General features: G+C 38.7%; 1 protein-coding gene, 1 long non-coding RNA gene and 1 pseudogene across 2 annotated transcripts; all 3 read right to left on the bottom strand.

The window, feature by feature from the left end:
- Window positions 1–9,490: 9,490 nt before the first annotated feature.
- Window positions 9,491–10,385, bottom strand: LOC149831049 (uncharacterized). The gene is made up of 3 exons (XR_016432981.1): window positions 10,309–10,385; window positions 10,093–10,135; window positions 9,491–9,911 (listed from the first exon to the last, which is right to left on the bottom strand). It is a non-coding gene; the product is annotated as an uncharacterized LOC149831049 (long non-coding RNA).
- A 3,518-nt stretch (window positions 10,386–13,903) lies between these two features.
- On the bottom strand, window positions 13,904–15,496 carry LOC149831048 (pentatricopeptide repeat-containing protein At1g15510, chloroplastic pseudogene; annotated as a pseudogene).
- A 3,665-nt stretch (window positions 15,497–19,161) lies between these two features.
- LOC149831047 (uncharacterized) lies at window positions 19,162–47,600 on the bottom strand. The gene is made up of 8 exons (XM_090011959.1): window positions 47,483–47,600; window positions 42,856–43,081; window positions 42,580–42,714; window positions 34,220–34,439; window positions 30,746–30,932; window positions 30,381–30,565; window positions 27,485–27,617; window positions 19,162–19,497 (listed from the first exon to the last, which is right to left on the bottom strand). Exons 1-8 carry the CDS (start codon window positions 47,592–47,594, stop codon window positions 19,364–19,366), a joined length of 1,332 nt encoding a protein of 443 aa, XP_089868085.1. The 5' UTR covers window positions 47,595–47,600; the 3' UTR covers window positions 19,162–19,363.
- Window positions 47,601–58,041: the final 10,441 nt, after the last annotated feature.

Genomic DNA, 58,041 nt, shown 5'->3' with positions numbered 1-58,041 from the left:
CACGGTGACAAAAGCTTAGAATGGAATAATAACGCCAATATTTTTTCAACTTTTTATTTTTATCATGTTTCATTCACCAATAAAATTAATTAAAAATATTTTTTGATAAAATAAATTTCTTTAAAATAGTTTCTGCCAATTTTTGCCTTTCTATTGGGATAAGGTAAAGATTGCTTTTTTTGTAATTTTTTGAACGAAAAATGAAGATATTTGTCACATACACCAACTCTGGGTTAGACCCCCATGCTTAAATCTAACACTTCAAAAGAAGTGCTGCAACTTCAAATTTACCTATTCCAGTTCCGCAGTTTGCAAGACATTGTTCTCAATTTCTTGAGAGGTATTTGCTAACCAACTTAAAGTTCACTCCTTTTCTTGTAAGCATCTAGGCCCCCTACTATAAATGCAGCATAATGAGACTGATTGTGCTAGCTGGTGCATAAACACCCATCCCAAATTCAGTGCTTTTTATTTTTTATTTTTTGAGGCAGAGAGTATAAAAGGATTTTTATTGATAGCTAGGAAGAATTAAGCACACTGAAAAGGTGGGTGAAGAGAAATCACCCAAAAGAAAAAGGAAAATGACTCAACTTTATTGCTTTAATCCACAATATGGGGTAACACGGTACAAGAAAATTGGTGGCAGAAAAGATTGATTAAAATTTCATCAAATTGAGTGCATACATTTCTGTTACTTTTAATGGAAAAGTTTACACTTATTTTGGAGGTTTTACAGATACAACTTATGGACAGAAAAACTAATAAACGGAAGTAACAATTGCTCTATGGGTCGTTTTTGTTCTCAACCTGCCAAGCTAGTCCAACATCTGCCATTCCTTGTAGTTGAGATGAAATACAAGGAGAAAGCCTCTCACCATCATATCTTGACCAACCTAGAGACTTTTATTTTTTCTGCTGTTTTTTGATGACCACCTCGACCTTTATACATTTTTTTTTTATCTTTCATTATTGAAAGGAAAGCGCGAGGAAGCTTCCCTCGGTTTCCCTTTTGACTGTTTTTTTTTTGCTTTGTATTTTTGTCAGAAGAAAACGTCTTTCCAGATCCCACACGGTTTCGTTCTTATCCAATTTTAATGCACCCATAAATAGACAACGAGCCTGGTCCCATCGCCTGGCTTTGTTGTGATAATAGTGATGCAGGGGGGGCAAGGGGCTTTAGTCCATTATGTAAAATAGTAGTCCAACATCTACCATTCCTTGTAGTTGAGAGGAAACATCTACCAAGGAGAAAGACTCTCACGATGATATGTTGACCAACCTAGAGACTTTTACTTTTTTCCTGATCTAAGTGGGTCTGCACCTGATCTAAATTGGATTTGACACGATCGAGAAAGTCTGAGACAATCCCAAAAACTGGCACCAATTTAAGTGGGTTTGGACTTGAGCCAGACTTGGATTCTACCCGATCCAAATCTAGATCTTGTAGATCGTATCCAGTCTCAACGACTGACACCAATTTATGTGGGTCTAGACACATTTTAGATCTAGGCCTAGGTCCAAATATGATCCATTTGCCAAGATAACACTAGTCATGGAGATTGGCACCCATCTTTTGGATCTTATCCGGATCCAGATCTAGACACAACCTAGATCCGACTCGACCAAAGCATATCAGCCCTAGTCTGTAAAACTGGGGCCAGTTTGTGTAAGTAGCGCTGATCAGCGCCAGTGCACTCATCTAGGGATGATCTTGGACGGGAATTCGGAGGGAAGCCAAGACTTTGAAATTGAGAGAAATTAAACTTTTTATTTTTCTCATTTTGTATTCACCAATAAAATTAATTAAAATAAATTTCTTGAAAATAGTTTCTGCCAATTTTTACCTTTCTATTGGGATAAGGTAAAGATAGCTTTTTTTGTAATTGTTTGAACGAAAAAAAAAGATATTTGTCACATGTATCGAACTCAGGGGTTAGAGCCGCATGATTAAATGTAATTGCTGCAACTTCAACTTAAAGTTCAGTCCTTTTCTTGTAAGCATCTAGGCCCTTTACTATAAATGATCAATGGGCCTGATTGTACTAGCGGGTTGGTCCGCTGGTGCTTAAACACCCATATCAAATTCAGTGTGTTTTTTTTTGTTTTTTGAGGCAGAGTATAAAAAGATTTTATTAATAGCTAAGAAGAATTAAGCACACCGAAAAAGGTGGGTGAGGAGAAATCACCCACAAGAAAAAGAAAAATGACTCAACTTCACAATTAATATATTAGAATCCCAAGCACCCAACATCAATAATTGAAAATTATATAGTTGAGTTCAAAAAACAAATTTGAATTTGCATACTTAAAATTAAATTTAACTTCAAAAATCAAATTTAAATTAAAGTGTAACTTAGATATTTCAAATCAAATTAAAATTTGAAATGAGGAGATCAACTTTTCTTAGAAAAATTAGAACTTTTATGCCCAAAATAATAATCGTGTTGTGGTGGCCTGTCTAGGGGATGAGGGAGTGGCCATTTCAGTGGCCGTGCTCCTCTCCCTAGTTCCTCAGGTAGGTCATCAAATGACTCGAGTGCAGTCAGTTCTTAGATCATGTCTGTTTTGTGATAAGGTCGGTCATACGGCCAAAACATGTCAGCAAATCAATTCGGAGTTCCAATCTGGTCCTCCTTATGCTTATCATGCATCTTTGGTGGTGATGGGAGATGATTCATATGGTACCCCTTTCAGGTAACTCACACCACATTTTACCGTACTTGAATGCTTTACTGATTCACTCGGGCTATCAGGGAAGTGATTCAATGAAAATCAACCATGAAAAAAGTTTACAAATCTCTTATATGGGCAACTCTACTTTTCATTCACCCAACCAAATTACCAGACTCATTAAGAGTACCAAGGTCCACGTCTGATCTCTACGTAGAGCATTCATCTCCTCTGCATAGTTAGAACCGACTTTGGTTCCTGATGAACTTTCGGTTTTCCAACAGCTCATATGGAGCCAGCGAATTAGACCTCTCTTGAATAGTCTTGACAACATGATCTGATGCTTCTTTGACAACAGGGTCATAACCCATGTTTGTCTAGTTTAGAGAAACCAAACTATTACTACATAATTACTTTGCATTGGCAACATATCAAACATAAGAAAACATGATATTATGTTTCTTGAACAAGAACAAAACCTATCCCAATAACTTGAACAGACATTAACCATAAGAAATTGTTTGGGTCATGAAATAGTTCCAACATCAAAAGCAAAATGGACAGGAATTCCATATATGCAGAAAACAAAGGCACGAACTACACCATCAACAAAATGATGCCATAGTTTATGAGGAAACAAGAAGGCTAGTTATATCTTTTTCAAGCATCAACGACACTCAAGTAGATAAACCAACCAACAATAAGACATGCTTGACAAAGAGAATGGTGGTGAACGAAAAAAGCCAATCAATAACATTGGCTTGCTACATCAATATCTTATAAATAAAACAAGAGAAACATGAAACAAAACCCAGCAAACAAGAAGAAAAGAATACCAACGAAAAAAAATTAAAAAGATGGTTGAGGCAAGAAAGATATACAAAGCCCTAACATTAGAGCATCAGGTGAAGGGAGAGATCGATTGAGAGAAAGAGGGCTCAAGAGAGGATCACCTCGCCTAATGCTCAAGATAGAGGGAGAGATCTATTGAGAGAGAGAGGGGGAGAGAGAAGGAAAAGGGCACACTTGACCTCCAACGGTTGAGGGTTTGTCGCCGCTCTGGTGACGATTTGCTGGGGTTTCTACAGGCAACGGGTGAGTCCTTCGATGGTTGCAGAGAAGGAGAGGGGAGAGCGAAATGGGAGAAAGAGGGAGATTGCAGGGTGTTGTAGCGAGGGAGAGGGAGAGGGGGTGAAGAAGGACAGGTGATGTGGGCAGGAGGGGCGAAGGGGTGACAGGGAGGGGAGTAGAGAGGTGGGCGAGCGAGCGCGCGCGCGAGAGAGAGAGAGAGAGAGAGAGAGAGAGAGAGAGAGAGAGAGAGAGAGAGAAGGCAGTGGTGGTTACGGCAATAGCACCTGGCTTCGATCGGCTACGAATGGGGAAGGGGAGAATTTGGGGGTAATCATAGAAAGAGAGAGAGAGGGAGAAAGGGAGAATTTCGCACCCATTTTTTTATCGAAAAGTAGCGACAGAACAATTCTGTCTCAAAATCCAGAACAATTACTATATATACATTAGTCAACCTAGGTTGACTTTATCTAGTTGTTGGAGGCTAGTCTAATGGCTAGATTGGTGCTCTCTTTATTCCCTCTTCTCTCCTGTTTCTCTACAAATGTGTGGGTGATTGTATGTGTGAAGGTCGAGAGAGTGATGGGTAGACTTAGTCTCTTTTGAGTGCTTTGAGTGTTTTGTATTGAGGTTCTTTGTATTTTGAATTTCATTCTTAATGAAATTATTCATTCATAATACTTGTGTTCCTTTTTTATTTCTTATGGTTAGTTTGTATTCAAATACATTATATTTGGGTTCTTGGTGTTCATTTTGGAGTGCATCGGGATCTGTATCATTTTGCGACACAAGGCTACAGGAGGGCCTTAATATGCTAAAGGTAAGACACCTTATATACACAAGAATGGCGGACAGAGTTCATTTCTACCAACAACTAATGAGGAACCTGCCTCATCCCGAAACCACACAGAATATGTAAAGTCCTAACCTCTGCAAAAGCATCATGTCTACCAACGGGAGGCTCTGCGTGGTTGGTAGGAGCTGTCAGGTTCAAACCCAGTGGTACGTTGAATAAAAAACTGGTAGGGGTTTGCCTAACCCCAGCATGCCTTTCAATAAAAAAAAACATCATGTCTAAACCGTTTGTAGCAGTTGACCATAAAGCATGAAGAAGGTGAAGTGCTGGTATGCAGAGGAAACATACCATAATAATCCAAGGACAAACGATCCTTGAACATATGAAAATTTTATGACACAACTCTCAATTGCCAATTTACATAAGGGTTGTACATCAAAGGTAGAAAAAGAGATGAGGGAGGGGAGGAGGAGGAAGCAGAGGTGAGGAATAGGAAGGTGGAAGATAAAAAGGAGAAGATGGACAACAAGAGGAGGTGGGTTGGATAGGAAGGAGCAGAGGAAGAGGAGGGGTGAAAAGAGAAGCAGATGGATGGGGGCAGAAGAAGAAGGTGAAGCACAAATATATATATATATATATATATATTTATATCTAGAGAGAGAGAGAAAGTATTGGGCTTGACCCCTGACCCATTGTGCTTTAACTTCTAAAAGGAAAAAAATGACAACTAGGATAGCCTAGTCAGTCAACCTGACTAGGAGACTTAGACCTACATGACAAGCTAATTCTTAGCTCAACTAGACACCTAGTTGATCAACTATGTGCACAGTTAAACATTAAGGTGCACATGACATACAAAATCCAACCAAACTTCACACCCTTTTGGAAAACAACCATATTGTGCTTGTCATACCCATGTCATAACATATACCAACACCCATTACTATGCAATGAGCCTATTAAAGAGAATCCATTTGAACTCCGTAAGTGATAACAACAATCTCAAGGAACCCAAGGCACTGCCCAGCCAAGGAACAAGAAGTCAAGAACAAAGAGGCATACTATTTACCCAACCCAACAATAACCATAAAGGAATTAAAACTGTTTTTCATTAAGTGATTATATGCAATGAGAAGTAAATCATGCACAAAAAATGTGTAAACTATCGTATAAAGATATTGCACTGCTGATCTAACATGTATATGGTTTTATTTTAAAAGAACCTATGAACACCATTTAGGGTCGCAATAATCGAGTTCATATAGTTCAATGTTCAAACAATTGTTACATGACAAGAGTCTATAATAAACAGTTAAACGGTTAAACCTTAATACTTGTGTAACAAACTGTGGACTACCCATAACTCGAAGATGTAAAGGTAAATTAAAGATCAACCAAGATGGCAGTTAAAATGGAAAAGGGAATTATGAAAAGGCCAGAGAGCTCTAGCATCACAAACAATAGGAATTGTAAATAAATCCTATACACATCCTTCCATTATGACTGTTATATGATACTAATATGTATCGTATTGCATCATAACATCGTTTCGTACATAAGATATAGATGTGATAGCTTGCTAAAACTAGTTTTGAGGATGCATTGTATCTTATTATTAGCCTTCCACATTCCTGTATTGCAATGTATTTCACAAGACATTACAAATTATACAGCTTTGGTGACAACTTAACTTTCTATTGAAGACAATATCAAATAAGCACACATTTAACAAACTGATTATCTTGTTTGTGACAAAAGTAGTGCAAGAGCATGACAGGCTACCTAAACATAGGGCTGGTAAATGAGCTGAACAAGCCAAGCCTGAAGTGTTCAAGCTGGCTTGTTTATAGAAAAAGTACATTGGTCTAGAGCTGGTAGAAATAGGATTACAAAAGGATACATGTAAAATATATGTAAAATATATCTAAAACACATTTTTTAATACCTAACGAGCTTATAAGAGTCAAGCCGAGCTGAGTACCTCTTGTTCATATTCAGCTTGCTGAGCCTATTTTACAAGTTTGAACAAGCTCTTTACGAGCAGAACATGAGCCGAGCCACGAGCGGCTTGGCTTGTTTCCCAGCCTTACATTAACATGCCTAAGATGACCAAGGTGGTTTCAACTTTCAACCATGACCCAAATTTTGGCAGGAAAAAATTTCCCATGACTTTATTGAGACAATTTCATAGATCACGATCTTTCCAACAAAAGATAAATTTACCAGCCCATTTCACGATATTGTGATTTCACCATGATTTTAATGTGAGTTCATTGCAATATTTTTTTATTTTCTTTATGCCCTGAAGAGTTTTTCATTTCTGATTTGTATTCAATCTTATTATTTTTTGAATTTAGCAAGCTTTTCTCATTATTTTCCTTAAAGACAAAGTTTTATCTACTGCAAATTTTCCTTAAGCCCAAGAATGCGATTTGTTGGATCTTCCAAAAAATTCCTGCAAATGGTTTCGAGTATAAACTTGTCAAAAAACACAGGGCATTTTCTAGTATAAACTTGTTCAAGCCTATAATGCCATATGTGCACATTCACAAACACACTACATTAGATATAAATAGAAGGAGAGCTTTATCACCACAGTTTTTGATGAGGCACCAAAAAATCATGATCCTTGGCCAAAACATATTCAAGCATGACTTTATGATGCCTTTCTGTTTACTCAATAGAATCATGCACATTATAGGAGGAAATGTTCTCTAACGAGAAAGGAAAAGGCATAAAATGCACATCGTAGAAGGAAAATATCATAAACTAATTAATAATTTGATGTCCAAGATATCCAAACTATGACCCAACATAACAAATTCCTTCAAAGGCTATTATCCTGAGAAATTTTGGTGTACTAATAAACCAATGGCTTAAGAAGGCTCTATCCTCTATGTCAAGAGGCCATCCTGAACACACCTAATTGATAATATTATCAGCAAGGTTGTAAATTGTAACTTCACCACTTCCATAGGAGATTGATGAAGGCTAACCAGTTATTAGTTTCATTTTCCCTAAAGGTCTCTCCTCAACTCCATATACCAGCCACTGCTTGCTAACCATGATGAAGCAACTTGATTTGTTTCTTACTACAATAAATAGAAACTGGAATAAATTTTCAATAGGATCTAATCCACAAAATGAATCCCTACAATATGACAAGTAGGAGGAATTCCAAGCTTTACCCTGATTCTCTTTGAAATATAATATCCTCATCCAACTTTCCCAAAACCCTAGTGTTGTTAACATATTAATCACTTGTACTCAAGAATAAAAAGCAAAACATCTTAGCATGCTAAAGGGGCTTTACTACAGCTCTATGTAGCAAATATTGGTGATATTTTGACATATAGAATGATTTTATTTTGATATTTTCAAACTATTACTTTTTCTCAAAATATCGCATTTTATCATGAACATTAATGCAATAAAAACACTCCTTTTGGTAATTTCATGATTACATTTTCCTTTTTTTCATTTTTATACTTGTACATTTCTATATTGCTGATATTTCTTGAGATTTCCTCAAAGCAACAAAATATTTCAAGCTATTTCTAGATTTTCCCTCATTGAGATTTCCATCCTACCAAGACTCATGAATTGATACACCTCTACCGGTCCATTATATTACTCTGTCAAATAAATCAGCTCATTCATCAAACCCATGGCAAAAGCTGGATCATCTTAATATGGACCACAATTTTGAAATCCTAGATCTCATCCAATATTTTGCTTATGGCTAGTTTTTTTTTTAATTAAAAAAAACAGTGGAATACAACAGATGCACCAGAAACTTCTTAACAAACTGAAAAGCGACTGAACCAGAAAAGGCTGCAAATTCTCCCATGGCAGGTTAGAAGAAACAACCCATTGAACAATGGCTGAAGTTCAAGTCTCAACTCTTAGGTCCGGTGAACACGAAAGATAGCGAACTATTTGTCAAAGTAAACAAGACAAAATAAAACATTACAACACATCCCCAAAAACCAGAAACAAAGTTAAAGTAGTTGATCTTGAACCATCCATCAGTTCATCCCAAGGTTGCCAAACTAAGAAGCAGAAGCAAAAGCAGAAAACGATATGAGAAGCGGAAGCGAGGCATTTTAAAATTTATAGGAAGCAGGAAGCGAAGTATCAATTTAAAAGCAAAATATTTAAAAAAATGAAGCAATATAGTAATTGAATAGGAATCGAACAAGAAACAAATAAAAACTAAAATAAAATTGATCATTCTTATATTTCATAATTTTTTAGTAAAAGAATCTATGTAACAGGGATTTGGCTAGCAGGGTGTCGCACCCGCGTCGACATGACTCAACTCGGGTGCGGCACCGGGTGCATAGACTTCACCCAGGGTCATTTCGGTCTATTTTTTGGATTTTTTAAAAAAAAAAATTTTTGCCCTATGAAATGGGCTGCGGAATTTTTAAAAAAATTCTTGGGGGAGGGGGGGTGCTGCCCCCCTATAACTCCCCACGAGGGGCGGCCCCCCTATAATGCCCCGCCCGATGACCGCGCAACGGGACCCGCACCGGGGGGAACCCCCTTCTATATATATATTTACATTTTTGCCCCTGCCGCACCCAAGGTTTTTGAAAGTGCCGCACCCCCCGCACCCGCACCCGCACCCGCACCCATGTGACATAGAAAAGAATTATATTTTTGTTAAAATCTAACAATGATGGTTACTAATTTAAAGAAAATACATGGAAAGTGAGTGAAAGAGTGAGAGAAAATACATGAAAAAAATGTGAGAAAAGCATATAGGAAGCATAGACCATGTGATTGGGAAGCATAGAAAAAGTGTGGGAGAATCGAGATTCTCAAGAAGTTTCGAAAGAGATGAGTATCGCGCTTCCGAAGCGAGTTTCCGGGAAGCGAGCTTCCTACCTATCTAAGAAGCTTCCGGTAACTCTGGTTCATCCATCCATAAGCCTCAGAAACCACAACGACTTACTAAAATCTATGCCAGTGGCGATGGTAACTGTAAGAACTCAAAGATTACCCCTACACACAGTTACTGGAACAATGATCTAGCATTCCAAACATACTAGATAACTCATTATTCCATGTCACATCACAAGATGTACTTTTTGGCCATGGCATATAGCTTCAACTAACAAAACACTAATGAAAGCCGAAAGGGAACCAACAAGGAAACCAAATAAAAGCCTGCCGGTAGCCACCACAACCATCATTCCATCCCACTAAACGATACGACTAAGAAAACAACCAAGAACAATTTCAAAATTATTCCCGCGCCAGCGCCAATAAAAATACCGCAATCCTCAACGCCGAAGTCGCAAGTCTCATCCGCATCGCCGCTTGGAAAAAATAAAGGACCAGCATGGAAAACTCACAGAACCGCGATACCCTAGTCCAGGAAGAAGAAGACCAATAACAACAAAATGATCAAGGGGAAGATCAACATGATCAACAACAGAAGAAATCGCAAAAAAACACGGTTTTCTCCTGAACATCAATCTCGAGAACTAATAACACACTCCAACATCGAGAAAAAAGTAAAAACAACAGGCAATCTAGAACAAACATACCTCTTGAAACAGCGAAAAAACAAACCTCAGAAAATCCTTCAATCTGCAAGAACCAAAGAAAAAAGAAAGATAAAAAAAGAAACAGATTAGGGTTTCAAGGAACACTGGAAAAACAACAATCGAGAACCAAGAGAAATCAAAAGAAGAATATCGTTTAATAACTCTCTCTATATATATTTGAAATAAAAAAATAAAAGAAATAGAAGAAAAAAGTACCTCCAGGCTCAGCAGAGAAGCCCATGGAGAAGGAGAGAAAGTGTGCCTTCTAAATTGGGTGCCCGTTTTGGGCCAATAACGAAAGGGAACAGAATAGAAATGTTTTTATTTTTTGGGGGATAGTTTGGGGTTTCCACTGAAAAGCAAAAGCATGAGGCTTTTTCAAGTCGACACGTTTCAAGACATTGACACGTGGCCGAAGCTGACGGCGGTGATGGTACGGACGGAAGGTGCTGGTTTTTGGTCGTTCGTGGCGGGCCCCACTCGCGTCAGTGGGTGGGTTCCAGCCGTCGTCACCATATCGCCGATATTTTGAAAATATCAGGGTATTATAGGTTTCTTTTTTTCGCAACAGATGATGAAAGTTCAAAAAATCGTGATGTTTTGAAATTATCGGTAAAATATAAATATCGCTATACGTAATGAAATAATACCACGATATTTTTAAGTTATTGAATTGGTACTTTGTGCGTGAGGGTAATCTCAACGGGTTGGATTTGTGATTGGATACGCGGCCGATTGGGATCCGTAATCTTGGGTTTGTAAACAATGAAGACCCTGATAAAAAACATAACGGGTTTTAGGACCTATTGTTTTGAGCTCGACTAGATTCGGGTCCGGATATGAGCAGCTTATAAAGAGATCATTCCAGATACTCACATGAATATATAATATGATTTTAAGAATTGGATCGGATATCCAATTCATACCCACATATACTAACCTTAAAAACGATCCAAGACAATGGTGAGATACACGGGAACGCACAGTCATTACGCCAACGTATTTTTCATGGATAATTGTGTAAGAAATTTATACATACTAAGCTCTGTCACAAAGACACGAGGATGCGTGATGCGGGTTCCACTCTCAAGTTCGAAAATCTTTTGAAAAATAGGACACGAGGACACAAATTGTTTTAAATTTTTAATCAATAAAAATCTATTTTTTTGTTACTTTAATGATAAAACTGTATTTTTATTAAAATAAAAACTAAAACATTAAAAAAATAATGTTAAAATATTATAAGCATGTGTCAGTATCAGTGTCCACGTGTCCTAACGTGTCACTAGAGACACAGCCAAACTGGTATGTCCATGAGACATAGATACTAAGCATAGTTGCTAAATCTCAACTTAAATTCTACATGATCTCACTTCTCTAATCGACCAGTTGTTGAGTTAATACTAGATATGGAAAAATAAAACAAAACTCTGATCGAACATGAGCTCTCTCGTATCTGGGCCAACAACTGCTTGAACCTGGCTAAGGGTGTCAACAGGTCGGGTTTACCCGGACTAAACCCTATACAGAGTTCGGGTATGATGACAAATAAGAAGACCTTATTAAGCCCTAGGTCCGAACCGAAGGTCCGATCAGACCCAGGCTCGACCGGAGTTCCAATTAAGACCCACAATTTTTTAATATAAAAATAATAAAAAATATTATTTTACCGGGTATGGTCCGAGTCTGGTTTATATAGTTCTTATCGAGTTTGAGTATGATTTTTTATTATAGCAGACTTGATTAAACTCGGGTCTGAACCCAATACCATACCTAAAAATCTAATCCAAGTTTGGTTTCATTTGGATCCAAACCAAACCAGACCCATTGACACCCCTAAACCTGAGCCACAAGGGCTTCGCACACTTAGCTAGGTGGGTTGACTTGAGGCTTTCAAGTTGAAGGGTGAATGCAAGTCAAATGCAATACTGTCCCTAATGGGTCAGAGGGAGAATACACATGAAGTTTTACAGAATCAGCACCGACTCATATCCTCAAGGTGACAGCTCTCGGCCCAGTAATATAACGTCCAAACTATAGTGACACATTAACCAGAAAGAAAAGAAAAGAAAAGAAAAGAAAACTATCCGAACTTGAATTCTAGTTTGATTGTACAGTATATAGAAAGGAAAATTTTCAAATAGCTTCAAACTTTTGAGTCTAATTTATGTGCACACCAAGAGTTTGCAAATTCACACAAAAGTTTTTACTTGGGTTAATCAAATTTCCCCAATCATAAATTAACATTCTTGGTTAACACTAACTCATGTTTTAAAGGTATTATTTTATTTTTGGTTAACACTAACTCATGTTTCATTTTACCTTTGTAACTCATGAGATGAATTACCAATGAGGCTCAGCGTGGTTAGTAGGAGCTGTCGGTGCACATCTCCTTCAAAACCCAGTGATACGTTGAAATGAACTAGTACCTGGTGGGGTCTGGTTAACCCCAGATGAATTAGTACCTTTGTAACTCATAAAATGAATTACTAATTTACCCTTACTCTAGAAGTATAAACAAAGTTTGACGATAAAATGTCAACAAATGTATTTAATATAAAAAGTCTATTGATTGCAATGATACTCAAAGTCTTAACCTCCCAAATACAAAACAAAACATAAACCACTACACCAAATGTCAACCATGTTGATTTTGTTGACAGTCCTACTGTCAAACTTTGTTCATCAGCACATGAGCAGGTCAGATACTTCACCTGTTGACAGCCCGAATGAGCATCATGACGAGTGCACATAGGGATGCAAACAAGTCAGAGATGGTTTAGGTCATAGATAAGCCAATACTGAATTTGATTTTAGATCTGGATTTTTTCTTGAATATCATAATGAAGTTCTAAATTCAGATAAGAGATATAAGACTTTGCGAAACTAGCATATGCTGAAAATGGGTAAAAGTAGACTTTTATATAAGACAGACAAAATGGCCAGGTTAAATCCAGCTTTAACAGGACCTAGGCTTATATGCTTATCTTATTTCAACCTGATTCAAATATACTTGACTATACTTGTTTTGGGTCAAAAAATATAGGTGAACGATCATGTTCGCAAAAACCAAGTTTTATTATTGGTTAAGGAAGCCGATTTATTTGCTCTTATTATCGTAAATTTATCTAATCTATCCAATAAGCTTCCTTAGTTAAGCCAAATAAATAATCAAAACATACCATAGGACAATTAGTTGTTTATATCCTGAGCCTAGCTAAATTCTTGCACACCAAGTAGGCGTAAATATTTGCTACAATTGAAGGTACCGAAATATTGAACTAGAAATCACAGGTGCAAGTAATATTATTCAATCTAACCACAATGATGTTTTAAAGTAATTTGCTTACTACAAAGTCGGGATCATGTTTTACACAACTTTATCAATCATAATCTTTCTTTCAAAAAAATAAACTTTATGAATCGTAAAAGAGGAGATCCAGTGATCCGGTAGAGTACCTTGCGACCAGTCAATACTGTCTGATGCTTGATTCCATGCCATCCAGTCAATACTGTATGATGCTTGATTCCATGCCATCCATTTCAGCTCTCCAAACATTGCCATTATCAGAGGTCAGATCAGGTGACAAGTCAAAACACAAATTCTTTTGTGTCCCGAATTCATCACCGTAGTGGGGCCCACCAAAAAAGCTGATGTCATCATTATACAAAGATGAAGGCTATGGACGGTGATGATTTCAAAACACAAAAAGACTGTGTTTTGACATATCACCTGATCTGATCTCCCACTATCCTGACTGACATCAAGATCATATGCCTTTAACCATATCCACTAAAAAACCCATCAATGTCAATTCTCCAAGGATGCATGCTCACAGGGGATACCACCCTCTCCTTTACAACAACTCGAACCCGTTTGCTTCCTCAACCCATTGTCCCTCATCATAGTCCTCACCTTAGCTGCATCTCCCCATCTGCCTCCATCTGCATATATGTTTGAAAGTAGCACATAGTTAGCAGCATTGTCAGGTTCTATTTCAAACAACTTCTTTGCAGCTATCTCAGCTACCAGTACATTTTTATGAACTCTGCATGCCCCAAGAAGTGATCCCCATACAACTGGACTGGGCTTGCACTGCATATGCTCTGCATATTTCAATGCCTCTTCTAAGCGGCCTGCTCGACCTAAAAGATCAACTACACAGGCGTGATGCTCAATGCCAGGCAAAACTTGATACTCGTCCTTCATTCTCTCTGATAATTCTAGGCCTTGCTCAAGCATCCCGGATCGACTGCAAGCAGATAGCACTCCAACAAACGTTACATAGTCTGGCTTAATCCCTGCTTCGAGCATGCGATAGAACAATTCTACCGTACTTGCCCCATCTCCATGCATGCCATAGCCAGAGATCATAGCCGTCCAGCTGATCACGTCCCACTCTTTTGTTGCATCAAATACCTGACGAGCAGATTTGAGAACTCCACATTTTGCATACATATCGATTAAAACATTCGAGATGAAGGTAGAATGTGGATAAAGCTGATGTTTTATAGAAAAGGTATGTAGCTCTTTGCCATGGTGCAATGCTGCTAAGTGAGTGCATGAGGGGAGAAGGTTGACAAGGGTAACCAAGTTCGGTTTCAAGGAGCAAGCTGGTGAAGAAGATAACGATGACCACGACACCATGTTTCGAAAAAATGAAAGAGCTTCAACGTACTTGCCATTTTCATTATAGCCTGCAATTATACTGTTCCAAGATACAACATTTCTTTGAGGCATTTCATCGAACATCTTGATTGCTAGGCTCATAGCCCCACATTTCGCATACATATCCAAAAGGGCGGTCGCTACATACACATCCGCAAACAATCCCCTTCTAACAGAAAAGCAGTGAATCTCCTTCCCCATCCCAAGCAATCGCAAAGACGAGCACGCAGGCAACACGCTTGCCAGAGTCACCGATGAAGGATGAACTCCCGGAGAATCCGCAAGCATCTCCTTTAACGCATACAACGCCTCCGCATACCTACCGCTCTGAACCAACCCAGATATCAGCGTCGTCCAAGACACCAAATCTCTCTGGGGCATTTCAACAAACACTTTGCGCGCCCCCTCAATCTCGCCGCACTTCGCGTACATAGCCATCACCGAATTGCACACGCTAACATGAGACCGAAACTCGGTTCTCTTGATCGATTCATGAACTTTTCTGCCCATTTCAAGATTGCCCAAATCGGCACACGCCTTGAGAACGAAGGGAAACGTGAAATTATCGGCATCGATTCGCCGTTGGGCCATCTGAGAATACAAATTCAGAGCCGATCGGCAATGCCCATGATCGACTAGGCCTCGAATCATCATGTTCCACGATCGAACGTCCTTCTCGCGGACGCGGCCGAAGACGAGATCGGCGACGGGGAGATGTCCACAATCAGAGTACATGGCGACGAGGCTGGTTTGAAGATGGGGGTTCTGAGAGAAGCCATTGCTGAGCAGGAGGGCGTGAAGCGATCGGCCCAACGACAGGAGTTTGGCTTCGGTGCATGCTCGTAGGAGGGCAGTATAGGCGGAGGGGTGATGGGTAGGGAAGATTTGTTGCAGGAGAAGAGGGAGTGAAGCGTAAAGGGCGTCGTTGGTAGTGCCACAATAAGAATGGGTTCGAAAATTGCGAATGTGAAGAAGGTGGGAGGAGGAAGAACACATATAGTGCACAATGTGGCTTGCACGTCAAATGCGGACTTCGCCCAAAGGAGATTTCCGGATCGAACGAACCAAAACCTTTTCTGGTTTAGCTCTTTGATTACCTCAAAATCTCACAAGTTCGAGATTTTTTTGACCAAAAAAAGAAAAGAAAAAGAACAGCCTACAAGGATTCAGCTGCCGAGAGACTCGTGAATGTCACCAAGTTGACCTAAGTTTACAGGACGTCACAAGTTCGAAGCCTACGGGTGTCGTCCTTTGCCCTTGAAGCTGAGTGTACGTGAGGACCTCAAGGGTTTTACCAATAGAAGGTCAGACAATGTGCGATCGGTGATAGTTTTTTTTTCTCTTTGGATTATCCTAAAAAAAACTTTTTTGAAAAATGAGACACGAGAGCATTGAATTTTTAATCAATAAAAATTATTTTCTAATATTTTTAATAACCATCATAAAATCTGATATATACATCAGAAAAACATCACCCAAAAGTCAGTTTCTATTATACTTAATAGGTAGATCAAATCTTAACGGTCACATGTAAAAAAAATCTGAAAAAATAAAAAATATTACATTTTTTCACTAGGGTTCCTTATCGAGAGGGAATCAAACAGTATCGCTTTTATTGAAATAACATTAAAATTAGTTAAAGAATGATCATGTCTCAGCTGGTCGTGTCACTAGGTGCAAGTGGCCAAAATGGCATGTCCGTTTGACACAGATCCTAAAAATATGACCTATTAAGTCCTGTTTGTTTCATGCAAATTTTATGATAACTTGTTGAGCTGCCATCCTTCTCTAGGAAGCAAATTCAATGATCCGGCCTGAGTACTTTACAAAATAATCAAACTACACAAAACACAGAAGTTCCCTGTGCAGATGACAAGTTTCTGTGTTTTATGTTTACACACAAAATTCAATCACTAGCTCATAGCGAGTTTTTGTATGTGTTTCACACAAGATTTAAGAAATACATGTCATTTCTCAAGAAAGGCCCTTCCCATCCACGAGAATGATAGGCTCTTAGAATCTCAAATCCAACGGTCTCTAGTTCGACGTCTTTCTCAAACATTCCTAATTCCTTTTAATCTTAGTAAGGAGTTAACCTATAAAATAAAATCCCCAACAAAGATTAGCCAGTCCAACTCCCATATGGTTCAAACCCTCCCAGTTAGGATGGTGTGGAACCACCTGGTCCAGTTATGTCGTTCGACCCAGGTGGGTGATTTGTTCATGTGAAAGGTGGAACCAAGGTTGCCAGGAAGGGAAACGAAAATGAGAAATGTGTTGAGAAACAAAAACGGGAAACAAGACATTTTAAAGTTAACGTGAAATAGGAAACATGACATATACATGTGTGCAGCAAATGCAAAGGTCGATAATCATGAAAATATTACAAGTTTACATAAAAATTACTTTTTTACTAATATTGTGATAAATAATAAGAATCAATAAATTTTTTTATAAAATATATGATTACAATTGACTATAACTACAAAGCTATTATAAAGTTGGTTGTATTTCGTATAAATAAGTGCATAGTTAGCTTACTTTTAATAAAATTATTAAATATCATAAATAAAGTATTTTAATGCAACATAGATTTTGATAGAACAAAGAAATAAGAAAAAATAATGCAGTTACATTAATTTTTTTTATTTTCAATTTCACACAATACATTTCACTAAAAAAAACATTCAAAAAATTGCATTCTTTTAATGTTAAAAATGTATACAAAATTTAGCTTTTTAAATAAGTAATTAATTTTTTCAAAAGAAAAAGCTGGGGTTAGGCAGACACCTACCAGTAGGGGTGGGCATTGGGCTGGCCCGACCTGGTCCACTAATGGACTGGGCCATTGCTCGGGCTGGGTTTTGACCCTCTTAATGGGTTCGGGTTTGAAGAGAAGTCCATGGCCTAACTCATTGGCTAAACGGGCCAATGTGAAGCAGGCCGGGTCTGACCCACCCCAGACTGACCCAATCTTAAAATGCATAAATGCTTGACTGAAATTATGGGTTAATGAGAGAATAACAAGTTCTCATGCAACTAATTTCTAATCGGTACAACTAATTAAGTAAATAGTAATAATTAACAAATAACAAATTTCCATGCAACTAATTAAGTATATAATAATAGTTATCCAAGTTACTATGCAATAATTAATTTTCAAAAATTTTATATTATTAAAAATTTTAATAAATAACTCAGTCCCAAGTAGCCCGCGGGCTGGCCCGAGCCCAGGCCACTTATATAATGGGCTGGGTTTCAACCCGGTACCCCACCCCTACCTACCAGTTATACAACCGTACCATTTGGGGTTCAAACTTGGAACATTCTAACAAAAGGTGACGTGAACTAAAATTTTGAATAACACATATATCCCAACTCTTTATTAAAAAAATCTTATTTAAAGAAAACTTACAAGAAATGTAGGAAAATATGTTTTCCAAATAAAGAAACGAGTTTTCTATATAAAGTAAATAGGTTTCCCATGTGATGTGAAATGAGTTGTACATGCACTTTTAAAAGTTCCCCACAAATTTTGGAAACACTGGGTCTCCTATTTTGGAAACAGTTTCCCAGGAAATGAGTTTCTCATATGTAAGTAGAGTTTCTGGCAACTCCAGAAATGAGTGGTGAATGCATTTTTAGAAGTTCCCCACAAGTTTTGGAAATGCTAGGTCTCCGATTTCGGAAACAGTTTCCTAAGAAATGAGTTTCTCATATGTAAGTAGAGTTTCTGGCAACCCTGGATGGAACAGATCCAACTGGGACTTACAATCAGTCATACCCACACCTGATCTTGTGAGCTCATTAGCAGTCTGATGTGCATTCGGATCAAGGATTCAGACTTGCATGTTTGGACTTTTAGATTCAGATTCAGATTTGTACTGTGTTAGGTCGATATTCGGTTCTGAGTTCTGTCAGTTCGGCTCCAATTCCACTTTGGATGTGGAAAACCCTCGTTCAACCTTTTCAATTGAGCCCAGTACTATCACTTAAATTTGAATTTGGATTGAACCTCCCCTTATCCCTGCTTGATTATAATCAGGTCAGGGGTGTGTGCGTATGAGAGAGAGAGAGAGAGCACATGGTATATAATATGATTAACCTAGTATGATTTTCAGATAATCAACAGAAATGGCTACACCAGAAGATGCAGTCAAAATGGACTAGAGTAGGTAGACTCAAAAACAGAAGAATCCCATTTACAATTGAAAGAACATCTCCAAGGGGGACCGTTTGGTCATGTCAACCTGACATTCCGAATGAGTTAGAGATTATAGGTGTGGTTCATGTTGACCCAATCAGACCTCACAGGTAAGATCGAGCATGGTTCAAATGCTAGAGACCAGCTCTTGGATCGCAAATTTTCGACCAAAAAACATAATTTTGAGCAGAGAAAATATCACACATTGTGAGCTATTGATTTAAGGATTATAAAATCGTACATACCTATTGGGCGAGCCAAGAGTCGATTCCCACTATCCAAACCATGTAGATCATATCTGTAAGGTTAGTTTCATGAAAAACAACACAGAATTCAATTTGTGCATCATGGCGACCTGGCCAAATCTTAACCCCATCTCCAAGCGGCTAGCAACTTTTTCATAGTACTCGAAGCAAGTAGTTGGTAAGATATGCTCCCTCTGGGTAAGACGGATCAATAGGATGATCAGAAGCTGCGCCAGCTTGACGGAGAACAGTAATTCTCCTTCCTGCCATTGAAGCAGCACCCTGCATCAGCCATTTAAATTATTCAGAAGTCATATCAGATTCATGCAGCGCTGTAAGGGCTTGAAAACAGTCATCCATAAGAGGTTAGAACTTAGAACAAAATATCTTTAAATGCAAAACATTAAGACAAACAAGTGAAACAATCCCCCACTTGACTGACCAACTTTCACCCATGTATAGATGTAGATACAAAACATTCTCCTGTGAAATTTTTGGATAATCTGGAAAAAACCCTCGTACATTCATTGACATACAACCTCAGGTTCCTTTGTTCACCAGGGAATACACCCATCTTGCCCACTAGGGAATACATCCATCTTTGGCCTTGCGGCAAAGGACATGCACCCGTGGGTTTCAAACTCATGATGTTGTGTTAACTTGGTGACATTCACGAGTAGTCCTTACCAAATGAGCGAAGTCATCATGGACAGACATGAACTGATTCATTAAATGACAATTTTGGAATCAATACAAGGGAATTCAATTAAATCCAATTCCACCACATAAAGCACTAAGATGTACTTCAAAGCAATGTTGGACATAACAGATCTGGGTCCAACCCATTTGGGTGACCCGGTTTGACACCATTAGTGGGCCATATAATGGGGAGATAGTTGGTGGAAGTTACATACGTAAATGCCTCTTTCCTCATTATATAAGGGGGTTGATTGCTACGAAGATGATGAGTTTCGCTGCAAGTCTACCCAAATTCCATGTACAAATGACGTGGTATAGGGTCTTGCTCACTGTCGACCTAAGGCTTGGGCTCATCGTGGGCGTCGACCGGATGAGGAGAACGCTGAACACCCGCACGCACACTCTGTGGCGTCAGCAGATATACTTGCAGGTACGCTTTCTGTGTATGTTGTTTCAGGTAACGCCAACATTGGGTTATGGGCCCACTACCATGCAAACCGTTGCGCATGGGTACGTGCGGGCCTGCTGACGTTTGCTACGACTGTCGCCGTGGGGCGACGTAAGTCACAGGTTGACAACAACAACCATCGTGAGGTGATTGTTTTCTAGCAGTCTATCGCCGTGGTCACCATCGTGAGGTGATTGTTTGCAAGACTGGAACTGTCATCATGGGGCAACAACGTTTCCTCAACCCGTCAACATTGGTCACCAGTAAATGGCTACTGCCACTGTGAGGCAACAACGTTTCCCAGCAGACTGTTGTCATGAGGCAACAACCTTCACCGGCGACAGAGCCAACTTGAGGTGACCACCGGTCGCCGTGGGTCGCTGGTCGGCGGTAACAGTCGTTGTGGGGCGACTGCCATTCCCGGCAGCCATATGCCGGTTACCGCCCGAAGACCCTCATTAAAAAAAAAAAAAACAGATCGAGGGTTTAATATGTAGCCGTCGGGCTGCAGGGGTTTTTGTTGGCGCCGAGTTTTGCCTCAGGATGTCGTCAGGGTTGTCACCTGAAGCATCGCCGAGGGGGAGTGGGGGGTGGGGAGGTTGTCGGCGTCCGTCTGGCGATGCATGTTATCCAAGGATTAAAACCCCCTTTCTCTGCTCCTTCAACCGTGTGTTTTTTGTTATTGCAACAGTATGGCCTGCTTTCACCATATTGATTGTTAGTGCACTATTATGGTTTACTTTCACAGTTCTGAGTTCTTGAATCAGTAGGAATTTAAGTTCACTTGATTACAGCAACATTGACTATAAATTTTGTATTATGTGGCACTGTTTCGTTTAACTGTGTGTTGGGTTCAGACATATGGGTATGCTGCTAGATTGTATTATGGAAATGCTTATGATATGTAGATACTTATGATCCATATGCCTATTTAACTTGAGTGAATGTGCTTCCGTGTCTACACCGCATATTTTGAAACATAAATTGTTAATGTGGTGGAGAAAAGGGTATGTATTTTGCAAATCACGAATCCCTGAATCTGCCCTAAGTGCCCTTTTTCTTAACAGATCAATACTCTACTTGTTCTTGGTAAGAGTTGATAGTGTATGGCTCTACGTGTTGGGGCACACTAGCCCTCGAAATCATAAGCGGAAATAGTGTGAAAAATTGAATCATATATGGAGGTAATGTGAGTCTGACTGGTTTAAAGGTACCGGGGGATCGGTGATTGACAATTTAAAGGTATCGAAACACTCTGGGTAATAACCATAACACCGATGAGAATCTTAAATTTAAATTTTGTGGCCTGACTGGTTTAAAGGTACCGGGGTTTGTGTGCTTGACTGGTTTAAAGGCACCAGAGCACTTTGAGTGGGTTTATACAATAAATATGATAAAGGGTTGAGACTGTTTTATGCACCTTGGTAAAATGACTAAGGTTGGGAATTCTACTGCTATGGTAGTAGAAGGAAGTTGGGGAAATGCCCTGTACTTCGGAAAATTAATTAAATGAAAAGATAATCCACTCAGATTCGGGCTTACCTTGAAGAGGGTAGGTGGTACAAAACTCCAGGGACGTGTTTAATTGTTTCGAGTTAAAATGACTCGTTGGTCCCCAGTCCTCGGAGTTGGGGGGGACCCGGACTACCAATATGTCCTAGATGGTAGCTCTTTATTCTTCTGCAGAAGTTAGGGATGCATCCTGTTTTGGTTTTAGCCTTTGGGAAGTTCTCTCGGTCACAGGCCGCTCCCTTGGGATTTCAGTCTCAGTTAGAATGTTCGGGTTAATGAAACAACTTTGAATAATATACCCTGAACGTTCTCTTCTGCGATGGTTGCCTCGGCCCGTGTGTACCCGCGGGATAAGATAAAATAATCACTATTTAGAACAGTTAGGTATCACAATGAGTGAAGTTATTAAAGAAACATTGGTATATTCTATCAGCATGCTTTATATTCTGAATTTGTAATGAACTGAAATCCTGAAATGTGCAAATACGAGATGATTGAATTATTACATGAAAGTTATGCATGTTATTGTTATTTGTTGCTGCATAACATACCTCACTTGCTTATTAATGTTGCATAATATGCTTTACTTGCTCAGTTATTGTTATGGTATAACTGCTTACATGCTCAGGTTTATGATTGTTGATTTCTGTTGCATAATCTGCTTACTTGTTTAGATATATGTTGAAAATCCCTTTGAGACTCACATCACATACGAGATTCATGATATACCTGCATTAAGAGTTACAGTTTTCCTACTTAGACGTGGTAGTCTAATTCTAATCAATTTACTATTTTTCAGGTAAATAATAGGGTTTATGAGCGGCTGCGGGATGATGCATCGGATCGAGATTTTTGGATTTATTGTTCCAGGGATCGCTTGGGTTTATTGTAATTTAATTGTTTATAATATTTAAAACTCTAACGTTAATTTTCAGTGATAATGAAATGGAATAAATGTTTTGGGTTTGCTCTTCACGGTAATGTTCCGGAATGCTTAACCCTATAATATTTCTTGTTTCCGCTGTTATAAAAAAAAAAATCCTCTTAAATTTTGGGTTAAAAATTTCGGAGCGTTACAGACCCGGGTCGGACTGGGTATTTCAACCCGGTGGAGACCTGATCTGACCCATTTTTGGTGGATCGGGTCTGCCAAGATCCACCTGGATCCGGTCTGCGGTTTTGTCCCTGGACCGGACCCATAAGACATCAGGTATGGGTTGGATCTTGTAGTCCCAGACCCATTCAGCACCGGGTCCAGGTATGGGTCAGAACCAGCGGTTTGGATCAGGCTAAGGATTCGATCCCTTAGATGGACCCGGATCCACTTGGATTTGGGGCAGTGATCAGATCCGACCCGGTTGGAACGAAGCCAGACCCATTTGGTTTTGGGTCTGGTCTGATCCGGTTTAACCAGGTCAAGATCCAAAATATTTTGGACCGGGTTGTGATCCAGACCCATCAGGTATTTGGGTCTGGGTCTAATTCGAAAGACCCAGATTCAGTTTTGGATTGGGTTATTGTCCGAACCCATTTGGTTACGGGTATGGTTCAATCCGATTGAACCGGGTTAAGATCCAGATCTATTCAGATCAGATTATGGTCCGAACCCATTAGGTATTCGGGTCTGAATCTAATAGGAGGCCCAGATCCGGTTTATACAGGGTCAGACCCGGATTCAGTTTATACCGGGTTAGACCCGGATCCAACTTACACCGGGTCAGACCCAGATCTAATATGAACAGGATCAGGATCTTGGCACTGTTTGAAACTGAACCAGATCTATGACTGATTAGGCCCTTTTCCGGGATCGGTTCAGAGCATGGTTGCCAGTTGAGGAAGCGGGAGCGGGAAGCGGGAGCGGGAAGCGATACGGGAAGCGGGAGCGGGAAGCGAGGCACTTTCAAAATTTTAGGAAGCGGGGAAGCGTGGGACCACTTAGGAGCGATTCGGGAAGTGTCTCGGAAGCGACCTAGGAAGCGACTCGGAAGCGACATAGGAAGCGTCTCGGAAGCGAGGGGGAAGCGAAAAAATAAAAATAAAAAATAAAAAATACAAAAAAATTGAAAAAAACAGGGGAAGCGTGGGGGAAGCGCGCTTTCCATTAAAGGGAAGCGCGTCCCCCATTAAAGGGAAGCGCGCTTCCCAAAAAAGGGGGACGCTTCCCCCCACGCTTCGGAAGCGCGACGTTCCGCGCTTCCCCTTTTAGCTAAGCGCTTCCGGTAACTCTGGTTCAGAGCCGTTTTTGACTGATTCCTTCCAGTTTTTCACTAGTTCCGAGAATCTAAGACCCTGTTTTCATAAGTCTACGAAGATACAAGGATTTTAGCATACAGTTATAGAGTTTTATGAACTTTTGTTCATACTTGACATCAGTTCATAAGGTTCAGAACCGGTTTGAAACCTTAGATGATCAGTTTGAGGCCGTTGAAAACCGGTTCAGAGTGTTTTCAGACTGGTTCGGGGGTCGTGTAAGACTGGTTCTTGCTTGAGGACTTCGGGTTTTACCCATATGAGCTTGCTATTGTTATTTTCATGCTTTATAAAGTGTTTATTGCATGAAAAGCATGACTTATGCATATTAATTCATGTGTTCCATGTTGGTTAAGTCATGCATGATGGTTTTACGCATTAAGCATGAATTATGACTAAATTCATGACATTTTATCATCAAAATTAGTTTATGCATATAAGTGGAAGCATGAACTTGTATTTTTTGATATAAAATATATCTTGTCATGAATATACAAGCATTTATATGTGTATATAGGCATGCTCCATAATACAAATATATTTTCGGTAAAAGATCTTGATTGACTGATTTATGTTATCATCAAAGTGATATGAGTCGTATTGATTAAGGATTCTTTGGACCGTATTAAGATTCGCTATAATGATTGTGTGTGAGTTTATGAAACATCGATTCTACCGAAAGGTAGGTCGTTGTGTTCCAAATTCACACAGGGTGTTATAGTAGATGTGTTTTCCAGCCCATGAAGCATGTTTGTACCTAAAGGTACAATGCTGGATTGCCTTTGGTTACATGATCTGTTAGTTTCACCAACTGAAGTCAATTTCTTAAGAATTGAAAAGACGGAGCAACTATCAATATTGTTGTTTCCACCAAAGTAGAATGATAATGGCTCAACTATGCTTGTCTCAGAAAAGGTGAAAATAAAATGTCTCACTTTTATCTTTTTAAATCTCGTATAAAGCGATTTATCTCCCACTCATACGGAGAATAAAACAACCATTTTGAAGGTTGTCTATGAGAAGTGAGAGCGCTCAAAATGATGTTCATTAGAAGTGGGAGTATTCGAATATTCTTAGCATGTTGCTTTTTGCAATCGTAAGTAGCTCAAAATATTTGAAGTGTCATCTCTCACTGTAAGACAGTGAAAGAATTTCTGAAATCCATTAGGACAGAAATTATTGATTTTATACAAAGTTTTATTTCAGGCCATTTGGATAAGAAGTTTTATTATGGATCTTGGGTTCTATTGAGAATCCACTAAAGATCTTTTGTGATAATGAAACAGCCGTGTCCTTTTCAAATAACAAGAGCTCAATCTCGTGTCGACACATAGAGTTAAAACAATTTGTTGTTAAAGAAATGATTGAGAATCATCTGGTATGTATTGATACAATTGGGACGAAGGAAATGTCTCTAGATCTCCTTACTAAAGGGCTAGCACCAGGATTGTATTCTCAACATGTAAAGGGGATGAGTCTTTTATATTTCTTTTTATGTATGACAATACATTATGTGATCACATTTGATTTTATACGGCTTTGTAAATTGTTGATTTTGCATAAAAATCTCTCATATGGGTTAGAGAGAATAGCAAAATAACAATATTAAAGGACCAATAGAAGAATAGGTAAGAGACCAACCTATTCATAAAGGTAATTTTAACATGCTAAATCACTGAAGGTGAATTATAGTGTAATACATGAGAATATAACATTTCATAAAAGAGTGTTTATCTCTATAACTCATATGATCCATCCTTATGATAAAGGGTAGCATGTGAACCCACATGAGGAATTAAATCGAGATAACGGTATAAACCTCGATTTAGTGCACTTTTGGTGTCAATGGATCAAGTGAGAGAATGTTGGACATAACGGATTTGGGTCCAACCCATTTGGGTGATCCAGTTGGACACCATTAGTGGGCCACATTAGTTGACCACATAATGGGACGATAGTGGGCAAAAGTTACATACGTAACTGCCTCTTTTCTCATTATATAAGGGGGTTGGCTGCTACAAAAATGATGAGAGTTTCGCTGCAAGTCTACCCAAATTCCACATACAGATGACGTGGTATAGGGCAGAGTTACCGAAAGCGCCTAGGCGCATGGAGAAGCGCAAAACATCGCGCTTCTAAAACATGCAGGGAAGCACATTTTTTTGGGGGGGGAAAGCACGCTTCCCATAAATGGGAAGCGCGCTCCCCCCACGCTTCCCCATTTTTTTATTTTTATTTTTATTTTTTTTCGCTTCCCCCTCGCTTTCGGTTCGCTTCCTAGGTCGCTTCCGAAACGGTTCATAATTTTCTTCTAAGTCATCCTACGCTTCCCGCTTCCTAAAATTTTGAAAGTGCCTCGCTTCCCGCTCTCGCTTCCTCGACTGGTAACTCAGGCATAGGGTCCTGCTCACCATCGACCTAAGGCCCGGGCTCATCGTGGGCCGACCGGATGAGAAGAATACCAAACACCCGCACGCACACTCTGTGGCGTCAGCAGATACACTTGCAGGTACGCTTTTTGTGTATGTTGTTTCAGGTAACGCCAACAAACAAATGTTCCTAATTTAGTGAATAATGGAGTGAAAGTGTTCACTTTCTGGCAAATGAAAAAGAGAAAAAGATCAATAAAATTAATGTCCTACAGAAATAACTCAATACACCAAAAGAAACTTGGTTACAAAAATGCAACTCTTTTCAGGTTAAAACCTAAATGTCTATATTAGACAAAAGATCCGCAGATGAAGGATTCAACTCATTTATAAAAACCAAGATGTACTCATGCTTCCTGCCATAAATAGATTCACAGAACAGTGAGATAAAGAGCATAATAAGTTGAGAATGTAGTTGGTATCAGGTCATAGGATCATTATAACTGACTCCATCGAGTTCACCACCATAGAACTCAACAGTTACACCCACTTGTTCAACACTATACTTTGATTCTGCCCTTCTAAAAGGAACATCAGCTCTCACAATTCTGTCTCCATCTACCAAAACTACCGGAAATGTTTCAAAGAAGGTAGACCATTAAAAAGGCAACATAATTAAAAGATTATAGCACATCATAAACCAGTGAGCCTGAAGAATTATCATCACAAGCAACTATGATAGTGACAAAAAAAAATCCAATAAATGCCCCATTGAAAGCTTTTGAAGGCTATAAACCTCTGGAATAACTACGCTTAAATCAAAGCACAGAGAAGAATAATGCGTGTGTACTGTTCTGACAAAGAAACATTTTATGTCATCTTTCATGTGCCAAATGAAACGCAAAACAAAATGCCAAGAACATGGATATATGGTTCAAAACAAGATAATTCCATGAACTAGTAAGTGATAAGTATAACGTGAACAACTTTCCTGAAGAGTTTGCAAAAATGTCCCACTTTGGGTCATAGCGCCTGAGCATGAACAGGTCATAAGGAGACGCCCTTCCCTTGTTATCCTCATAGCTAAAGAATTTAAGCTTCTGTACATACCAGATGCACGCTGAAGAACCTAAAAATATGTCAAATAGTCAACAGAATGTCACCGAGTGATTCAAGGCATTGTGGATGACCAATTACTTCAAACAGATCAATTTGACTGGCTATGAAGACGTACAGAAACGAACATTTCAAAAGCAAGATTTCTGGCCATAAGCAAATGAATGAAGATAAGCGATGAGGACAAAAGACAAGCGCCTAAAATACAAGTTTGCTACCTCATATTCTTCAAGGTGACTAAAAGGAAATGTTCTGTGGCTTACCTTGGAAGGTTCTAGAAATCAAGAAGAGTTGCAGATAAAAAATAGCTGCTAGAAGTTATTGTACGCATATATTCATGCCATAGAGTACAATAGAAATTGTCATTTTAGACATAATTAGCAGCCATCTACAAATATATTGGTATCCAAGCAGATAATGAATTTTGCCTTTCAGAAAATAACAATAACAACAAGAAAATAATGTAATGGCATGCACTTATAATTGTGAAATTTATCCACATCGAAAATTCTCATGGCCATAAAAATTAAGTTTCTGAACCATTATACTATGGTCCATCAGCATTTATCGCAGAAATATCATGTCATGATTTTTTTTTTTTGGAATAATTTAGGAATAAGTGACTCCCCTCGTGAAATGACATTTTAAAAAGTAACAATAAAATTAAAAACCCTAACGTCTCAAGAAAGATCACAAAAATTTCATTTTGAACTTTTTCAAAAATATTGTACTACAATTTTTTCTTTTAAAACACACTTAAAAGCCTGATATTCTTATAATATTGTGATGGTTAGTAACTAATCATTTGACATCCATTCAAGCAGAAATCTGCTGCAATAACGACTCTTGCTGTTAGATGGTTCTATGGTGAAGACTCACTTCTGCTGAAGAAACAAACAATTAGCAATGAATCTGAGCAAAAGATGGTGTGCAGAGAACAAAGAGAGATAGAGCCATACATGAGTGGATCAGGTTTCGTCGACTTGTTAACAATTGTAAGGTTAGCTGGAGGAATCCCTATCCTCAGTTGTATCAGGCGCTCCTATTATTACACAAGGTAGAAGTGTTGTACTCACATCATAAACCTGCTAGATGAAGTCCTTTTTTTGGGGACATAATGACTAACTAATTAATGAGTTAAAGAGGGGGGCCTTAGACCTCCAGTATGCTTATAAAGATATGGCTTTTGCAAAAGATAAATATAAAAAAATCACCATGTTAAAATATAACCAAAGCATAATCATTGCAACAATACCATCATGAGATCTTTTTAAGAAACAACTTGTTAAGATTTTTAATAATGTTGAAAAACCAATAATTTCCCAAGAAAACCAGTTGTTTTTTAAGTTCAGAAGAAAACCGTCACCAACAATTATCATGACCAATATGGGTGACCATGACCCATACACATACAATCCAAAAAAGATATATGCAAAACACTTCAAATCAACACATTATGAAAAATAGAAAGGAAATTGATTTATATGAACTCTATCAAAATGGATCCAAAAGATTGAAATAGGATTTTATTTTATTTTTCACACAAGCTATTAAGAACTTCAGAAAAGTATTTTTGAGTTTAGAAATCACTTTAAACTTTCGCAAAAAACCATAACTAATATGATACAACATTGTCGTGGTGGGCAAGAATTGGATAATCCACATTGCAGTATTTCCAATAGGAAACAAAAGAAATTCTCCAATACCCAGCACCATAAATGGCCAGCCTAAATGTCATACACATTCTTATGAGACAAAGTAGGTCCAAATTCATTAGTTCAATGTCAGAGTTTCGTAATAATCACCAAGCCATCAGTGACTCACAGGGATTGGATAACCAGCGACCTACTGACAAGTGACAACCTATTCCATTATAATCAATCACCCACTAAGTTTCTTACTTGAAGTGATTTTAAAATTCAGAAAATACATCAGCAAGGTCATACTACAAAGTAATGGCTCTATATCTACATTGGTATAAAACTAGCCTTAATAAAAGGGTAAATTTCCCCTGACGTTTACTAATGATAATTTTTATAATGATTTTAACTTTTTCTGTAACCAATACCAATACATAAGATAAACAGAGGAAAGAACACAAATGTAGATATTCATATGTTTCATTCAACACATGCAAATATTGTTAATACTATCTTCATATAAGAAATTGAATTTGACAAATGCACAATAACATGAATAACAATGACAAACATTATTTAACTAGATTAGTCCAAATAGCCTTACAGGGCCACAACATTTTCATAGAACTCCTACTTTGTCCATCTTCAAAAGAAGCATGTCAGGTGGCATGGGTAAGAACAAATGAACTTTCAATCAGAGTCTATTACAATGTATGACAACACTGAAAACATGCACTATGTTGGATACCTCATTTATGAGATTCTCTATTTGGGGCAATGAATGTTGACACAGTACTTGACTGTAAATTTTCTAGCATAACTAACAAAGGAGAGATGAAAGTGAGTAGAAGATAGAGAAAAGATATATAAATTACCCTTAGCCCCTAAAGTTTCATCTGTAGATGAGAGGTGGCACCTAAGAACTTTATTTACATATGAAACCCTTATTTTAAGATAATAAACTATATCCTTGTCATTCACAAGTGGCGCAAGCAAACAAATAAAAGAAAAACAGAAATTACATAAACTGTCCCCAGAAAGGTGACGCCTTAGACAATAGGAATGTCCTTTTTTTTCCTGAAGCAAAACATATCATACATCAATCTGAGGTTGATAAAACTATAGCAGCAAGGTACCTTTCGAGAAGGTGCTAGTTTTGGTGGATCCAAGATTATCAGATCCCATGATTCTTTTCTAGAAGCAGCATTTTTCATGAATTCTGCTGCATCTTCCTTCAAAAATGATATCCTTTGAGGGTCAAGATTATTAAGAAGAATATTTTCCATTGCAAGCTCTATAGCAGCTGATGAGGAATCGATCCCTGAATACAATAATGTTTGTTACCTTCTGTTATCTTCCAATTATGAAGACCAGGTAGCAGAAATTTTACATGTGGTGCACAAGTTTGTAGATCAAGACTTTTTACTCATTAAAGCGTGCTTTCTCAAACCTAGTGCCAACAAATTTAAAGATCTTAAACAATGAACAACCAGACACCTACCAATGACACCAGCTGCTCCACCAGATGCAGCATTAAGTGCAAATCCTCCACTATAGCAGCACAGATCAAGAACCCTCTGATGCTTAGAAATTCTGGATATGAAACAGCGACTTTCACGCTGATCTGCATAGAATCCAGTCTTCTGCCCATCAAGGGAGACTGAATAATAAATACTATTCTCCATGACCTGAAAATTTAACCACAATTTTGAGCATCACTTATTACTTACAGTAAAACAATACGTGAACCTTCATGACATTGAGAGAGTTACAAGACACGGAAAGTAAAATTGGTTGCATCTAGATATTACCACTAGGAAGCCCATTGAGCATTGAATTCTTGTCATCTATCAATCCATCTGCACGTATTACCCTATTACGGGGAATCACAGTACGCTTTTCCACCATTTAAGGGGCATTTAAATGCGATGATAAAATTCCAGCAGGACTTTTCCCCTGAAATTGATGTGGGGCCTCTACATGCATCAAAAACAGTAGAAAATCTTTGTGCATTTAAGCAATTTTTTTATCATAAAAAAAGAAAAAAATGTCAAAGCTCCTACCCTCGACTTTTTCCCCAAGTCTAAAATATCATTAGAACCAGTGTTGTAAGTATCGTACTATATGGTACGATACGTATCATTAGTTTTGGGTTTTGCGATACTATTCACACTTGTATTGCGATACGAGTGTGTATCGTACCTGTATCAAGTGTATCATACGATACACCCCTTTATCGACCTGTATTGTACGATATAGGGTATATCATACAATATGGTATCAACACACTTTAAAAAGGCAGAAAGTTACTTTTTCATTTTGAGTTTTAAATATCTTTTGAGAGATGACTTCTCCATTTGTCTAGAGGTCATTAGAAGAGAACCCATGCACCTTAGCAACCGTGAAAGCGATTTGTACGCTAGAAAGAGGGCTTTTGCGATTTTCTCAAATAAGAGTGCATTTCCACCGTTTTTCCACTAAAGAAAGTGGGTTAAGGTAAAAAATACCTAATCTTTGCTTCATATTGAGTTTTTTTTTTGGAAGACGGCATCAGAGGATCCGACATGGCAATGGGGCACTTAAGTAGTGAGTGAAAATCAATTAAAAATCAAGTGCAACTATTGCTAAAATACTTTTTCGAGTGGTATCTCTCGGTTGAAGCATCATTTAACTGGAACACATCTTAATGTAGCCGCATGCACGTCAAAGAAATTGCTAGACATCGTGAAATGGGAATACCAACAATTACTTGATAGTCTGATCGAAAAAAAAGACAAAAAAGAGAGATGAATGAGGTAGAAATAGAGTATGCAGAGCCTTGAGAGGATGTGTATGACGAAGATGAGCTCCCTATTTCTGATCCTACAACTCCTAACATAGAATCAAAAGTAGGAAGTTCTGAAGCAAAGAAGAAAGGTATGGGTGGTGCCAGTAATAGTGCCATTGTGGGTACAAAAAGAAGATGAGGAGAAGGAAATTCTTCAAGAAGAGATAGAGCTAGAGGCTCTATTAGGAGATTATTTTAAAGATTTCCCATGGGGGTCTGCTATAACTCCTCAACATTTAGTCGAGTAGGCAAATATCGCGGTTGAGAGATAGTTCTATGATGCTTGCATTTCTTTCAATGCGATAAATTTATTTTATTTTTAAGCTATGATAGATGTCATAACCAATATCGGGCTTGTATATAAACTGACATTATATCATGCTTTGAAAGAAAAAGTTTTAGACACTAATGTGAAAGAAGTGAAGGCATATTGTGATGAGATGAGACAATTACAGAGAAAAACTAAGTGTAGCATCATGGCAGATGGGTGAATATACATAAAGTCAAAGACCTTGATAAATTTCTTTGGCTATTGCCCCAAATGAACCATGTTTTTTAAGTCAATTGATTGGTCTCATACGCTCAAGACGACATATGTATTGCTCAGAGTTTTGATCAGGTTGTGCAAGAGGTTGAACCTCAAAATATAGTAGTTGGATTTAAGCAAAGTCATCATGTCCTTGCTTTGTTTGTGTTTTCCTTTGTGAAAATGCATATTACTTCTCTATATAGATGATATGATACTCACAGGAGATGACGTCGAAAGAGTTAAGGAGACCAAGAAGAAGTTGGCTAGCATATTTGAGATGAAAGACCTAGGGCATCTGAAATATTTTTTTGGTCTGAACATAACATACTTTGCAAGGGAATTGTACTTGTCCCAACATAAATATGTGACAAATTTGGTGGTAAAAGCAAGATTGATATATGATTCAAGAAGAGTCAATTCTCCTATGGATGCAAATTTAAAGAGAGTTAGATAATATTGTAGTATTCAAACAACTAGTTGAGAGTCTCGTATACTTGACCATATACAGGCCAAATATTACCTATGTTGTTCATGTAGTCAGTCAATTTATGAGTGCTCCTAGGATAGTTATCACAGTGTAAAGAGCCTTTTATGATGCAGGTTTCGGAGGCTTTATTCGAGATCGTCTCTCCACTACAGATTTTTGTATTTTTCTTGAAAGCTCCCTGATTTCATCAACAAGCAAGAAACAACAGAGACTTGCCTTGTCCACAACAGAAACTGAATATAGAGCTATGGGTCGTCACTGCTGAGATTATTTGGATACGATAGTTATTGGATGAGTTGGGAGTCTCCATTATGGAGATGACTTATTTATATTGTGACAATATGAGTGTTATTCATATTGCAAAGAATCCAGAGTTTCATGAGTGAACTAAACACATTTAAATAAATTGTCACTATAAAAGAAGGCTTATGAAGATGAAGTTATTGCTTTGAAACATATAAGCTCAAAGAATCAGATTGTAGATATATTTACTAAGAGTTTTGCTCCTCATTTCAACTCATTCTTTTCCAAACTCTGAATGATTCCATTAAATCATCCCAAGTTTGAAGGGGAGTGTTCAAAGTTATGTAAAATAGTGTATTACTAATCATGTGCTGCCTCCTCACCTTAAGTATTATTTTGTACATTATAGCATTAGCAGGAGTAGTTTTGTCATGTACAATTTTATTTTTATTTTGTCTTTACTTAGTGGGGGTCGACTCTTATAAGGAACTCTCTTTTCTTTTACGTAAACTTAATGAGAACTTTGAGTTGTTCTCTTCCCTCCTTGTGTTCTTCTTGTCCCCTCTTCATAGTTCTTGCCGTTTGAATAGAAAATTGGTCAATAAAATTGAATGTTATAGCCCAAACTGCATACTATGTCAATCATATGGTAACACATTGTCAATTAGCTAATTTTATGTGCATAGCCCATCATGCACTAAAATCATGCAGGCAATGTCCTGGCTTCCATGAAAAGTGGTGAAAAAACGCATTAGGACAACTCAATTTATGTAACTTCCATAAGACAAGATGGAAGCAATAAGAGTATATGATAGGAAAGACATTCACAAGAAGCATTACAATCATAACTTAAGAAATAATGCACCAATTTGTACTCAAGAGGTTACACCTTAATTATGTTGCTGGGAATGGATAAATCATGGTTCTTTGCTCCTAAATCCAGTCCTTCTTCTTTTAAGATGTCAATAGATGGCCTCCAGCAGGTGCGACTAATCTTATGGATCTTACTCAACAACAACTCTATACTTGATCTATACTTCTCAACCCATGCAGCAGATGATGCAATAACAGCAAAATCATCAAAAACATCAATAATTAGACCTGACAACCTGCACCAAAACTACTCGCCACAATATAAAGTTAGCAAGCTAATCAGCTACAAGATGGAAAGAGAAAGCAAGAAATTGAATTCACATAATCTGCTGCTTGAACTGGCAATAATTCAAGTTCAAGCTTAACTAAGCAAACACTTCTAGAATGCATGCCGCTAATTATTGTAGTATCAAATTACATATTAAATATGTAGAAATATGGCACTAAAATTGCAAACTGGACATAGATCAGAAAGGTTGAAATAAATAAGTACCCAATGTAACTAGTTCAAACAACCTTGTTTGATATTTCAGTTTAGAATTTATATGTAATTAAATAGTTGCAAAGATCCTGTATAAACTAATAAACTCTTGCAACATACCCATATCATTTGGGAACAACTGCACAGAGTAATCTTTTTTTTTTTTGAAAGGCAAGCTGGGGTTAGGCGGACCCCTACCAGAACAACAGCTGCCCCATGCGACAGAGGGATTCGATCCTGGGCCTTCAGCTTGACACAGGACCCAGCTTACCACATGGGATACCACTCGGTGGTACTGCATAGAGTAATCTTTGCCACACATATTTCTGTACCAAGAGCAATGTGTACACAAAAATAGGAAATGCATATATTATATGCACATGCATGCTTATAATGTGTTCAATCATGATATGGATTTTAGGCTTTTCAATAATTTCTTTTTTGTGAGAAATTAGGCTTTCCAATAGTATTAAAACATCATTTATACTGATTTTGTCAGACTACATTTACATTAGGTCCAGAAATTAAAGCATTGAGACTTTCCCCAAGCTTTAACAAGACAGAAATATGCAGTACCAAGCTCTTCATGAGGACAAACAGCTTGAAGAGTAGTGAATGAGAATGGTGCATTACCATATCATGCCTGAGCAATGATATTATCAACGGTTCAGTGCTGCTTTGTTGATTTTTAATGTATTTATAATATTGTCTGTTTACCCTTGGCAATGCGCCTATAGACAAGTTTAGAAATCTAATCTACAATTTCCTAACAATGTCTTTATTTTATCCTTTTATGAGATGGTTGGATGTAATTAAATTCTGTTTATATCCCTTTATTTTATTTAACGCACCAAGGTGTCATTTGGATGAACAGTTTATTGTTTATGATTAAGAAAAATGTACAAATATAACTGGCCAAGAAAAAGGGTCCTGTCCTTATTACCTTATTCTTAGGATAAGTAGTACAAATACTACTTGAGTCCAACCTGTTAGTTTGGATCGTGGATCCGACCCGACCCACGATCCACCTCGAGATCCAGCGGTGGCATGTTTGTAATTAGATCTTATTACCTGTGTAAAGTGTATTGTACCACTTATAAATATCAAGTAAAAAGGGAAAACCCTATTGCGCCGACTATTCCTCTCTCTCTCTTCTCGTTCTTTATTTCTGATATTTCTCTAACATTTGCAGGCTGATATCTCTAACATCTGCAGGATATTTCTGACATGGTATCAAAGCACAGGCGCGGAAATCGATCATCTGGAAGGCCTATAAGGACCAGTGCGTGAAAGGACGTAGGCTTTCTCTATCTCTTTTCTGATCTTTTCTCTGTTTCTCTAAATCACGTATCCCTATTTCTTCAGTTTCTCCTTTTTCCCTAATCTGATTTCACACGTTATTTCTTTTCTCCTTTTCCCTAATCAGATTTCTTCAGTTTCTCCTTTTTCCCTAATCTGATTTCACACGTTATTTCTTCTCTTTCTTCAATTTGCGCCTCCTTATTTCTATTTCGATTTCTTCTCTTTTCAAATCCTTTTTCTGGCTCACACGTTACAAAGCATTGCTGTTTTTCTGTGCACACAGCATAGTTGTTTCTCTGTGTACACAGCATTGCTATTCCTGACCTGGTTCACACGTTATGCAGCATTAAATTTTTTTTTAACGTGTGTGTGTGTGAAGATTAATTTCTGGATTACACGTCATTATATTTCTGTGCAATGTGTTGCTGATATCATTTTCAGCACACACAGTATTGTTGTTCTTCTTCTATTAATACACTGTTAAATACAGTTTGTTCTCTCATTCTTCATAAAATCTATGGATTCCAAATTGAACCCTAGTTTTCTTACTCGCCTCATGACCCACAAGTTATCACATGATAACTATTTGCTTTGGAAACGCCAAATTGTGCCTTTTATTCGCAGTCATGGTCTTTATGGGCATCTAGATGGACGATCGTCCGCGCCACCTACACATATCATGCAGGAAATAACAGGTGAAGACGGGAAGGTGAGTCAACTTCGAAGCACCAATCCAGCTTATGACATATGGGCACAACGGGATCAGACATTAGTCGCTTACATAACCTCCACACTTTCTGATCGTGTTTTACAAACTATCTCTGATGACCAATCCGCTGCCGAGTTGTGGAATGGTCTAGCTCATTCTTTTTCTCAGGTTTCCGAATCTCGGGCTTTGCAACTCAAGTGGAAGTTCCAATCCATGCGAAAAGAAAACAAATTCATTACAGAGTTTATGGGGGATGTCAGAGTGATTACAGATCAGTTAGCTGCCATTGGAAGTCCTGTATCAGATAAGGATATGGTACAACAAGTATTAGGTAGTCTTGGACCTGAATATCGCATGTTCTGCACGGCACTCCAGGTTGTCTCAGTCCTTCCATGTTTTGATGATCTTCAATCTAAGCTTTTGCAATATGAGGTCAGTTTAAATCAGGAACACGCGTCAGAGGATGCTCATCCTGTGATGATGACACATACGCCTATTCAAACAGGAGTTTCATTTACTCCCCCTCGCCCCAATGGAACATCTATGAACAGAGGAGGATTACTGCCTACACCAGGAGGAGGAGGTATTGGTTCAAGCAGTGTACCACGAGGAGGACGTGTTCCTACTTGTTTTCTATGTAACAAACGGGGACATCTTAAAGCAAACTGCTGGTATAATCCTCATAACCGGAACAAATCAGGGAGGCCAGATAGTAGGCCAGGGCAGAAGGTCACTCATCAGTTTGCCCGTACTCCTCAGGGACAGGTTCTTCCACAGGACGTACAGAATATCCTTATGACTACTTTCAATCAGATGAACTTACGCCAAAATGAGGAAGGTATATGGTATATTGATTCAGGGACAGCAGCACACGTTACTTCTGATGCAGGTAAATTTACCCACTTGACTCCTTACACTGGAAATGGCACTATAGTCATAGGAGATGGATCTCACCACCCCATCTCTTACACTGGAAATGTCTCCATTTCTTTGCCTGAATCTCAATTACCCTTGTCAAATGTCTTACTCACACCTGCTATTCAAAAGAATATTCTATCTGTGTCTAAATTAGTTGATGAAACAAATTCTTCCGTTGAATTTACTCCTTCTTCTGTTTATCTTAAGGATCTTCACACCAAGAAGACGCTCGCTAAAGGTGAACGGCGCAGGAACATGTACGTTTTTGAAGAATCTCATGTGCCTTTGAAGACGTCGTCTTCCGTAGCCGTGGCTTCTTCAGCTCCTTCTTTTCCAACATTTTTGAGTCGATCCACATATCATAGTTCTTCATCTAGAGTCTTGAAACTTAATAAGCCAAACTTATGGCATCTTTGTTTGGGTCATTGTAGTCAAGTCTTTCTTGATAAGTTGTCTGCTAAAGGTCTAATACCCGCAGTCAGTTTAGAGTCAAAATGTCCAAGTTGTCATTCATGCAAAAGTCATGTACTTCCTTTTCATAGTATCAATAAAAGAGCATCAAAGCCTTTTGAAAATATATGCTCAGATGTTTGGGGTCCTACGCCCACTGCTTCTCTTTCTGGATCTCGATACTATGTTCTCTTTCTTGATTCTTACACTCGTTTTAGTTGGATTTACTTCATGAAAAACAAACATGAAGTTTTCAAGTTGTTCAAACAGTTTCATGCACTAGTCCAAAACCAATTTAATACCAATGTTGTATATTTCCAGTGTGATGGGGGGGAGAATACATATCCCATGATTTTAGTGAATATTTGAAGGAGCATGGCATTACACGTAACATTTCTTGCCCTCATACCCCTCAACAAAATGGAGTTGCTGAGAGAAAGCATAGGCATATTGTTGAAACAGCCTTGAGCATGATGCATACTGTGGGCATCCCTTTTTCCCTTTGGACCGAGGCTTTCCACACAGTTGTTTACGTTATCAACAGGTTGCCCATGACCATCCTTGAAGATAATTCTCCGTATTTTGTTCTTTATAATTGTCATCCATCATATGAAGAACTACATCCTTTTGGTTGCGTATGTTATGTTCATATTGATCATTCATTGAGAAATAAGTTTCAAGACAGAGCTATACAGTGCAAGTTCCTTGGGTATGCAGATGACTATAAGGGATACAGGTGTTATGATCCTCATACAGGCAAAATTCGGATATCCAGAAATGTTGTTTTTGATGATGAAAATTTTGACACTCTGGGTTCATCTTCCACAGATACACAGGACAGTTATGATCCTTGGCTCAGTGACTCACTTTTATATGACTCGTTGCCTCATGAGGATTCATCTTTATTGACAGACAATGAACCCTATACTTTTGATGTGGAACCACATATAGAAGACATTCCTCCTACAACAACATCCTCACGTTTTTCTGGTCTTGTTTATTCTCGTAGAACTCACCCAGTCAATGCTGAGACTCCCCTACCACATTCCACTCGGGTTAGACATCCTATAAATCGCTGGGTAAGTTATAACAATTTCTCTTTGGATTTTCAAACATTTCTAACCAGAGTGCCCAAAGAAACAGAACCTTCCTTCTTTCATGATGTTGTAAATTCTCGTGCCTGGGTAGAGGCGATGAATGAGGAAATGGAGGCATTGCATGAATGCAACACATGGGAAATTGTGCCAAGGCCATATAACAAGAATGTTGTAGGATCCAAATGGGTGTACAAGATCAAGCATAAACCGGATGGCAGTGTTGAGCGCTATAAGGCTCGCCTGGTTGCACGAGGCTTCACACAGCAATATGGGCAGGATTACGACGAAACATTCAGCCCAGTAGTAAAAATGGGCACAGTCAGGATTGTCATTGCATTGGCATTACAACATGGATGGTCACTCAGTCAACTTGATGTTAAAAATGCTGTTCTGCATGGTGAACTAAAGGAAGAAGTTTACATGGAGCAGCCACCTGGATATAGCATGCATGATTCATCAAATTGGGTATGTAAACTTCGACGCTCTCTTTAGGGATTAAAACAAGCTTCTCGATCTTGGTTTGGAAGTTTTTCCACAGAGATCCAGCGTCATGGTTTTAATAAAAGTGTTCTAGACCATTCATTGTTCATCTTCAAAAGTGGTTCAGCTATTGTTTGGGTGCTTATATATGTTGATGATATCATTATTACCGGGAGTGATGAGGATCACATATCTTGGGTTAAGTCTATGCTGATGGCTAAATTCAAGATGAAAGACTTGGGTTCCTTGCGATATTTTTTGGGTGTGGAAGTTGATAGTCGACATGAGACTATTACATTGAGCCAACATAAGTACACTATTGATATTCTCCTCGCTACGGGGATGGAGAATTGTAAACCAATTAGCACACCTTGTCTTCTAAATCATAAGTTAAGTGTTAAAGAAGGCACCACTTATCATGATCATACTTTGTATCGCCGAGTTGTAGGGATGTTACAATACTTAACATTCACTAGGCCTGACATAGCATACTTTGTCAATCAGGCTTCTCAGTTTATGCATGCTCCTACAGATGCACATATGGAAGCGGTAAAAAGAATCCTTCGGTATTTAAAGGGTACGATTGGAGATGGTTTGATGTATAACAAAGACACAGATTATACGTCAGGACATCGACTATTCACCTACACAGATGCAGACTGGGCTGGTGATCCTGATGAGCGCAGATCAGTTTCAGGGTATTGCATCCTTATCGGCAATAATGTTGTAACATGGAGTAGCAAGAAGCAAAAGGCAGTGGCGCGATCTAGTACTGAAGCCGAGTATCGTGCAATGGCAGCAGGAACAGCTGATGTTACGTGGGTGAGACACCTACTGCAAGAATTACAAGAACCAATCTCGTCCTCTATGCTTCTTTGTGATAATCAGAGTGCTATTAATATTGCCTTCAATCCCATTCTTCATTGTCGCACGAAGCATATCGAAATCGATCAACACTTTGTTAGAGTGGAAGAAAAAGAAATTGAACCCGCATATGTTAGGTCAGATATGCAAGTTGCTGACATTTTTACCAAAGGATTATCCACTCATCAGTTTTGGGCACTCAAAGACAAGTTGAACATGATCAAAGACCATACTCAACTTGAGGGAGGCTGTTAGTTTGGATCGTGGATCCGACCCGACCCACGATCCACCTCGAGATCCAGCGGTGGCATGTTTGTAATTAGATCTTATTACCTATGTAAAGTGTATTGTACCACTTATAAATATCAAGTAAAAAGGGAAAACCCTATTGCGCCGACTATTCCTCTCTCTCTCTTCTCGTTCTTTATTTTTGATATTTCTCTAACATCTGCAGGCTGATATCTCTAACATCTGCAGGATATTTCTGACACAACCATCCTATGTCCAACTCGCATAAGTACAAGGCATACAAGATCTTTATTAGTAATGCGGACATGATGCAATTCTATATGTGAATTGTATTGGTTTTTCAAATTAGATTTAGAAAATTACTAAATTTCCTTTTGCACTGAACGTAAGATTCCCAGATCCCGAATGCTGTATATCATTTATTCCATTAAACATCAAAATGGCAAGATAAAATTTATGGCCAGCAAGAGCTAAACACAGGCTCTCCAATGTGGTAACAGAGTTTACTATTAAGGCCTTGTTCAAATCGGGTTGTCTTTAGGCAGATTTAATAGTCAGAGGAAGGGGTGGGGGTTGGGAATCATACAAGGCATGTATAAATTCAACAACTCGAACTAGAAGTTGCCTCAAATTCTACACTTTATCATTTTTTATGAACCAAGCTCTAATGCAGCTTATACTTCTGATATAGTTCTTCAGCACAATCGATGTGATAAAATAGAACACTTCCAAGATTATCTAAAAAATTGACATCTCATTTTAGCTCCATGGGCAAAGAAATGCATATCTAAATGGAATCTAATTTGGCAATAGTGGACATTCCAAGCAAGATGGATAATATGGCAGATGAGGAATTGAAGGATATTTGATGGGCTCATACATGAAGTTGAAAGTCTACACCCAAGGCTTCAATGTTAGAAGTTCCTATATGCAATCAATAGACCCCATGGCTTAGACATTTCTTGGATTGTGTCTCTAAGGATTGGGAAATATTGAATGTCCTAGTCATCTACTGTTTTGTTTCTTTGTTTACGATGTTGGTCTGCTTTGTTTATTTCAATGAGACCTTGCCACTATATTCTTCCAGAAGAATCATAACATTGACATACCTTCAACAATACAATAGACTGAAACATATTTTTCCTTAAAGATCTTCATCGACAACAAAGATATAGTCTGTTAGCAGAAAGTGAAGTACTCAGGTGCTTGTTCACTGCATTGTTGGCATCATGCGATGATCTTCTGAGATTCCACCACAGTGTGAATATGGATGATGAGGATGCAGAACATGAAAACAATAGGAACTATGCTTATAAGCCTAAAAGTTTGCTTCACATTAAGTTTGACTTAGAAAAAAAATTGCTTCACATTGGGTTTGATCCAAGGAAAAAAAATTTGCTTCACATTGAGAAAGATAAGGAAAACAAGAGAAAAAGCACAAAGATGAAGGAGCAAAGAATGAAGAGAAAATATAGCAAGCAGCAGAAAAGACACTAAAGCTGAGTTTGTTACTACGCTGGTTCATCCTACTAGCAATTAGAACATGTGATCATAGAACCCTTACATATTAGAGACTAACAAAAGCGGCAACTCAAACACATAAAGGACAAACATAGCCCCGGCCACCAATGAAAATACAATGAAATTATATTATTTTTTCTCCAGCAAGTCAATTTTTATTTCATGGATCAAACTTAAACTTATCTTAACAGTACATTCAAATTTGATGCCCTTGTTGCAATGCAAGTTTGTCCCATGCATTTAAGCCTGTTTTTGCTTAATAAATAAAAAAAAATGTTCATGATTAAATCAAAAGTGGCACATGCCTATCTCCTTCACTATTCACAAGCCGGAAGGCATTCGTATCTTCATTAGGAAGCCCCAAACATGTCCGTAAATCAACAGCATCATTTAACCTTGTCTCAAGCAATCTTTCCATGTTAAACACACACGATGGATCTCTACAATGAACACACAGAAGTAACAATAATGAGAACAAAGCACAACTGTATCTATAATAAAAAAAATGAGAAAGGAGAATGGCCAAGCATAGCACTAGTGGACATGCCAAATTACAGATTCATTTAAAAGAATAACTATACCGTCTTGCGTCATCGTCTAGTTGCATTATACGGACACAGAACATTGAAAAGGAATTGTACAAGCCCCACCCAATTGGCTTTTCGGATCCATCTGTCACCAGCACAATATCTCCAGTCTTGGGAGGAGGCCTACCAACTATTCTGTCAACAGCACCACTATACACCATTGGACTTCCATTTCGAAACAACTGTGTTTTCCCTTTCTTCAAAACAACCTTTGGTATACCTGTAGTACCAGAGATCTCGTCACAAAATTAATGTTGGTATAAAGCGTGGAGAAGTCATGTAGATACCACAATATACAAGGAACTATTTACAAGAAAGATAAATGATTGCACAGAAAAGGAAACTAGTCTGTCACTTAAATAGTAGTGGAAGACCTATGGTTCATTTATGGAAATAGAAGAAATCATGAAGAAGAATGTACAACCCCAGTAAATGTTAACCATACAGGTACCTGCCATGTAGAACGGAATGAACTAAAACAGTATATTATGATTAAAATGGTGCAATATTATTGTTGTTGTTATGATGGTGGTATAAAAAAAGTGTTAGTGATCATATTTTGTTTGTGGAAAAAAGTTGGAAGATACTGATCTTCACAATATACATGAATAATATCATAGAAACAGATGTTGGTAAAGAAACTCAAAGACTAAAAGTGTATATAAATCAAGTGTTTGACAGATAAGGTCTAAGAACACAACACTACTTTCTATTTCTAGGTATAGAAGTTGCGACATCTCAACCAGATGTTATATCTCAAACAAAGTATGTCCATGATCTTCTTAAGAAGACTTAGATGTTGTGATAATAAGGCAGTGGATACTCCAAGTGAGCAAAACCATAAATTGATGGCAAAGAACTCAAATGAACCAAAGAAGTTTTTCCAGCCTATTTCATTATCTTTCTTTTATTTGCTCACACTGCTGGATTTCTTCTAAAATTTTGCTACTTTTCCTTTTGTCTTCTCATTCTCCAACTTTTACTTAAATATCAACCCCATTACGCTTTAGAGAGTTTCAACAACTCTTTGCTTAAACCACTAAGGTTTCTTTGTTGTTGAGCAATGATGGCCTTGGTTGAATGCAGAGCTGTGGTGTGCCACATGGTGTTCACACTGTCTTAAGTGTTTTAAGATACCCAAGAGCAATTACAACAACAACAACAACAACAACAACAACTACGCCTTCATCCCAAAACAATTGGGGTCAGCGATATGAACCAAAAAAGAAATTCATTTTGGGTCTTCCACATGAATCCTTTTCCTCCAATCATTTCTATCCAATGCCATGTCCTCGGTGAGGTTCAAAGCATTCATATCCTTTCCTACCATCTCCATCCAAGTCTTCCTAGGCCTACCCCGACCTCTTTTAACTAATATATTTTCCCATTTCTCCAACCTTCTAACAGGAGCATCATTAGGCCTTCGCCGAATATGTCCAAACCACCGTAAACGATTCTCTCGCATCTTATTTTCAATGGGTGCAACACCTACCTTCTTACGTATCTCCTCGTTCCGAATCTTATCTTTTATTGTATTTCCACACATCCATCTAAGCATCCGCATCTCAGCTACACTCATGTTTTGAATATGATGTCTCTTGGCAGCCCAACATTCCGTACCATATAGTAAAGCGGGTCTAATAGTCGTCCTATAAAACTTTCCCTTCAACCTCAATGACATTCTACGATCGCACAGCACTCCAGTTGCACTTTTCCATTTCATCCACCCAACCTTTATCCTATGATTTACATCTCCATCAATTTCTCCATACTTTTGAATGATGGATCCCAAATATTTGAAATAATCATTCACCGCTATGTCACATGGGTGCGGGTGCGGGTGCGGGTGCGGGTGCGGGTGCGACACGGGTGCGGCGCAATTTCAAAAATTTTGGACACGGGGACTCGGCTATATATATATTAAAAAAAAAAAAATTATATATATATATAAGACTCGGTCAAAGTTGTGCCCATTAGGGGACAGGTGATGAGTTGTGAAGGCATTCTGTACACTTTCTTCATACAGGAATACTTCACTTTTGGGCACTTTCTTCATACACTGTAATAATTCACTTTCTTCATACAGGAAAAAACCACAAAAACTTGAGTTGTGCCCATTCTGTACTTAAAACTTGAAAGTGTACAGGTTTTTTAGTTGTGATGGGTTTTTTTCCTTACAGCTGTAGCCCAGAAAATTAAAAAAAAAATTCAAAAAAAAAATTCCAAAAAATGGACCAAAATGACCCTGGGTGCGTTGACCACACCCAGGGTCGGGTTGACCGAGTCCGAGCCGCACCCGTGTCCGCACCCGTGTCCGTGCGTGTCGACGCGGGTGCGGCGACCTTGGAGCCGAGTCCGTGTGACATAGATTCACCGGTATTTCTTGCTCACCAAGCTTCACTACACTCCCATCACTACTTCGTTGCTTACTAAACCGACATTCCATATATTCAGTCTTACTCTTACTCAACTTAAAACCTCTAGCTTCCAATGTCTGTCTCCATAATTCTAACTTAGCATTAACCCCAGCTCTAGACTCATCAATCAAAACAATATCATCAGCAAACAACATACACCACGGTACATTTTCTTGAATTGATCTCGTAAGCTCATCCATCACTATCGCAAATAGGAAAGGGCTTAAAGCAGATCCTTGATGTAACCCAACCGTTATAGGAAAATTGGTTGTCACCCCTCCACAAGTGCGGACATTGGTTACTACACCTTCATACATATCTTTAATTATACTAATGTACTTGAGAGAAACACCTTTCTTCATCATTGTCCACCAAAGAACGTCCCTAGGTACTCTATCGTATGCCTTCTCTAAATCAATAAAAACCATATGCAAATCTTTGTTCCTCTCTCTATATCTTTCAATAAGTTGTCTAAGAAGATGTATAGCTTCCATAGTTGATCTTCTAGGCATAAAACCAAATTGATTCTCCAATATCATGACAACCTTCCTCAACCTAGACTCAATCACCCTCTCCCAAAGTTTCATAGTATGACTCATGAGTTTTATACCACGATAGTTTGTGCAATCTTGTCTATCACCCTTATTCTTATATAAAGGCACCAAAGTACTCTTCCTCCACTCATTAGGCATCTTATTTGTTCGCCAAATCAAGTTAAAAAGATTTGTCAACCATTCTAAATCTTTCTCTCCCAAGCATTTCCAAGCCTCGATAGGTATACCATCTGAGCCAACTGCCCTTCTTGATTTCATTTTCTTCAAAGCCTCTGCAATTTCTTTCTTTTGAATCTTGCGCATGAAGTCACGATTAATCTCATGAAAAGGAATGGAGAAGTCTCCAAGATCTTGAGCATGACTATCATTATCAAAATAATCTTTCCATCTCTCCTTAATCTCCTCATCTTTGACTAAAACCCTTTGCGTTTCATCTTTGATACATCTAACCATACCCAAATCCTTCGATTTCCTATCTCTCATCTTTGCAAGCCTATAAATATCCTTCTCGCCTTCTTTGGTATCCAACTTGTCATAAACCTCCTTATATACCTTAGCCCTCGCGTTTCGAACAACTTTTTTAGCTTCCTTCTTTGCTATCATATACTTCTTCAAATTCTCATTATCACGACTCTTACCTAGATTTCTATAAAGGAACTCGACCCAAGAGCAATTAGCTGAAAAAAATTCCTAGAAAGCATGTGAGAAGAATCATGATAACCCGACGGGTTGCGAGTTGGCAACTCCACTAGTGTCAGTGAAAATATACCTTATCTCTTGTCAAGTCCTGTCATATGACAACAAGGAAAACGTCGAGTTCCTTTACAATGTTATCCTCAAAAGGTACTGATTGAAATAACGATATAGACACTAACAGGAAAATATGTTGATATTTGAGCCTGATCAACTGACGAAAAAATTGAGAGCAATCCCTCACTGCATCAAATACTATTTCGAGTGGTAGTTGAAAAAGATAAAAATGCCTTTGTTAATGCTCAAGCACCTTTTCATATGAGACAGAGTAACGATTTCTTCATATGTTGCCTTGAAAGGTCTCTATTTACTATATAGAGAACAACAATACTTGGAAACATCAAACACTTGAACTACAGACCGTACGTCTCCATCATCGGCAATGTATTGGACGGAAAAAGAGAAAAGCGAGGAATCCCCAAAAACTCACAAAAAAGACGATAGCAAAAATTCAAACCTTACCATCAAAATTTATGAGCTATGGTGGAAATATTGGACGAAATAACGAATACAAGGAGATTGGGGGGTGCTTAATTTCCATTAATCGCTAATGTTTTGGTATTGTATAAATCAACATTTTGACAATAATGTGCAAAAAAGAGCAATAGAGTGAACAACCAGCAAATACACAACTAGAACTTCATATTTTAGTTCCATTTCATGGTCATTTCAATACGAATCAGGATTACTGCCTCAGGTGAGGTTTTATAAGCATAGAAAGCACGATCTGCACTTATAGCTTTATTTGAAAAGCAAAATGCTCAGAATGAATCGTGTTCTCTGCGCCGACAATCCATTATCTACCACGGAAAGCAAGTCATATTGGGCTTCCTCTTTTTTTCAAGAGAAGCTAATAAAAGATGGCTGCTACCCACAAAAGTTTAGAGAGAGGGAGACCTGGGGTGGCGGCAGCAGCTTCTTGGAGGGGGCTTGGGGAGTTGGTGGTGGAGGAGGAAGAAAGAGAGGCAACGATGAGAGGTTTCAACAGAAGGGAGGTGGGGCACTGCATTTGCTTCTTTACACTCAGAAAGAGGCTAGCTGGTGCGAAGGCTAGCATCCTCTTCTTCAGGTGACGCTGCTGCTGGTGAGAGCATGAGGCCTATAAAAGAATCAGGAAGCAGAAGTTGCAAACCAGGGCGGGAGCAGATCCAGTGATCAGTTATGGGCCGGTTCATAACCGATCCGAACGTTAATCCAAAATGTATATTTTCTTGGTATTATAACTAGTGATGCAAACGGTTTAGATTCGGGTCGAATGTAGCCAACATCGAATCTGACTAATCCGATATTGACTAATTGGACTTGGATTTGGATGAGAAAAAGCTAATGCCATATCTGGAAAACCACATATATTCGGATTCGATTAGGATATGCATCAAAATCGGAAATTGGTAGGGGTCACTCATGAAATCTTAAACCCAATTTGGATCCAATTAGTATTTGGATTCAGTTTTCTTAATCAAATCCAACTAATCGGGTTGAGAATCAGACCAAATATCGGATATTTGAAATCCATTGACATCCCTAACTGCAACATATATTTTGGATCTGGGATCATATTCGTATTTATTACAGTTCGGAAATGGCTCGGCTCATAAAGAGCTCATTCAAACTTCTAAAATGAGCTCGGCAAGCCAAACATGAAAAATAGGTGTTCAGCTGGACTCAGCTCATATAAGCTCGTTTAAGTTGTAAAAATAGTTTAGATCAAATTATTAAAGCACTTGGTTTGCAAACAATAGGTTTGAAGATGAAATCTTATTGCTTAGAGGTATGAAACAATGCATTTTTTGTAATATCCTGTTACTTTTAGCTCTAAAACTTTTTTTTTAAAGGCAAGCCAGCTCGAGTGTGGCTCATTTAGTTAGAGCTCAAATATAATGTGAGAAATCTTGCAACAAATTAAATTTCTGTTCCTTGAATTATCTTTTAAGAGAGTTCTTGCAAATGATTTAAGTTACTGCCAGATCGAGGAATTGGTTGTTCTTATGAGTGATATTTCTTCTTTTTTTTGGATAATCCAACAAAAAAAACCAATGACTGACAGTACATTGGCTGGCCTCCAGTTGGTAAAACCCTGAGGTCTCTCTGCTCACCAAGGGGTATGCCATCTTCGACCAAAGCAGGTTATATGTCCCCCCCCGCCCCCCCCCGAACAGGGCAGTTAGCTACATCTCATGTTCTGGGGTCCCAAAGAGCACCACGTATGTAAGCATGTGTGTCTCGTATCCCCATGTTTGTCAGCATTAATTAGCACTGGAGTTTGATGCGATTGCAAAGACTTAAGTACCCTCTCCTCCATTGGTGCCAAAAAAAATGACGATTCTTGAAAAGGAGTGGTTGTAAAGACTTAAGTGCCCCGAAGATGATTATTTAAGACCCAGTCTCTGCACTGTAGAATTATCTGAGAAAGAAATCTCCCCTGGAGGAGGCCATGAACATCAACCCTCTCACTCTCTCTCTCCCTTCTCTTTCTGCTTCTATGCACATCCAACAGAAGATCTTACATTGCTCCATCAAGCACCGGTTGACCTGCACATTGACTGTTGTGGAGCCTGATTCAGAGTTTTTACCCTTACAGGAGGAGGGTTTGGGGGCTCCTCCCAGCGTGGGTAGCATCATTCAACTAAATGAGTTGTAGATCCTGATTCATAGTTTTTACCCTTACAGGAGGAGGGTTTGAGGACTCTTCTCAGCGTGGGTAGCATCATTCAACTTGATTCGTTGTGGAGCCTGATTCAGAGTTTTTGCCCTTACAGAAGAGAGGTCTGGGGGCTCCTCCCAACGTGGGTAGCATCATTCAACTTGAAGAGTTGTGGAGTTTGATTCAGAGTTTTTACCCTTACAGAAAGGGGGGTCTAAGGGCTCCTCCCAGCGTGGGTAGCATCATTCAACTTGATGAGTTGTGGAGTCTGATTCAGAGTTTTTGCCCTTATAAGAGAAGGGTTTGGGGGCTCCTCCCAGCGTGGATAGCATAATTTAACTTGATTCATTGTGGAGCTTGATTTAGAGTTTTTGCCCTTATAGGAGGAGGGTTTGGGGGCTCCTCCCAGCGTGGGTAGCATCGTTCAACTTGATTCATTGTGGAGCCTGATTTAGAATTTTTGCCCTTATAGGAGGGGGGTCCGGGGGCTCCCCCCGGCACGGGTCCCGAGTGTCGTAGTCAAAAAATGCACAGATTATCGTGGTGAGAAAGACATATTTTTGTTCCAAGGAAGGTTTGAAGAAATCAATGGAAAATCCAACAAGGAGCATGCTAGAATCAAGATGTGGATGTTAAGCGAGAATGATGTTGTGTAATTCAAATAACATAAAATAATAGGGGTCTGATTTTTAGTTAAAATGAGGAATTAAATGACAATAGAAATCGCTGAAAATTTACATAAATAAACTAGACTCAATAACGAAGACACCACTTTTTACGGATTTGAAATATGACCTTCGGTTAGGGAGATATGGCCCTGACAAGTTTGTCCTAATTCAGGTAGTGATTTACAGTGATTTGCTTACTGAATAACACTACAAATCGCTATAGTGATTTGCGGAAGACACTACAAATCGCTATAGCGATTTGCGGAAGACACTACAAATCGCTATAGCGATTTGCGATTTGTAGTGTCTTCCGCAAATCGCTATAGCGTTTGGAGACCCGACAATACTACAAATTGTTGTAGGAAAGCCTGATAATACTACAAATCGTTGTTGGATCCGCGCCGGAGGGGAGCCCCCGGACCCCCCTCCTGTAAGGGCAAAAACTCTAAATCAGGCACAGAAGTAGAGAGAGAAGGTAGAGAGAGTGAGAGGGTTGATGTTCATGGCCTTCTCCAAGGGAAACTCTTTACCTCCCTTGATTTTTTCTCTAGAGAGAGAGGGTTTTACAGTGTTTTACGGAGAAGGAAGAATAAGAAGATGGCGATGGAGCAATATAGGATCATCTGTTGGATGTGCACAGAAGTAGAGAGTGAGAGGGTTGATATTCATGGCCTTCTCCAGAGAGAACTCTTTGCCTCCCTTGATTTCTTCTCTAGAGAGAGAGGGTTTTATAGTGTTTTACGGAGAAGGAAGAAGAAGAAGATGGCGATAGAGCAATGTAGGATCGTCTGTTGGATGTGCACAAAAGTAAAGAGAGAAGGGAGAGAGAGTGATAGGGTTGATGTTCATGGCCTTCTCCAGCGGGAACTCTTTGTCTCCCTTGATTTCTTCTCTAGAGAGAGAGAGAGGGTTTTACAGTGTTTTACGAAGAAAGAAGAAGAAGACTTTGAAGAGTCAACATCATCCTCGACTTTCTGGATGGAGGACATGTTTGTCCTTTTTTTGAACAGAGAAATAAGAAGAAGACTTTGAAGAGTCAACATCATCCTCGACTTTCTGGATGGAGGACATGTTTGTCCTTTTTTTGAACTGTTTGTTTTTTCTTTTTTGAATGAAGGGCATTTTTGTTATTTTCTCAAACCATCACTTTATGAGAAGAATAGCAAGAAAGGGTACTTAAGTCTTTGCAACAACACCAAAATCCGATGCAAAGTTATATCAACATACACGGGAATACAAGCCCCATGTGCTTGTATACGTGGTGCTCATTTAAAGCCCTGAACACAGACGTGGGATTCAGTGAATCATCGGGGGCGAACATACACCACCCTCTCATCTTCGACCTTGCAGAAAGATGCCACTTGTGGGTTTCAAACTTGTGACGTCCTGTGAACTTGGTAATATTCGCAAGTTGCACCTAACGGATGAGCAGAGCCCTTGTGGGCTGTTATTTCTCCTTTAGTTTCAAGGATCATGCGAAAACTCGGGAGTTACCTAATGAAAACTGAACTTGATCAACCATCAGTTAGGTTCCAAATATGACTCCAGGATTGGTAAATTGTCCAAGTTAACTTGGAATCTTTGCTTGCCTATGGGCCCTTTACTGGGTGAGTCCTGCTCAAAGACTTAAAATTGACTGTCAAGAATGTAATTCACAAAATTTTATATTTCATGTCCAAAAGACTTGGGCAAACCCATATTCCTATTTAAGTTTTCTTTTTTCTTTTTGCATCTCTCTCGCGGTAGTTGGTTAGTTTATATAAAATAGAGTTGGAAAATAATATATTCAAGCAGCATGCTCTGAATCTAACAGTACAAAAATGTCCAACACTGTTTGTGTGTTGAAGCATCCTGCACAAGTGCAGGCACACATTCACACACATTTCTAGGAGTCATGGTAACCAAAAATCTAGTTAATGGGTTGCCAATATTGGCTTCTTTTGGAAATTGTGAAACATGTGAAAGATGCAAAACATGGAAAGGCACATGGCCTTCCATTTGATTGATAGGTCTTCCGCTACATGCAAGGCTCTATTAGATCTTATTCATAGTGACTTGATAGGACCTTGTGCCACACCAGCCTATTCAGGTCTTCCATACGTGCTTGTTTTTCATTTATGATTTTATAAGATACACTTTGGTTTATTGTGTATAGAAGCATGAAGCATTCTTCAGATTCAAAGAGTTTAAAATGACTATTGAGAGAGAAATTAAAAGTTTAAAGACTGATAATGAAAGAGAATTCACATATATTGAGTTCTCTTCTTTTTGTCAAAAAAATGAGATTAAAAGAGTTAACATGTGCCTACATCACAACAAAAATTTTAAGTTTCTTTTATCTATTTATTGAGCACCCGTGCCACCTATCATATCACCGTAGCAGAAGAGGGAATGATAGACAAGGTAGAATATCAAAGTAATCTCTATATCCACGACATATAACCTAAAACTCCTCTCTAAAGTCAAGTCTTTTATGTTAAGAGATGTTCTTATTCCTCAAAGCAAGAAAAAATTATTTTATATCTGCTTGGTTTACACATGATAACAATTATATTTTTAAGTTTCACCCGTTTCTATGTTAAGGATCGAAATAACAGGGAGAGCAGGGCTACCCTCTTAAAGGGGAAAAGTGAAGGAGGACCATACATCTTAAACCAAGAAAACAAGAAACCAAGAAAAAGAGTAGGGGCGTTTCATGCTCAGAAAGATAAATTGTTGATGATGAAACCTTGGAATGGTTGTCGGGAAGGTGGCATGCCCCCAACTAAATGAAATGTTGTTGCTGTACTGTTTCCTTTTTTGTTGTTGAAGGGGCTGCAACCGTGCAAGTAGTTATCTTCTTGGTCGAGAACAGGAAGGTCGATAAGCAGCTGCATCTACTACAAGAATAGTTACCAGAAAAAGCTCATGCTAATGGTGCAAAAAAATAACTAAATTAACACCGGGCGCTAAAAAAGTGCTAGAAAACACTTTTTGAGCTTTTCCAGGGTAATAAAAAGTTTTTTTTTTGGCACTAAAATAAGATGTTATTTCTTCAAGCCACAGCAACACCTCAACTATTTCTAAAATGGATTTAGGCCCTGCATGAATATATACATGTTCTTTATTTTACAAAATTACTCAATTTCTTGCACCCTTAGCATGAGCCTTTTCTTTCCGCTCATGCCCAAGGGCTGTAAACGGATATTCAGATATCCGATCCAAGTTCTGTTGGACATTTTGGGTTACGGGTCCAACCCACAGTCTGACCCGGTTTTGACACCATCTTAGTGGGTCACGTACGTGGCTGAATAATGGAGATAGTGGGTGGGAGTTACGTGAATGTGGAGATACCACATTCATCCTCCATTATATAAAGAGGTTTGGGGTTACAAAAATGATGAGATTTCATAACATTTCCCTGCCAAAATATTGTTCTGCATTCAGGCGCAGCGGAACGGGTCCTGCTCACCGTCGACATTAGGCCTGGGCTCATTGTGGGCGTCGATCGGCTGAGGAGAACGCCGAACTACCTACACGGACAATGGCGAATCCAGGTACGCTCCCTGTCATGTTGTTTTTGCAGGGTTTTGCCCAACATTGGGTTATGGGCCCACGTCCATGCATTTCAGCTGCGCGTGGCCGTTTAGGCATTTTTGCGTCGGTGGAGTCGCCATGGGGCGACAACCACCGATTAGCTGCAGACTGTCGTCGTGGGACTTTATAAAGCATGAAAAATAACAAAAGCATGCTCATATGGGTGAAACCCAGGGTCCACTAGTAGGAACCGGTCTAAAAACACTATAAACCGGTCTGAAACCGCCCTGAACCGGTCATCTAAGGGTCTGAACCGGTTCTGAACCTTATAAACCGATACTTAATATGAACAAAAGTTCATAAAACCCTATAACCGTATGCCAAAATCCTTGTATTTCTTTATATTTATGAAACAGGGTCTCACTTTTACCTTTTCAACACGAGTCTCGTCTGAGCAATAATAGTAATGTCTTTTCGTTTTTTTTTTGTTCCTTGTTTTATCAGGTTTCTTCCATATCGACGGTTCAAGTAGTATCCCTATCTTAGACGGATCAAATTTTTCTGATTGGAAAGAAATCGTGTTATTTACTTTGGGCTATATGGATTTAGATCTGGCCCTTAGAATTGACGAACCTCCCGCTCTTACAGAACAGAGCACAGTCGATCAGAAGGCTGCCTCTGAGAAGTGGGAGCGCTCGAACAGACTTAGCCTGTTTCTTTTGCAATCTCGGGTGGCTAAGAATATTCGAGGTGTCATTCCTCATTATAGGACGGTTAAGGAATTTCTGGGAGCCATTGAGGCTCAATTCATCACTTCTAATAAGGCAAGGGCCAATACCCTCATGTCCAAATTAGTGTCTATGAAATATGCTGGTGATAGTCACATCCGACAGCACATTTTGGAAATGAGGAATATTGTGACTCAACTGAATGACATGAAGTTCGCCATCTCTGACTCCTTTTTAGTCCATCTGATCTTAACCTCGTTACCTACTGAATATGGTCCCTTTAAAATCTCCTACAACACACATAATGATGAGTGGTCTTTTAATGATCTCTTGAGGAAGATGAGAGATTGAAGGGTGAGAGGGTTCCAAGTGCACATATGGCCTCTCATAAGGATAAACAGAGGTTGAGGCCAAAGAAAAACTCCTTTAAAAAGAAGAATCAGAAGAGAGCCACTGGGGAGAGTTCAAACTCTCAGGCGAAAGCCAAATCCTAGTTTGGTGGCCCTTCTATAAAGTATTTCTTCTGCAAAAAGAAAGGGCATAAGAAGGTGGATTGTTTGAAGTTCAAGAAGTGGCTCGAAAATAAAGGTAATAAGTCATTCGTTTCTTATAAGTGCAATCTAATTCATGTTCCATTGCATAGTTGGTGGATTGATTCTGGTGCCACGGTGCACATTGCCAACTCTTTGCAGGCATTTTTGAACAAAAGGGAACCAACGGAGCATGAAAGATGCATCTTCTCAGGAAATAAGATGCATTCGCATGTCAAGAACGTTGAGACCTGCATAATTGTGTTGGAGTCGGGATTCATGTTGGATTTGGTCGAAACATTTTATGTTTCATCTTATAGTCGGAGTCTAATTTCAATTTCAAGACTTGACAAGTTTGGTTTTGCTTTTAAATTTGAAAAATCTGAACTTATTGTTATGAAAAATTCAATGAATATAAGTTCTGCATATATGTGTGATGGTTTGTATCGATTAAGAACCAAACTCCAAATTCAGGAATCTCACTATATTGAGAACACAATGATTGACAATAAACGTGGCCTAAAGGATGATCAATCTTATTTACTTTAGGACATATCTCGAAAGAGAGAGTCCAAAGACTTGTGAAAGAGGGAATCCTTGGATCTCTTGATTTTACGAATATAGAGCCATGTATTGACTGCATAAAGGCCAAGCAGTCTAACACATATAAGAAAGATGCCAAATGTAGCAATGGAAAGTTAGAAATAGTGCATACGGATGTCTGCGACCCTTTTCACCATGTTATACGGGTGAAAAGTATTTTGTCACCTTTATAGACGATTACTCACGGTATATGTATCTCTACTTATTATCTGAAAAATCTGAAGTCTTTCAGGTTTTTCAGGACTTTAAGAAGGAAGAAGAGAAACAAACCGGTGAAGTTATTAAGGTTGTCAGGTCAGATAGAGGTGGCGAATATTATGGTCGTTTCACTGAGATGGGACAAAAGGAAGGTCCATTAGAGTGGTTTCTAAAAGGGGAAGGCATTGTAATTCAGTATACCATGCCTGGTAGTGCTTACCAGAATGGTGTAGCTGAAAGGAGAAACCGTACGCTTAAAGAAATGGTTCGAGCGATGTTGAATCACTCAAACCTTCCTTTGACTTTGTGGGGTGAAGCTCTTAGGACTGCAGTGCATATTCTGAATAAGGTTCCTACGAAGGCTGTTCAAAAGACTCCTTATGAGTTATGGACAGGTAGAAAACCTTCTTTGTCATATATGCACATATGGGGATGTCCAGCATAAGCTAAATTGTATAACCCACATATAAAAGCTTTTAATCCTAAGACAACTAGTGGTTTCTTCATTGGTTATCCAGAAAGATCGAAAGACTTTAGGTTTTATTGTCCATCTCATACACCACAGATAGTGGAAATTGATAAAGCAAGATTTCTTGAAAATGGTTCTGTTGGGATAGATGCGTCTCAAAATATTGATTTTGAGGAAATGCAGGATTCAGGTTCTACACCTGCTGAGGATAATGACCCGATTTTCTCTATCATTGTTCCTTCGAGTAATGTAAGAGAAAGTCCAGTCAATGAACATCAATCCCAACTAGATCCGGTTGTTGATGAGGATATACAACAACAACAGGATACAAAGGCTCATTTTGAACCACTTGTAGCACCTGTATGGAGGTCCACCAGAATTAGGAAATCTGCTATCCATCCGAACTATGCGGTGTATTTAAAAGAATTAAATGATTTCATAGACATTGATGAAGATCCCTTCACATTTGCAGAAGCCATTGAAAGTGAAAGATCAACACATTGGATCAATGCCATGAAAGAAGAGCTTGACTCTATGGCAAAGAACCAAGTGTGGGATCTAGTACCTCGACCTGATGGAGTTAGACCTGTTGGTTGTAAATGGGTTTATAAAACCAAATCAGACTCTAAAGGTCATGTGGAGAGGTACAAGGCTAGGCTTGTTGCAAAAGGTTTCACACAGATAGAGGGTATTGATTATAATAAGACTTTTTCTTCTGTCTCAACTAAAGAATCATTGAGAATAATCATGGCCCTCGTAGCTCATTTTGATTTAGAGCTGCATCAGATGGATGTGAAAACTGCCTTCCTGAATGGGGATCTGGACGAGGAGGTATACATACAACAACCTCCTGGTTTCAGTATAGATGACTCGAATAACTTAGTTTGCAAATTGAATAAGTCAATTTATGGACTTAAACAGGCCTTCCGCCAGTGGTATAAGAAGTTCAATCAGGTAATAATGAACTTTAGATTCACTGAAAACATTGTTGATTAGTGTATTTACATTAAGACTAGTGGGAGTAAGTTCATAATTTTGGTTTTATATGTTGACGATATTCTTCTTGCAACTAATGATTTGAGTCTTTTACATGAAACAAAAGAATTTCTTTCCTCTCATTTCGATATGAAAAACATGGGTGAGGCCACTTATGTCCTTGGAATCGAGATCCGTCATAACAGAACTAAGGGTGTCCTTGCCCTATCTCAGAAATCCTATATCCTTAAGGTTCTTAAAAGATATGGGATGGAGAATTGTTCTCCTAGTTCGGCACCTATAATGAAAGGGGATAAATTGAGCTTGAAGGACTGTCCTCAGGATGATATTGCGAAGGCTCAGATGGATGTTGTCCCATATGCCTCGGCAGTTGGGAGTTTACAGTACACGCAGACCTGCACTCGACCTGATATAGCATTTGCTGTGGGAATGCTTGGTAGATATCAGTCAAATTCAGGCATTGCGCACTGGAAGGCAGCGAAGAAGGTCATGCACTATTTACAAGAAACGAAAGACTATATGTTGATCTACAGGAAAGTTGACCACCTAGAGGTCGTTGGATACTCTGATGCGGACTTAGGAGGGTGTATTGACAGTAGAAAATTCACTACTGGATACATTATCCTTCTAGCGGGTGGTGTTGTCTCATGGAGAAGCGGAAAGCAATCTACCACTGCTGCTCATACCATGGAGGCGAAATTTATTACTCTATACGAGACTTCGTCACAGGCCATTTGGATAAGAAACTTCATTATGGGTCTTGGTATAGTGGACTCTATTGAGAGACCACTAAAGATCTTTTGTGATAATGAAGCAGTCGTGTCCTTTTCAAATAACAACAATAGCTCAACATCGTGTTGACACATGGAGTTAAAATATTTTATTGTTAAAGAAAGCACTGAGAATCATCTGGTGTGTATTGATACAATTGGGATGAAGGAAATGACTGCAGATCCCCTTACTAAAGGGCTAGCACCGGGATTGTATTCCCAACATGTAAAGGGGATGGGTCTTTTTGATTTCTTCTGATGTATGACAATACATTATGTAATCACATTTGTGTTTATGTTTTGATTCTCTAAGGTTTTGAGTTATTGTTGATTT

The sequence above is a fragment of the Nuphar pumila genome, chromosome 7 (assembly GCF_984573655.1).
Source record: "Nuphar pumila chromosome 7, dmNupPumi1.hap1.1, whole genome shotgun sequence".
Taxonomy (NCBI): domain Eukaryota; kingdom Viridiplantae; phylum Streptophyta; class Magnoliopsida; order Nymphaeales; family Nymphaeaceae; genus Nuphar; species Nuphar pumila.
The sequence above is the reverse complement of the archived record's forward strand: the minus strand, read 5'-3'. Positions and strand labels throughout refer to the sequence as shown.

Bases quoted from the DNA above. Each gene is read 5' to 3' on its own strand.
- LOC149831047 (XM_090011959.1), bottom strand. From the start codon at position 47,594: ATGCAGTGCCCCACCTCCCTTCTGTTGAAACCTCTCATCGTTGCCTCT. The intron at 30,933-34,219 runs GTGTAACCTCTT...TTAAATTTTCAG, and splicing joins TTCCCAGCAACATAATTAAG to GTCATGGAGAATAGTATTTA. The intron at 27,618-30,380 runs GTACCTTGCTGC...ACATATTTTTAG, and splicing joins AACTAGCACCTTCTCGAAAG to GTTCTTCAGCGTGCATCTGG.